The sequence below is a fragment of the Nicotiana tabacum genome, chromosome 13 (assembly GCF_000715075.1).
Source record: "Nicotiana tabacum cultivar K326 chromosome 13, ASM71507v2, whole genome shotgun sequence".
Classification (NCBI taxonomy): Eukaryota; Viridiplantae; Streptophyta; class Magnoliopsida; order Solanales; family Solanaceae; genus Nicotiana; species Nicotiana tabacum.
The window spans coordinates 133672206-133737889 of NC_134092.1; the positions used below are offsets into that span (position 1 = coordinate 133672206).

Sequence of the window (65684 nt, forward strand, 5' to 3'; positions counted from 1 at the left end):
TTTTGCCATTTTAGGAAGAAAAGATTGGACTGATAAAGTAATGGGCTTGGGCCGCTCTTTTTTTAAGTTAATGGGCCTAAGTGGATCATATGAACGTGAAGTAATGATTTTCAGTTTTTCATATTCGGTGCCAAACCCACTATTTCTTCTCATACAATCATATGTCATAATTAGTAATTATGGTAACTATAGTATAATTTTTCAAACTCTAGTTTGACACAGATTTCCTCTACAATTGATGTATTCACCTAACTCATTTTCTAAATCAAGAGCAAAAAGTTTTTGGGCGAAACTAATTTTATTCGCTAGCCGAAAATTATATCAAATATGTATATACTATACCCATATACAAAAAAAATAATACTTTATCCGCTATTATTTTTTAAAACGGTTAAAAATATACGTTTCTCAAAATTTTTAATATTTATATTTGCCAACTCATTGTAATTATCAAGCTCTTAAAATGGAAGAACTCTCTGTATTTACTTGTTATTGTTTTCGTGTCGGCTTTCTGATTGTAGTACCTAGTGTATTTAATTTTGTATTTTTGCTTCGGTTTTCTAATTGATATGCTTGTTGTTGTTGCCCTTCCTTTTACCTATATTAAGCCGAGGGTTTTCCGGAAATAGCATTCGTGCTTGAAAAACGACCTCATCGCTCCTTTTAATGGACATTCTTAGTCGTTTTCCGAGGGTTAACACCCAATAGATGAGATCGTGAACTCTTTCAGACCCTTAGTTTCACTTGGTTGGGGCAAAGTTTCAGCCTGTCTTCCACCGAATATAAAAATGACACCGAATATAAAAACCCTTAGAGCTGCCTAACCTGCTGACATCCCGACAATCTTGAAGGTAGGGGTAAGCTCTGCGTACACACTATCCTTCCCAGACCTTACTTGTGGGATTACACTAGGTTTATTGTTGTTGTTGTCTCTGTAATAAATCCAAAATCCAGACTATAATCCAACAATTTTCTTTCAATTTAACAGTTCAACTACTGGTCCCATATTTCATAACTACAATTGTAAAATGAGTTAAGAAATACAGTAGAAGAATTAATATGTGAATGAGAAGGTATTCCAACTCAACTATAAATATTGTAATATGAAGCAAGCTCATCACACAAACAAGCAAGCAGCAAATAAGCAGCAATTTTTGAACTCAAGAGCTTGATTGTATGAAATGAAAATCGAATATCATGTGGACCTTTAAGAATTGCTTTGAAGACGAGTCTTGATCCACGATTCCAAGTTCTTCAACTCCTCGTTGTTTATCGAATGAGCAAGACCAGGGTAAGCCTAACGAATATGGCAGACAATGGCTTATTGGTGATGCATTCATGAAAGATAAACGAAACGATCTGAGAGACATGAGTAATTACCTTGAATTCGCAAGTCATACCAGCTCGCTCCAGGAAAGGTGGTCCTGCTTGTCCGGCTTCAAACAGTACTGTCCTATCAGCGATACCATGAGACCACAAAATAGGAGTCTGTTCAAAGTGTTTTGGTGTTAGATGCTATAACAACATGGAAACTAATCAAGAAACACATATCAAATGGTAAGAAGGCAGTTATGATGTGTGGATTAGGTGCATGTCGGGAGTTTGGACCCTCTGGTAATTAAGTGGAGAATTGTTGAGGGGCAAACCAAATTATCCACCGAGTTTCGAATTGTGCACCAGCAGGCCCTCGAGAATTTCTCGATTAATTTAATAAAAAAAAAAGGGTTCTCGAGATAACATATCTTCCAATCATCAACAACAACAACACAGTAAAATCTCACTAGTGTGGTCTGGGGAGGATAGTGTGTACGCAGACCTTACCCTTACCCCGAGGGAGTAGAGAGGCTGTTTCCGGAAGACCAATCATCAACATCAACATCATTATTCAAATTACAAATGGCCAAATACTCTTTGACGAACATCTCCATACAGGGCGGAGGCACTATTTTATATATCTAGGTAGAAATGAGGAACAAGTGCTAAATTCGTTCAATGGTGCTGTATCATATTGTCATATATACATCCTAAGTATTGGAACAGTTAGCAGATCGGGGATCATATAATAAAGTCTTATGTAACCGATGCCCTTAGCACAAACTTAAGACTCCCTCCACATAAGAAAGCAACCAACTTTACGACAAGAATAACATTTTCTACTTCAAAACAAAATTTTAGAAAATTATAAGTAGAAGTTAGTATCAGACAATTACCTTTTTAGCTTCAGGAGTTTGTTTCTCTAATATAGAAGAATTAAAGGGGACCCATCCGCTAAATACGGCACCTCCTCCTAGAGTTTTTGGGTACAGAAGAACACTTGCTAATGTTAACGCACCTACAAAATCAAGTATAAGTTGAAAGTTCAGTGTATTTAATAGCAGTACAAAAACTTGCCAGGAAGAGAGAGAGAGATAGAGAGAGACCTCCTTGACTAAATCCACATATGAAAACATTATTAGGATTAGTGCCAGCATCGATCTCTTTATCAATCATTGCATGAACATTCTTAACCGCTTTGAGCAGACCACTCTCATCGTTTGGCGAACTCTGGTACATGGTATTAAACATTAACTTATATGGAAACAATATCAATAAACGTAAGTACAACCATGTCTTTGTTTCTGAAGCCAATGCTCAGACAACATTAACATAAGAATTTTGATGGAGACTATTACTGGCATATATCATACTCACTCCGTTTCAATTTATGTGAACGTATTTCCTTTTTAGTCCGTGCCAAAAAGAATGACCCCTTTCCTTATTTGGAAACAATTTACCTTTACAGAATGATTTATAGCCACACAAAATATATGTGCCTCATTTTACACCATAAGATCAAAAGTCTTCTCTCTTTTCTTAAACTTCGTGCCCAGTCAAATGGGTTCACATAAATTGAAACGGAGGGAGTAGTATTTGATGACATAATGGGGTCCCAGATAAGACCAGTGTTATCAAAGGCGCGCTTAAGCCTGAAGCGAGGCTCAAAACATATTGACCGCTTCGCCTCGCTTAACGGGCGCTTCAGTGTTGTCATCAAGGCTCTAAGGAATACGTTTCCTTGCTAACGAGCGTAATCCGGAAGATGCGACACTAAATAGTTGGTATTTCACTTTATCGTAAATTTTCTTCAATTTCTTTGTTCATATATTTGGTATTCATGCTTATAGATATTAGTCTTGGACTACACATACATATTTGTAATTTTTCTCCATTTGCGCCTTTCTTCATTAAAACCCACGCTTTATTTGCGCTTTGCGCTTAAAGCCCCAACATACCTCAGAGCGTTTTTGCGCTTTTCGCCTTTGATAACACTGGATAAGACATGTTATTGTTGATTTCCTTATTTTCTATAAGTCAAGTGGAAAAAGTTCGCCTTAGATAAAATTCTATCCTATATTTCTCAGTATCATCCTTGCAGATAATGCATAATGGCATGAGTATAAGGAGAATTTGAGAAAAGAAAAAGTGAAAGGAGATACGAGGAATGAAAGGGGTGGAAGAGAAAAACTTACAGCAGTCACTGGTATTTCATGAATGTCAAACCACGATGGCATAACAGCACCATCTACAGTAAAGTAAGACACGAAATAGTTTAAACTGTAGATATAATAAGTATCACCAATATTAGAGTGAAAAAGCTGGCAATGTTACCATAATATTTATTTGAAATGAATGTTACCATAATAATATTTACAAATAACACAATCACTATTCCGTTGGAATTTGTTATATCGCGAGATGATAATAAATGGACAAGGTCAAATATCTAGCAAAAGCAATTTCCAGTGAAGGACTAACAATCATACTGTCACTTTAGTAGGAAAACAATTGGAAGACTACAACATCTTACAGACACGTTAGTGTATCAACCCTGCTCAAACATTATTGTCCTTAATGGAGAATCTACATATTCTCTCATGGAAATGAAAGCTCCGGTAGAAAACCAAGCAAGACTGGCATCATAGTATTTCAGCAAACAAGATGGCGTTAAAAATCTAGTGTTCTTCTTACAAACTTCCTTTGTACCATTTTCAGATACAATAATATGATACATCATAAAGTTTATGGAGAATGCTCTTTGACGTTGTTGGCCAATTGCACCTAAATCACCGCCAAGCTAATCTTATCATTAAGAAGCTGTTTTTCACATCCTGAAATGTAATTATGCACTAATCAGGCTGAAACTAGCCTGAGTTGCTTCATTATCTTCCAATATGTCCAGAATGAGATGCAAGATTATCTACGCTAGTAGTTAGACACATCCTTCAGGGAGAAAATTGCTTATATTTATCAATTTGCCTTTGTTGTTGACTAACTGTCATTATACAGAAGGCTATTCCAAGCAGTATTTCGCAAGTCTTGAGTGTTCATCTTAGTCATCTAAGAGCTAAAGCTGCTCATCTTTGCCTATAATGGCAAGCATTAACTATCAAAAAGAAAAGTCAAAACAACCAAAAATAAAGGAACTTGATAAAGCTTCTATTTAAGATGGTTCATTAACAAAGAGGAACTACACTACAACGGTTAAATCCCTACCCAGAGGGCTAACTTTCCCTCTACGCTACCAATTCTCCTCCTTTCTACTGAATTGAATGAAAAACCATAGGAAAAGGAAAGAACTAACGTATGTTTCCTAGAAATTCATTGGGTTGGTTTCTCAGAACTTCTCCATTAACACATTGTTAGAGGAACAACAAAACTACATGTTTTGCTATGTTACACTTTACTATTCAATTTTTTTTCTTTCTTTTTAATTTTTGAATCACAACTACTGACATAATACTGAAGCAGAAACTGCATCCCTAAATTGAAATTACTCTAGTCTAGACAATTTCTCTCATCTCCTCGAACTGCAAATTATCTTATAAGGACCAGACATATATCCATTCACACCTTGAAAATGAGCTGAATTTTGATTAACCAGCCGATGAAAGTGGACCTAGTCTACATTGCAAGTAATCCCATCCGCTAGACCCAAAAGGCAATCACAATAAGAACAACAACTATGCCTCAATCTGTTTGGACCTGAACGATTCCATTTTTTTTTTTACCAAAACAAAGACTCGTGTTATAAAGACTATCATATCAATAGTGACCATACATGATACAGGTGATTTGCCAACTACAAACCCCATCAAGCGGTAGGTCAAAACCTAAATATCTATCCAATTCGCTTATACCATTTGACCATAGAACGACAATTCCACCAGAACCAATAGAAACAGTTACAACACAACACTACCAAATCAAAGACATAGTGCAATACAGATCATAATTAATAAACTGTGACAAGAGTGCTCTCACTGTGTGTCGGGGGGGGGGGGGAACGTAGTGAACAGTGATCTAAATGACAATATCTTTATCTACTACACTGATCACGGTGGTCCTGGCCTTATTGGTTCGTCTAATGCAATGTTGATTATTATACTTTAGTTTCACCTTAATTACCATTATATATTTCTTAAGAATACTGATTATAATATAAATATCTATATATTTTCATTCTCTTGTTATATTCCTAGGTATGCCTGATGGAGATTTTATCTATGCCAACGATCTGAACAACGTCATTTGACCCAAAAATTAAATCTTTATTCGATTTCAGTATATAATTTGACCCAAAAGTGCCATTTCCATTGTCAAGATATAGAAGAATAGAAACAAATACAACACATAACAATACCATACCACAGGGTATGCCAAAAATGGAATCTTTATGCAATCCCAATACACCATTTGACCCAAAAATGCCAATTCCACAGTGAACACATAGAACCAATAGAAACAAATACAATACACAACCAATAACAAACCCCACTAAGGAGTAAGCTAAAAATGGAATCTTTATGCAATCCAAATACAACATTTGACCCAAAATTGCAAATTTCACAGTGATCACACAGAACAGAACCAATAGAAACAAATGCAATACACTACCAATAACACCATACAAACCCCATCAAAGAGTAGGCCAAAAATGGAATGTTTAGGCAATCCGAATGCACCATTTAACCCAAAAATACCATTTCCATGGTGATCACAGCAAAACCAAAAGAAAGAAAAACAATACAAAACCAGTAATACCATACAAAACCCACTACAGGGTAAGCCAAAAATGGAATCTTTATGCAATTCATACCATTTGACTCAAAAATGCCAATTTCACAGTGATCATACAGAATACAAACAAAAACAATCACAAACCCCACCACGGAGTAGACTAAAAACTGAATCTTTATGCAATTCTAATATACCATTTGACCCAAAAATGCCAATTTCACAGTGACCATACAAAATACAAACAAAAACAATACACAACCAATAACAAACCCCACCAAGGAGTAGGCTAAAAACTGAATCTTTATGCAATCAAAATACACCATTTGACCCAAAAATGCCAATTTCACAGTGATCACATCATAACCAAAAGAAACAAAAACAATACAAAACCAGTAATACCATACAAACCCCACTACAGGGTGAGCCAAAAATGGAATCTTTATGCAATTGTAATACTACCATTTGACCCAAAAATGCCAATTTCACAGTGATCATACAGAATACAAACACAAACAATCACAAACCCCACCACGGAGTAGGCTAAAATGGAATCTTTATGCAATTCTAATATACCATTTGACCCAAAAATGCCAATTTCGCAGTGATCATACAGAATACAAACAAAAACAATACACAACCAATAACAAACCCCACCAAGGAGTAGGCTAAAAATTGAATCTTTATGCAATCAAAATACAGCATTTGACCCAAAAACACCAATTCCACAGTGATCACACCATAACCAAATCCAAAAGAAACAACAACAACCCACTATTACAAGTACAAGCAAAATTATAACTTACGGTTGCAGGTAACTGGGTTAGAAGGAGCAGAAGGGAAAGACCATTTTGTGTTCTTGAATTGAGGAGAAGTGAACAATGTCTTTATTGGTTCATTAGCTGGGCCAGAATCACCCAACCCATGTAGCCAAACAATAAAACTTCTAGAAGCCATGGGATTGGATTTAGTGGAAGATGGGTTTGTTGTTGTTGGCTGAGAGAGTAGCACAACGAAAATGGTGAAACCAAAGGTGATTACAAGGACTAGCAAGGGTTTTAGTAATGGAAAAATGAATTTCATCTTTGGTCTTCCATATTATTTGGTTAGTCTTGTGCTTTTTTAGTCCTCGAGTTTGGTGGAGAATTTAATTTTTCTCCTTGCTTTAATAGCAGTAACCATTCTTTTATTCTAGAAAATTAAACAAAGTGTATTAATACTTTCGTCCCGATTTATGTGGCATCAATTCTACTTTTTGAGAGTTAATATTTTTAATGTTAAATATGATTTCAAATATAAAATTTATGATTTTTTAAAATAAAATTTATATAATTAAGAAGTATATAAAAAATATTATAAGACATAATAATTAATAATTTAAAAGACATATGAAAAATCACGTTCAAAGAATAAGTCATTTGACTTTGAATATTAAAAGTGCCCATAAATTAGGACACATAGAGTAATTTTAAAGAAAAGAATTTTTTTTCCCCATGAAAGAATAGAATTAGAGTAGAGAAAGATTTATTAAGTCATACTCAATATTTATCCTAAAACATCTAAATTAACAAGTCCAAATTTTAATATTTATTGTCCATGATTCAGTGACATACATTGACCACAGAATAGTGAATCATATAAAATAAAAATAAAAAAAGGCAGTCTGGTACACTAAATTCCGTTTATACTGTAAGCACTATTTATCTGCATTTCTATAAGATGTTACTTTTACGGTTCGAACTCGTGACCTTCTAGTCATATGACGGCAGTAACTTTCTAGTTACGCCAAGACTCCCTTCAAAATAATGAATCATATAAACACATGAAAAAAAAATATCACTCAATACATATGAATATTCATTCATTTATGAGCCATGAGATACATGAGCATCTAAGCTAGCGTTTGGCCATAAATTCCCAAATTTATTTTGAAAATCTGATCTGGGTGAAGTTTGGTTTGAAGATGAAAATATGTTTGGACATAAGTTTTCAAAATATATTTCACTTTTTTTAAAAAAAAAAAATATGAAACATGACTTATACACACAAGTTCTAAAAACTATCACAAATACCCAACAATACCTTTATCAACAACATTTATTATATTATCGCAAATCATAGTCCTGAACATAAATAAATTTGGAACAAAATTATCATTTTTATGATGAACTACATAATACACTATCAGATGACCGATAAGACAAAGTAGCAATGTTACAAAATAATAAATGGTGGGCTCTTTTATAAAATACAAAAGTTTGAGATAATTTTTAAAAAATGTAATAGTGATATTTTGGGCCAAAATAAGCTCTTGAGCTGGGATTTAGGTTTTGGGTTTTGGTTTCTGGGAATTTGTCAAAATATTGATAAAATCAATGGCCAAACATGTATTTGTCAAAAAAACTTTAAATATATTTTGACAAAATCTATGATCAAACGGGTCCTAAAATTATTTAATTTGCAATATTTCCTTCAGAAACTCTCCAATCAAAATATTTTTCTGCATTTGCCATTGAATATAAAGTGGCCACCAAAAGTTATAGCCAAACAGGCAAGCACGTTATAGCAATACATTTCCAAATATTCCAACCAAAAACCCTATAATTAATTATGACTATCCTATAGTATAGATCCACCAAACAACACTACAATACTTTGGCCGATACATTAATTCACTACCCCATTAGAAGAAAAAAAAATATTTAAGTTATATACACTAATAATATTAGTTTATACAATTTAAATTGTTATAATAAATTATTATTTTATCCTTTAAGGTATGACATCAAATTTAATAAGAAAACTTACATGTTATAAGTAGTCTATATTGCTCGGATTCTTCGATAATATTATTAGATACGTGTTAGATCTCAAAAAATAGGACAATACATTTTTTGAAATATTCGATACGTATGTGACAACATTTTGAAAAGTTCATCCAATATTGTCAAAGTAACACAATGATATATAAATTTCTTACACATAATATAACAAAAAACAAAAAGAAGGTGGGACTATCTCAAACCATTTAATATTAATAGTGTCCTTAATGTTAATGTCAAACTATATTCTAGGAATTTATTAAATTAATGAATTGACAATTCTTTTGGTGTGAAATTCAAAAATAGCCAGATTTATAAGTGGTCATTCAAAAATAGCCACAATTTTAAAAGTAATCGAAATTTAGTTACTTTTCATGTAAAGATAAATATGAACAAAAATACTGTTCAAAATACGGAAAAATACTCCAGTCTAATATACTAGAGTTTCAATATAATATACCGATCCAGCATAATATACTGGAGTTTGGAGCACCTGTGCTCCAGTCTCCAATATATTATACTGGAGCCAGCAAAGTATACTGGTCCAGGATAATATGTTGGAAGTTCATACACAGGTGCACTGAACTCCAGTATATTATGCTGGACCGATCTCGGTTGCAGCAAAATAGTGATTATTTTTCATTGACTTGATAAATGTTGGCTATTTTTTAACGATCAGTCCGAAAACTGGTTAGATGATGCTATTTTAACATTCTTTTGATAACCAAAAAAAGTCAATAAAACACTACAGTAATAATAATCCGACAGATATTATTATACAGAGAATAGTCAGAAGCAGCATCTCTCCCTTTTATGGCGACTTCAAAATTCCAGGCTCTATGGAATCACCCTGCTGGTCCAAAGACCAGTGAGTTTTTCTTTCCTTTTCTAGGTTTTTTTTTTTTTTTTTTTTTTGCATTTCTTGAATTTTATAACTTTGCTTAGATTTAGATCTTTCTTTTTTACCGATTTGATATGCAAATTTATCATCGCATCTTGAAACTGATTGAGTTAATGATTCTTCTGGAAAATCCCATATTGCATCTGGGTGTGTCTTACTTTGATTTTTTATTTTAAATTTTTTTTGGCTGTCTGCCTATTTATTTATTTGAAGAGGGGAACAAAAATGACAAGAAAAGATTTTTTTTTTTAAAAGATTTTTAGGTTTTATATTGTACTGTCGTTAGATTATACTTAACAGAAGTAGAAATTGCGATACTAAAAAGTGGGAAAAGAAAAGGAAAAATAGACAGCTGAAAACGGAAATAATGAAAATTAGGTCATTTCAGTTTTATATTATATGTTTAGTATTGGAATGAAATGAGCCCGAGTACAGCGAAATTTTTGTGAAAGATTCATAATTTACCTCAACTAGTTTAAGATTGAGGTATAGTTGTTTGATTGATGGATAACGTAATGCATTTGTTGCTGCAAATTAGAATGAAGGAATTAATACATAATGTGAAGTATGTTTCATTCACAGTAGGTGCAGGGAGATATACTCCACTGTTATGTAACCTTTCGATTAAAAAAAAAAGGTCTTGGCTAGTCTGTTTGGCTTGGTCAACAACAACAAACCCAATGTAATCCCACTAGTGGGGTCTGGGGAGGGTAGAATATACGCAGACTTTATCCTGAAGAAGGTAGCCTCAGGCTGTTTCCAGAAGACCCTCGGCTTAAGAAAGATAGAGAGGAAGGAGTCTGGTTGGCTTGGTCATTGCAAAAATTCTCGGGCAGTTAGATAGCAATTATGCTTACAAGTAGAAACGAGACAGTAAAGAAAACCGATGTTATGCTTATTTAACAAGAGAGAAAGAGAGAGGGAAAAGAACCTTGGTTATCTTTTGATAAGAACCTGAGAAATTGATGCTTTTGAAAGGCTGTTTCTCCTGAAGAAAGGAAAGCATTCGGAGGAAAAAATGAAGAAGATTGCTCCTAGAGCTATTCTCACACTCTACTTCTGTAGATAACATAGACAATGTCTAACCGTACTCTTTTCTTTACTCGTATATCTTCTCGAGTCTCGCAAGCTTGGACTAGTACAGCTGTGGCTCTCTTTTTTTTTTTTTTTTTGGTTAAATCAATAGTCATTTGTAGCTTATGTTAGAAAAGAAAGTAAGCTGGGATTTTCATCAAGAATCAGAAAGAAAATAAGCTGATATCTGTGATGTCTGTATGATCAGAGAATGCACTTGAAAAAAGTAGGAAAACATTTTCTTTAAAAACTATGGACTGCGGACATGTAAAATTAAATGTCTATGCATTCTTAAGAAGTGCAGCTGCCCAAGCGCCCTAGCCACTCTTGAAACGTTTCGTTTGTCGTTAATCGACTTATGCATAGGTTGACGAATTCTTTCTTCAAAATTTTCTGACTCTACAATGTATGGATGTTTTCCTATGATGGATGGACGTTGGAAATCATTTAAATGCTTGGCTCAAGTTGTTCAAATTTTGTTCCTTGAGCTTTCTCTACTGCCATGCAAATTGCAAAGTGTGTACAGACTTACTTTTTTCCTTGTTTATATATAGCAGCTGAAGTTGGTATGCTTGTGTTTTTCAATTTTCTTTGTTTGCCGATTCATTCACTCGTTGTGCTCTTCTAGTTCATTTCTGGGCACCAACCTTCAAGTGGGGCATCAGTATAGCAAATATCGCTGACTTTGCTAAGCCTCCTGAAAAGATTTCATTACCCCAGCAAATAGGTTTGTCTCATGTCTTTTATTATTTTCTCCTTCTCCCAATCATTTGTATTTTTTACTGTGATTAGCTCCGGATATTCCCTCTTTCTCTTTGTCTCTTGATCTATCATGAATCCAGATGTCAATATGCATAATTGGTCTTTCTCGTCAAACTTAAACTTTTCATTATATGCTATATTCCATTAGTTAGATAGGTTAGGCTTTTGTGTTTCTGTTTGGTTTTATTTATAAGAAAAGCTGTTTTGGTTATTGCAGCTGTTACAGCTACTGGACTTATCTGGTCTCGCTATAGTTTGGTAATTACTCCGGTAAGTTCAATATTACTCTGGATGTTAGAGTATGATGGACAGACAAATAAATCCTTTCTATTTCTTCAGCTGAATTTTCTATAACGGTTTTAGTACATAATTGTAGACTAAAGTATATCCTTTTCACATTCATTGCAAGTTCTTACATTGTTAAAATCCATTATCACCAGACCTAACACTTTACTCTAGGGCTTTACCTTACAAAGGAGAATAAATAAATAGTCAAACTCATGATAGGCGAGAAATTACACGCACATGGTTTAGCGGTTTGCTGTGCTCTGTGATCTTATTCTTCTCCAAGACCCGATGCTTCATCTGCTTCTTTAGTTTAGTAGGACTTCTTTCACGCAATCAATTGTAGGGTATCATCACTAATTACGTCATAGAAATGTAAGTTACACTATTTAACTGGTTGCTATAGCATAGTTCCATGGCATTGTCCTTTGCCAGATTTATCTTTTCAATAGCATTCCCTGTTAACAACAACAACAACAACAACAACAACAACAACAACAAACCCAGTGAAATCTCACGAGTGGGGTATGGGGAGGGTAATGTGTATGCAGACCTTACCTCAACCTTATGAAGGTGGAGAGGCTATTTCCAACATACGCTTGGCTCAAAAACAGTTAAAGGAAGCAACAACCCTAATAGCATTCCATGTTAGTATTATTTGGATTTAGGACATATAGCCGTTTGAAGAGCGGCATTAAAGTTTTAAGAATGTTAAAGCCACTTTGATGCAATTTTTCCTTTAACTTGGACATCTTTTTCTTTCATTAGCTTCTTGATTTTCTGATGTCGTCCTCTCTTTATCTTGTGATCGATAATTCTAAATTGCAGAAAAACTGGAACCTCTTCAGTGTAAATGTGGCAATGGCTGGAACAGGCATATATCAACTTTCGCGAAAAGTTCGGTGAGTCATTCTGTCTCTTGTAAAGCTTAGTGTTTGAATTATTTTCAAATGGTTTAAACCAGGGGCGGATCTACAGTCTAAAAAATGGTTCACGTGAACCCGTGGTCCTCGGGTTAAAGTATAGATATGATGTACATAATTTGGGATGTACATAATTTGGCAAAAATAGATATATACATTTGATGGAACCCATGGTCAAAAGAGATGAAGTGGTGCACTGGTTTTGGTCTCTTATTTCCAATAGCCTTAAGGTCAGGGGATCGAATTCCCTACTAACATTTTTTTTAAAGTAATTGTGAACCCATTCTCCAAAAATCCTAGATGGGGCCCTGAAGAAAGGGAATCCGATGATATTATATCGAAAATTTCTATAGCTTTGGTTTTTCGTTTGATTAGCTTCTTTTTGTAGATAATTTGTAGATAACATCATCATTTTTCGGTGAAGCTATAACTAACTTTTCGCTTGTCTCGGTTCAGGCATGATTATTTTAACGAGGAGGAGCAACCTGTGGTAGCTAAAGAAGGATGATGAAATTGTTATTAGTCAGGATTATTGAATTCCTGAGCTTTGAATACAATTTGATGTTTAGTCCTTTTTCTCTATACTTGCTTCTGATATACTTACCACTGTTCATGTGGTGATTTGATAAGTGATTGGGTGCATAATCACAGTTGATAATCTGAAATTTCTTTGTAGATTATGGGAAGAAAGAATGGCATCATGTTTTTAGACTTCTGTTTTTAGTAAGTAGAAGGGGGAGCCTTGACGTAACCGGTAAAGTTGTTGTCATGTGATCAGGAGTTCATAGGTTCAATCCGTGGAAATAGCCTTTTGCAGAAATGCAGGGTAAGGCTGTGTACAATAGACCCTTGTGGTCCGGCCCTTCCTCGAACCCCGCTCATATCTGGAGCTTAGTGCACCAGGGTGCCCTTTTGTTTTTAGTAAGTAGAGAAAGCAAGAGATAGAAAAGTTAGTTTATGAAATGAAAAAATAACTAACTTTTTGCTTGTCTCGGACAATGTCAATCAATCAACTCTTCAGTGTCAAACTACTTGAGCTTGAGTATATAAATCTTTTACATATTCATTCTGGACGAGCAATGCTGCATATATTGGAGGTAGAAAGCCCACGGGCCGTGAACTACTTTTTCTAGAGAAGAAGCGATGACGGTATCTGAGAAATAAGCATCGGACTATTCATTTGAATACTAAATAATTTATCTTAGGACAAACTAAGAGTTCTTTAAAACTTATGTCTTTAAACCTCTCACTTAGGCATACATTGAAGCACTATTCTATGCCAAAAATAAAGTGGGAGGAGAACCATGAAGTCTTAGGGTCAAAACTTAGTGGAGGCATACGCTAGGTGATTTCTTTTTATCTGCATAAGTCGAAGTGCGCGTAATCCTTTGGAAACCAAAGGAGCTATTGAACGAAAGGGATGCAGTCTCTCCCTTATCTTTTGGAGAGGAGAGGACAGAGAAGAAAACGTCCTTTCACGCAAGTTTTTGTTGCTTCCTGTGTCCTTACTCCTTACTAGTCAACAAGGAGTCTTCGACTAAGAAGGCATTTTGGTAAGTCGATATCCATCCAAAAGGGAAGCAAGCTACCTTTCTTTGATTCTCTTTCTGGGCAGGGAAGAGAATGAAAATGGACCACAAATGGTATAGTGGGTGATTCGAGAATCGTATGTGACGAGGCGAAATCTTGTTCAATAAAAAAATACTATGTTATACCAATTAAAAGGACTCTTGGCAAAACATGAACCTTTACAATAGTGTAACAACAATAAATCTTAATCGCAATTAATTGACATCTCCAGTTGGTCTTTTGATTATATTATGTTCATTCTTAACTAATTTGCGTTGAATGGTGATCTTCATTCCTTAATCATGATGTGTCGAACCCTTTGGTTAATATTCTATGGTCAAAATCTCATGATTTTCTTCTATTCAAAAAATGTAAAGCTCAAGTTCTTTGATAAGATTTTGTAAAGCTCAAGTTATATTTACAAGAAGTGTTTACTCCACAACTTTTAGTTTGATTTAGTTTATCAATTTTTCTTGAACACCTCTCATTATAAGAGTTGATTCCATCTTCTGAAGCAGAGTCGTCTGGGCAGTAGCGAAGCCAGAAATATTTCCAAGGGTGTTCAGACTTGAAAGAACTAAAAAAAAATTCCGACAAAGAGTGTTCAATATATATTTTACACATCTAAAATTAATGTTTTACTTATATACACAGTGTAATTTTTCGAAATATGGTGTATACTACTTTCTCCGGTCCACTTTAATTGATTTTTTTGGTTATTTTCACACATATTAAGAAATCCGTCTTTTAGCATTAATTAATAATAAAATTGATCTTATTAACCTTAATTTGTTCATTGGAAATATAACAAATATTCCTAGGCTCTTTACTTTAAAGACAACTTTGAAAAAAAGAAATTAATTCCTTCTTGATATCTGAAAAAATCGAATATTATGGACCACAAAAAAAGGGCCAAAAAATCAATTAAAATAGACCCGAGGGAGTATATTTCACCAAATTCGAAAAGTAGCTCTTAATGGATATATAGGATAGGAAATGAAGCAGCGCTGATCCTCAATTCTTTTCTGCCTTCCCAAGAGCAAGGATAATCTCACACTTGGGGAAATGGCAATTGAAATAACAAAAATATATGATTGAGAAGAAACTGCAAAGTGTTGGTCATTTATAAGTACATCCTATTTTACTTTTTCATTTTATTTGAGAAATCCTCGAGATCCAGCTTGCGATCTACGGGTTCACGTGAACCTAGTAGCTTTTGTCCAAATAATATAAATGTGTTCCAAAAAATCAATAAATATTTATAAATGTTTAAATATGAACCAAGTTACTATTGAAAATTTACTCGAGATCGTTGCAGGAACCCATAAACATTAAATCTTGGATCCGCCTGAGCAAGCACACAGTTCGAAACACGGTGGATAATGAGCACATCTCTCAACCTTTTCCACTTAAAAGAGGGAATGTTTGCTTTATCCATCCAACTTATTTCTTATAACAAAAGATTAAAGCAACAGCTTTGCAAGTGGAATATAAGAAATCAAACAATTTCTTCAATGTGATGCACGTTAAATTTCATTCAAAGAAGTTCAATGTCATAGAGTTTTACTACATTGCCGGAGAAAAAAATTGTGAACTCAGTCAACAGGGAAAAAACTTTCTACTTAGTATATTCTAGTACAATGGTTTTACATTACAATTACCTCAAGGCCATTGTCAACAGTGAGGACCAAATTCAGTTAAGACGTCCAACGGATACGAGCAGCATTTACAGAAAAGATATCATGACCCAGTGCTACTGGAGTTCAATCTGTCAAATTAAACCTCTTTTGTTTGATCCCTTTTCGAGTCAGAGTCATTTTCGTCGTGACCTGTCAAGCCTAAAGACAAGTCCAAAGTGCTTTCATTTAAATCTTGTCTTTCTGGAGGTTTATCCTGTGTATCCTGATGCATTAAAGCACAATTAAAAAACACTAATGGGCATTATACTCACAAAGTTAAAGAACATGACACCAGGAAGAACAGAACAAACCAAAGAAATACAAAGAAAAGATGAAACTGTTTGGTTGATAAAAGAATTTTTATTGTTCTCTTTGAAGATGAAAGAGGCGAAAGGGGAAACCTTGTTTGTTTGCTTAAAAAAGAAGACAACTTCTAAAGAAAATTTTAAACAACTTTTCTAAAACAATCTGAAATCATATAAAAACTTGAGAACGCAAAAAGGCTACAACATGCTGGAAGAATGGAGATAGGAAATTGTTTCACGAATCGAACAGACCCTGTGTTACACAAACACACAAATGTGAAGCTGTATGAAGTCCACTGCTCGATTCAAAGTTGGGAAAACAAATAGCGATGAAAGACTAAATCATTATTTCATGCCTTCCCCAAATCACATTTAAAAGTTTCATACTAGTCATTTTGTATAACGAGTTGAGAACACAACAAACTAATAAACATGTTACAACAGTCAGTTATGTGCCTTATCTTTTTTCCTTTAGCATTTTTCCCTATCACAGTTCTTCATGTTGGGAGAGGGGAAGGTTTTAAAGTACCTGATTTTCTTCCATCGGCAAATCGTTGATGTCAGGTTTTTCATCAGAACCATCAGCTTGAGATGTTGGCTCCCCGGTATTGGCATCAGCCTCCATAGGTTTAGCTTCATCCTCATCTTGTTCTGACGTCTCATACTTTTGATCTTCAAGCACAGCAATCTATCTCAACCATTTTGACAATGAAATTTATTATCACTTCTTTTTTTGCTAGGGATTAATGAAGAAGATGCAGTCAGACATAAATATTATTATCACTTAGCGAAAACCAAAGCTATTGCCTTACTGACGTACCAGAAGCAACCCCCGATGAGGGAAAAAATTAAAAAATAAATATTTAGGCATTCCGCAGATTACTCAAGTACAACAACAAGACCACTATGCCAATGGTATTAGGTGTGGTAAGTGACAAGCGTAGTATCTATTCTTATCAATGATGAGTGACGATTACTAACATGGGGAAGGATAAATATTCTAATTCCCAATGGAAAGAAAGATCAAGTAAGCTCTTCGACCAGAAAATTGACAAGCCCTATGCTCTTAATTAGCAGCTCTGACTTAATTTGGCATTGCCTCCTTACATCCACCAGGCATAAGATGAGGTTTATAATCACTGGAGGAATATACTGTTGAAACCAAATTAACGTTTTCATCTCAATTGCATAATTGGCCACAAAAATCTCAGCATATCTTTAGAGGTACTAAAATACGGGACCAGTAGATAACACCTAGATGGTGCATAATATAATAGCTTCTCCTAGCTGCTAAAGGAAATTCTACAAGTTAATCATCTCTCCGGGTTTCAAACAACCAACAAAAAGCACATAAGAGTCAATACTAACAAAGCAGGAACAGTAATTAAAGGTATCAAGCTCTGTACACACACTCGGTCTCTCTCTCTCTCTCTCTCTCTCTCTCTCTCTCTCTCTCTCTCTCTCTCTCTCTCTCTCTCTCTCTGCTAATAGACTCACTATAACCAGAACATATTTCTGAAAGCTTATGCTAGCTTCCCTCTCCTCTCTCATGCATATAGCTAGTCTCCACACTGACATGAAAAACCACCAAGCAACATGAGAACAACATATGGGGGTCTAAGAATACTTCTACTGCTTCTGCCATATTTGATGAACAAGAGGTAAATGGGCAACTGAGAGACGGACAAAGAGAAAGATTTAGTCTTGCATCCTTGATTTAAAATTAGATGAGAGACAGGAAAGAAATTGCTTCCAGTGGAGATGAAAAGATGGCTTAAAAGTTCCGTCAAGTGTCAACAAGAACTTACTTCTTTATCTGGTAGGTAGGTATGACTATTCAAAAATCTTTTAGCGATCAACGAGACATATATCCAATGCCAGAACCAATTTCTAGATCAAAAACTTGCAGCCTAAGAAGTACAATGGTTCTGTAGTTCTTACACCTCAGCAGAGTTGGAAATTTTTACATTTTCTTTTATCACTGAAAGATCCACATCTTGACAACCTAAATAACTTGTAATTTCCTAAATCTCACAATTTAAAACCAACGATATTAGCTTTTGTGTTTAATCAAAAGCAATACTATATAACAGCCCCACAACTATGCCATTTGATGTCAGATCTACACAAAACATAAGGCAGATCCGTAAACCTTACTCTCCAACATTGAACCAATTTCTCCACTTCTTTCCAAAATTCCAACCAGCAATACAGTATCTATACATTTTTTTCAAATCCATATTTCAATAAGGTTTTAAAATATATACACTAGCAATGTTACTCCATTATATTTTAATTGGTTGTAGCAGGCCACTTACCTTGCTTTCAAGTAACTAGATAGCGTAAAAACACTCTCAATGTATAAAACTTAAACCTGTTCTAACAAATCCAATACCCAAATAGCTGTCCCACACCAAATCAATTCCCCGTAATCTGATTTCCCAAATTCCACAGCATGAAAAAAACAAAAACAAAAATAAGAAATAGTAAAGCAAACTCCACAGACTGTTGAAATAGCTCAACATTGTGCGCAAGCGTATGGTTCCAATGCACGAGATCTTATAGTACTTACTAGTGAGTTCCTATCAATTAGTATTACACATAAGAAATGAATTATAGACACTAATACAATTAGATCGGGGAAATACTCAAATGATCTAAGCAATCAAATTCAGTAATTAAAAGAAACTAATAAAACCTTGAAAGATCATAAATTTATAGGACCTAAGATGATTTTTTTTTCATCTGTCTATTCCTTGGAGGATATTTACCGGATACTTGTGCTGGTGGGAGCTAGTAGAAATAGTTGAGATGCGGGCAAGCTGGTCCGGCACTACGTCATAAAAAAAATACTATATAGGGAAATACATACGGTTGATCTCTAAAAAGCACTCAAACTAGGTAACTAAAAAAATAAAAACTTAAAAGATTATTAATTTATTACCGGAATAAACTTAAATTTTCGCTTGCGTGGTTCCTCGATCGGAACGACTTCGTCTTTGTTAGGATCGCCATCCTTTTCATCGCTACTGTTATTTTGGCTGGCAGTAATAGGTCTCCACTTCAGAAGCAAGAGATGAGAGCCGCTACTTCCGTTAACTCCGCCGTTAGCAGCTGCCGTCGTCGTTTGATGATTGTTTTTGTTTGAGCTAACATGGATCCACTTCTTCTTCCATCTACGAACCGGACCGGTAAATACAGTTGTTGGACCGTATCTAGTTGATGACCGGCCGAATCTAGCTCCTACTCCTTCCATTTACGGTGGCGGATCAGTCGTGACTCACGGCGATGTATTCTTTTCCGATACGGAATTTTGTTTATTTGTTTTATTTTATTTTTTTGATCTTCGGGTATTTATAGTTTCGCTTTCTGAGAGACGTTTCATGGTTTTAGTAGACTATGGGAATTATCAAGTGTGAGAAGGTATACGATAAGGAATTTAGAAGCGATCTGAACCGTTAAACTGATAATTAGTCATTTGGTAAATATTTTTCTTTTATATTTGTATTTTACCCTTTCTTCTTATATTTGCATTTTTTTTGTTGCTTTTACATATTTTTTTTCTTTTTTTCTTTTTATTGATGAAATCACCTATGTTTATATTCTAGTGATCACCTATGTGTAGGAGTGTCAATGGATATTCGAAAACCGATTAAACCGACCGAATCGTACCGCACCGAACCGATTTTTAGGTTTCTTTTTAAGAAACCGTAGGTTTTTATATAAATTTATAACCACACCGATAATTAGGGTAGGTTTTTTATTTTATAAAAATAAACCGAAAAAATATCGAACCGTACCGAATAAATTTTACATGAAGAAAATATATTTATTTAGTAAGTTTAAAAATAATAATGCATTGAATTTTTTTTTAGTCTTGGAATTATGAAAACTATTACAAGCCAACAAGTAATTAAACTCAAAATACTAATTCCTAAAACCTATTATGCTACTTCTACTTAAACTAATTTATTTCAAGTATCTTTATTAGCAAGACACAAAGTATTCTAGCGATTATGAGTAGCAAACTACAATGTATTGAATATGTTTCCTTTCATACAATTTAAATTTATCTTTTTGAATATTTAATCTTCTATAGACTTTATTCTTGAGTCCCAACTTGGTATATCTTTCAACTCGTGTGATTAATATTTTTTTTGCCTTTGTTTGATTTTTTTTACGGTGTTGTAGAATAGTTGATGAATTTATACTCTAGCCATCTTTTTTTTAATTCATCACCTCTTAAACAGTAAAATGTCTAGAGAGTTTTGCTAAGTCAGATAAAAGAACGTATGTTATTGCATTTCTACTTCTATTGGTGAATTTTACATGATATTAAAAAAATACCGAAAATTAACCGAATCGTACCGATACCGAAGAGAAACCGACATGATTGGGCGGTTTCGAAAGTCTAATTTTGGTTATACATAATAGAATAACCGAAAAATTGGTATGATACAAATTTTATAAAATAATTGGCCGAACCAAACCATTGACACCCCTACCTATGTGTATTTCATATTATATTAAAAGGCTGATTATAAATATCACTTATTTATCCTTAATTCTTTATGTGTAAAATGGGATTGAGGCATCGAGACTCAATGAAATAGAAAACATTGGTTATGGATCGATTCGCGTTTGATAACTTAAAGAACTAGAGATTTCAAAAACAAATAATAACAATAAAAAGAACGATAATGAGGTATATGATTACGCTATTTAATAATGTATTTTTTTAAATCGTAATAATAAAAAATTAACCAGACACATATTTAGTACTACTATCTATACCATAAACTCTAAAAAACTATCAATTTTAAAGAACAAATACTTGTTTTTGACAATTTATGTTGACAAAATTTGATGTAAATCGCCAAATGTATTATAACTAAATTTGACAAAAAAGAAATGTTTAAGATGTTTTGGAAGCAAAATATGATTGAAAGTAAATTAAAATAAACAATACTTTAAAGTTTGGATATACTCAACAATTAGGACCATTTCTCAAAAAAAAAAAAAAAAAATCTCATATAATTGAAGTGGAAATAGAATGCATCATAACCACCTACATTTGCACAATGTCATTATTCAAGTATTAATAAAAAAATGATATTGCTTTTACAAAATTTTGAAGTCAAACTTATTAAATAATTATTCCAAATTATCTTTTGATGCATTTTCTCGTCGAACTGTCATTTTCAGGATTACTTTGCTTTTTTGCTTGCATTACCAATTATTTTAATTACAAGTTAGCTTAATATCTTAATTATTTAAATCAAGGGAAATAGTTAATATATCTACTTTTGGCCGAAAAATTCAAAAATAGCCAGATTTACAAGTGCTCATTCAAAAATAACCACAATTTCAAAAGTAATCGAAATTTAGCCACTTTTTATGTAAAGATAAATCTGAACGAAAACACTGTTCAAAATCCGGAAAAATACTCCAGCATAATATACTGGAGTTCCAGTATAATATACCGGTTCAACATAATATACTGGAGTTTGGAGCACCGGTGCTCCAGTCTCCAGTATATTATACTAGAGCCAGCAAAGTATACCGATCCAGCATAATATGCTGGAAGTTCATACATAGGTGCATGAACTCCAGTATATTATGCTGGACCGATCTCTGAAAAATAATGACTATTTTTCATTGACTTGGCAAACGCTGGTTATTTTTGAATGACCGGTCCGAAAATTGGCTAGACCGTGCTATTTTAACCCCAAAAAGTTATAGTCCCAGTGAGAGGAAAAATTGAAAAAAAATGCTAAGTGAGCAAATTACCCCATCAAAAATCAAAAAAGAAAAAAAAAAAAAGCACCACATTATAAATTTCTTTGTTTTTTTCCTTTTTTTTTGCACCATTTTAGTACCACTTTTTACTATATTTTGCAAATAATAATTGGACAAAAATTCACTCTTTCTCGGCCGCACCACCCCTTTCCCGCCTTCCTCCTCCTCCCGCCGCCACTTCTGCCGTTCACCTCCGCTTCCCCCCGCCTTCTGCTACCTCACGAATGGAAGCTCAAAAATTGTCTTTTGGACTTTCCTCCACTTTATCCACTTCACCAATTCAAAACAGAAAAAATCCAATCTTTAAGATACCATCTTTTTCTTATACTTCACCAAATAATCTTACCCTTAAAGGGTTTTTCTTAAAACCCCATTTTTCTTTTTCTCCTAAAGTTTTGCCTTTGCCCACCAAGAAAATTTTCCAGTGTACAAATTGTTTGCAAGGAATAGAAAAAGAATTTGTTACAATTCCTAATAATTGTGTGAGCAAAGAACTTAAAAAGAAGAAGCTGGCAGTTTTTGTATCAGGTGGAGGTTCAAATTTCAGGTCAATTTATGAAGCAACTATTGAGGGTACAGTTCATGGAGAAGTAGCTGTTCTTGTTACCAATAAACTTGGTAAGGTTTTTGGAAAATTATTATTTTTCAGTTTATTTCAAGATTTAATTTTTAGTTGGTTTTTAGTCCCTGCTTATTTGAGATTTTGGTAAAGCTTTAAGCTTTAATAGATTATTTAGGTCTATATAGGTGATACATATTAGCTGAGGTTATGTTTTAGACAGTTAACACTTCTGATATTTTTTACCTATATTTGCATAATATTAGCATGAGATGAGTTTAACTAGAGTAACATTTCAGTGAGGATTCATATAGCCAACCCCAACTTATTTCGGACTAACGTGTAATTTTTATTGTTCTTGTTGTTGTTGTAATTCAAGATTATCTGTAGTTGGCTTTGGTCCCTGCCTATTCGAGATTTTTTAAAGCTCCAAGCCTTAACAAATTGTGTAGGTCTATATAGGCGATACATATTAGTTGAGATTATGTTTTAGACGTTAGTGCTGTTACTGTAGGTCATATGCTTTATAGTAGCGATTTAGCCTTTCAGAGATTTATACTTCCGAATATATAGAGAACTTCTAATATTTTTTTACTTATATTTGCATAATTAGCATGAGATGAGTTTAAATGGAGTAACATGGTCAGAAAGGATCCATATAGCTGGACTCCAACTTGTTTGGGACTAAGGCGGCGTAGTAGTAGTTGTTGTTATTGTTGCAATTCAAGATTATTTGTAGTTGATTTTTGCGTCCTGCCTATTTGAGATTTTAGTAAAGCTCTGCCCTTTAGTGAAAACTTGTAAATTCAGTGTATTTGTAGCAACCGTCTTGATTAATTTGCCAAAGAATGAAATTTTATTTTAAGTTTTTACGTCAGCCTTTATCTGTATTCCTTCTTTTGTTTCTTTCTTCCTGATATTTTATTATTCTGTGACTTCATGAATGTGTTCTGCTGTGTTGAAAGTTGAAATCAGTGGCAACCAAACTTTTTTTTTTTTGGCGCTCATGTTGAGAAGTTTCTTGATACAATATCAGCTTGATAAATTTTTGGTGGAATCACTTGAAAAGTTCAGAAATTTCTGTTTCAACTAAAGTAGTTTCTCTTATGCTATTATTTTTGCTTGTAGCACAGATAACTTTGTGAATATATGGATTGGTGGAATTATACTCATGATTTTCAAGTGTTTTTCTATCCTTTGAAGGATTACTCAGTGAAGCTTTTGAAATGTCTAAAAGTCACATTTAGCCCAGTTTATACCCGAAGATATGCCTATTCAATTGTCTTCTCCTAGTTGTCACTCTTTTTTTTATATATATTTTTTGTACTGAAATGCAGATTGTGGAGGTGCAAAGTATGCAAGGGAGCAAGGCATCCCTGTTATTTTGTTTCCTAAAGCAAAGGATACATCTGAGGGTTTGTCGGAGGAGGATCTCGTGGGTGCTCTAAGGTTTTGTTCTTGTCTATCCACAACTCCTCTATTGACCTGACCACATGAGCGGTTGTGTATTTTGTGCAAAAAAGATTTTGTCTTCCCTGAAATTATGTCGTGCCGCAATCAGTTCCTCTTTTTCTGGTGTTTTTCTTTTCTTTTCTTTTTGACTAATTAGCAGGAGAAAGGTGGTATCTGAATAGAAGGAAATATACTTGTACTGCTACTGATTGCTGAGGATATTTGCTTTTGAGATATAATGAAGATTCTATATACAAAAGATAGATGAGGTTTAAGATATGGTAGTTCTTTGTGATCGATATGGCGATGCTTTTGGTTTTCTTAAGCTGGACATCTGCCAAATATTTCTGTTTTTCTCTCAGCTGCATTTATTTTTGTCACCTTCTTTCACTGTTGTTCTTCTGCTCACCTGCAAACTATTGTAAAATTTTCACCTATTTGGACACTACTTCTGGTTATTTGAAACTTTAGAGTTGTTCTGTTAAGCGCTTCTCTTTTTGCTCACCTTTCTTTATTTTTGGTCATCCTTTTCGTTTTGCCCTTGCTTTCTTCTACTTGGAGCAAGAAGACGATCACGGAAAAAACGGGAAATGAAATGTGAACAAAAACAAGTAAATCATGATAACGTCTATATTGCTTGCTATTATGCTGTGTTCTCTGTGTATGGATACTTTTCGCACTTGTTAGTCATCTGAATGACGCTAGATAAATCATCTAAAAGGGGATTGGTTGGTTATCTAGTGTATGAGTATGACATGAATTATCTAGTGACTTTGCTCTCAGAAGTTATGTGCTTTAGCTTTTTGTACTGGTAATACCCTGTCCGTGCCCCGTTAAGTTGATGTCTTTGTTTTCTCCCTTGCTTTACTGAAGTTATTACATCATATTCTTCCCAGATATCTTATAGTAACATTTGTTTACAGAACCTACAATATCGACTTCATTCTTTTAGCCGGGTACTTAAAGCTTATCCCTACTGAGTTGGTCCAAGCATTTCCAAGATCAATATTTAATATTCATCCGTCACTTCTTCCAGCTTTTGGAGGCAAAGGCTACTATGGCATGAAGGTGCATAAAGCAGTCATTGCTTCTGGAGCTAGGTATGTAAAATAAAAATGAATTTTTTTGGTTAATCAAGTATCATGTATCTTCTTTGCCTTTAATTTTTCAGTTGTTAACTTCAAACTAAAAAAAATACTTTGCCATGATAAGTAAAAAAGTAAAGAAAAACTGTCATGTGTACTGAAAATGGTCTGTTTCAGGCGCCATTTGCTATACTTTGTCTTTAAAGTATCATGTGTTTGAGATTCTTTACTAGGCCTGGAAGGCCTAATAATCCAACGTTTTTAAAAGTAAAAGGCACAAAATAGCTATGAGGTCTGTAGGGTTTGAAGTGAAAAACAAGGAGTGAAAGTGCAGAATTTATGACAAATTTTAAAATATCATATGTGTACGAATTTAGTACTACAGTAACCTCTTAAAATATTTCAAAAACAAAATAAAAATAAAAATTGTACTATACTAATCAAATTCCTTTCAAATTACTAATTTCCCTATCCAATAGCACAATACCGTTGTTAATCCAACTCCTCAAAGTTGAGACTCAAAGAATCTGCCATTTCTCATTGGTATCACTTTGTGCATCAATGTTTGAAGCGCACACTTTTCTGAAGCACATATCGTCAGCCATGAAGCGATGCGCCTTCACTTCACATCACTTCATTGCTTTAAGCAAAGAAGCAATGGCTTTTAAGAACACTAATAGTCCTTCAGAACCTGTTTCATTTTTGCCTTATAAAAAAGTTATTTATTTTGATATTTTCCTTTATCTTCTTTTCTTTTAGTGGTGGTGGGTGGTGGTGGCAGGCGAGTGGGAGAGAGATTATTAATCTGTGCAATGTTTTAGGACACATGCAATGATGAGGAATATAGCTTACAGTAAATCTGACCCATATGGAACTTTTTCTATTCTAAAGACAAAGAGGTTGGATTGAGGGAAATTTTTAGTTTAATAAGCTTGAGCATTCAGTAACAGCCAATGATTTATTATTTCTTTTTGCCAAAATATCTGGGTTTATAAGCCAGTATGTTAATTTCCTTGTCATTGCTTCCAACGATTCTACATCTCGTTATGGGTTCCCTGAAAGAATGCTTAAACTCCTAGTACTTTGTTCTGTTTCTGTTGCATTTTTTGGGGTAATGGTCACCTGTAAACTTATTTAACTCTTTAGCTTGGTTTGAATTTTGGCTGGAAACTGACGGCCAACAAGAAGTTTCCCTGCTTCTATGCCCCGTAGAAAGTTGTATTAAGTCATTTTCCTGTTAGTTACTAGAGTCATTTAATGGGGTTCTCTAAATTGAGACTTCTAATCAATCGATCTGCAACAGCTATTTTTCTGATCTGAACAGTGCATCAGCTGTACCATATTTGAAAGCGTGTCTGTATATAGTTGGACTTATTATGTCCATGATGATGCCGAGTTGTTAGCAAAGGCAGGTCCAGAAATGGATTAGCAAAGGCAGTTTACTTTAGACATCCACACACAGGGGCGGAGCTAGCCCTTCGTGTACGGCTTCGGCTGAACCCAGTAGCTTTGGTCCAAACTCTGTATTTGTCTTATGAAATCCATTGAATATGTACAACTTATTTATTTAGAATTCAGTAACTTAAAAGAACTAGAATCCCGAACCCATATACTTCAAGCTCTGCCTCTGCCACATAGATATATTTTAACAATTTTCAGCTATACGTTTATAGTGGAAGTCGAAAGCAGCCACATCAATGCTTATAATGTGGATCCCCCTTAGTTGCTTACTCCAACTTCAGCGTACTATGCTATCCAAGTCAATCATATAAGAGACTAAAAAAAGTAGATGTCAGAAGCTGGTTTTTCGTATTTTTCCCCTTCAATCAATTAAATATATGCCCGGAAAGTGAACTCCTGAAATCCAATAAAGTCAATCCAAGTTCGAACACACTTTAGTTTTCGTCCATAATTCAAATAAGTGCATATGATATGACTAGCTCTTTCTTGTAATCCCTGCATAAAGGGAATGCGCTAATGAGATATATTTGTATTCACTCTTCAGAAACACATGTTTGTAAGAACTGCTGATGGAAGATATCCGCTCCTTCACAAGTCTATAGAGGGCATGAATTTTCCTGTCCAAATATCGCAAAACATGCAATTTTAGCTCTTCTTTTGCAGGAGGCAAAACCAAAGCACATTAGCTTGTAGCTGAACAAGAAATAGTACCACCATTCAGCTTGTAAATTGTAAATTGAGTGCTTAGTTGAAGAGCTAATACTCTCTGTCACTTGTGTTTTCTCTATAAGTTAAATACCAACAATCACTTAACCCATTGCTTTTGGATTTGAATTTTCTATTTCTGTTTCTATTAAATTTAAATGCATGTGAAATGTGATCTGGGAACATATCTAAGATCTTATCGGACAATGTAGCATCTTTTTGTTGAAATATTGAGGATTCACATTCTCCAAGCAAATAATTTCTATTGCTAGTTTTTACCATGCAGATTTAGACCCCTAGTTTGAGTTGAGAGCCCTTACTCCATTATCTTGGAATTTCCGGTGAATTGTGATGATCTGTTAAAGACAATTCCTATCATGATTGACCAGAATTGGTCATTAATTGTTTACTTTATTGTTTCATGTTGATATTGTTGCTTGTGACCTAGTTGCTACATATTTCAGTTTATGTCCTCCACCCTTTACAGCATTAAGCACCTAACTTTGATTTCGGTACCTGCTTTGAGACGGGTTTAGTTTTCTCTGTCTTTAATGCTTTGGATCCTCATTTTAGCTCCTACACATGTGTCTACGGGTTTCAAGTTCTGAGCATAAGCAACTCATTTTTTTTTCTATCTGCTCTTTTCCAAACTGTAGGTATTCTGGTCCAACAATCCATTATGTTGATGAGCATTATGACACCGGGCGTATTCTTGCTCAACGGGTGGTGCCTGTGCTTGCTAACGACACAGCAGATACACTTGCAGCAAGGGTTCTTCAGGAGGTCATGAATTTCTTTTACGCATTTCTTGTTATGATTAATATAATTGTTGTCACAATCAAGTTGAACATTTCATGTTGCACTTAAAAATAACCTATCAGTCATAGTTCTCAATCTTTTATTTTCTTTCCCCTTCTTTCTGGATCCTACCTTATGTTCCACGCCGAGTTCCTATATTAATAGGAGACTGCTCCGTTCCTTATGGATTTCTTCATGTGCGCCTTTTCAGTGTTTTAATGCAAGTATATCCATTATTTTGTCAATCCATTTATCCATTAAACAAACGATTAGCAATTTTTTTTTTTTTTAAATCAACATGTATGGTCTTAGATCATGAATAATAACCATTATCTTCCCTTTTTTTCAATATTGCTACTACTTGCACTTTGTGGCTTGCTTTTCTGCTTACTTATTTGGCATGCATTAATAATCACTTTTGTTCCATAGCTTGTCCATTTCCTTCTTTTCCGTGCAACATTTTGTACTAACACACAGAGGCAGATCCAGTATTTAACTCTTATGGGTTCAATATTTAAGGTTCTTAGTACTGAACTCATTATATCCTTAAAGTTATGGATTCATATTTATAATTTATTGCGATTATAGTAATTTTTACACATAAATTTATACTCCGCATCGAAAGTTATGGGTTCAAATTGAACCAGTGATATAGAGCTACATACGCCCCTGCTAACACACTTCCTTAGCAGGAGCATAAACTATACGTGGAAGTAGCGGCAGCATTATGTGAAGAGAGAATAGTGTGGCGCCAAGATGGCGTCCCTCTTATCCAGAGCAAAGAAGATCCCAATCACTACAAGTAGCAAAATGGCAAATCAACAAAGCCTAAAAGTCAGTAATTCTGCATGTGGAGTTGCAGAAATTTTGCCTTGATGCTAACATAATTTTGGTATGGATGCCTAATGGAAGGTCTACCAATTTCCTTAATTGCTCAACTGACCAGTTTACCTTAGAAATTTTACTTGTTTATGATACAGATGAATATTTTACTCCTATAACTTTTGTATCAGTATTTTTGTTAATCTTTTTTATGTTTTCACTTATTTAAGAAATAGCTTGCTGTTGCTCCACATTGCTGGATATTATATATTTGAGTTGTAACCTTGAACCGAGAGGTTGTGAGTTCGAGTCTCTCCAAGAGCAAGGTGGGAAGTTCTTGGAGAGAAGGATGTTGGGGGTCTATTTGGAAACAGTCTCTCTACCCTAGGGTAGGGGTAAGGTCTGCGTACACACTACCCTCCCCAGACCCCACTAAGTGGGATTATACTGGGTTGTTGTTGTTGTTGTTGTTGTAGTTGTAACCTTGAACTTTATGAAGATATCATATTGTGAAGCGTACAAGTGGAATTCTATATTTCTCATATTATTGAAGCTATTCTCGGGGATGTATCATAAAAACTTATCCGCACTTGATATTTACATTAATTCGAGATATCTGTCTCACATGCATGCATTTATTACTTAGCCGTGATTAAGTGATATGTAATTTATGTAATTGTTAAAGTTAAGTTGCTTGGTTTAGTGTGACAATTGCTCCTGACACTGCCATTTAGGTAGTTTATTACTCCCAAATTTTAATTTTCTAGTTAATGGCGCCATTTGAGTAGTCAAGAAACTAAAAAGAGAATTGTTCAAATATGAAAAAGGAAAGCTGTTCGTTCCTTGAGGTTTTCTGCCTAGTACTTGGACGCTCTTCGCTTGCTCAATAAGCTAGTGAATATAAAACAATAACGATCCAGTAAAATTCCACAAAGTGGGGTCTAGAGAAGGTAGTGTGCACGTAGAACTTATCCCTACCCGATAGGGTAGAGAGGCTGTTTCCGATAGACCTTCGGCTCAGGAAGATGAAAATAAAACAAGAAGAGATAATTCATCAATATCGTCAACATAAACCATAGAAATAGTGACAGCATCCTCAAAACCATAAAATAGATGACATGCAATAACAATAACCAGCAAATAAGGAACGGAACTATGAAAAACAATAAGGGTAGTGTGGACTCTACATTAACCACAAGTCGTCTACGATTAACCTTATCAAACTCGCTTCACCCCCGGTATGAAAAAGGAGAAGCTCGATTATCCCCTAGCCTACAACCCTAATGCTCGACCTCCAGGCCTTCCTATCAAGGGTCATGTCCTCAGAAATCTACAATCGTGCCATGTCCTACCTGATCATCTCTCTCCAATACTTCTTAGGCCGTTCTCTACCTCTTCTAGTACCCTCCAAAGCCAACCGTTCACATCTCCTCACCGGAGCATCCGGGCTTCTCCTCCGCACGTATCCAAACCATCTGAGTCTCGCTTCCCGTATCTTGTCATCTACAGGGGCCGAGATGTGGTGATTGTTTTAGTCCTAAGTAAATTGGAGGGATTGTTTGGTACGCATACTTTCATGTATTTTGAACTTAAAAGGTGAAAAATTAAGGATACTTTCATGATTTGAACTTAAAAAAAAGGTGAAATACTATGCCACTATCTTGGATTTCATCCAGCATAACTAACTATTTTTCAATGACTTCTAAATTTGTGGCTATCTTTAGTTACAAGTCCAGAAATAACTATTTTTGAATTTTACCCGCTTTTGAAGGATTGAAATGAATTGCACAAAATACAAAATTGCCCAGTTGTCTGAAACTAATTGTATTTGCTAATCAAAAAATCTAAAAATGTGTTTTTTTATATATAATACTCATATTTACAACAAATACACATTTTTGTCGTCTATTAGTATTGGGCGCGGCTAAAATTTCTCAAATGATTGTCAACTTATTAGCAAATCGTAGAAGAAAAATTAATCTAAATAGCAGTTCACCTAATCTCTTAAACTAAAAATAGCTGACGAATATCTAATATATGTATAATTCATATAAAATATATGAATAACCGTGTATAATTAACGTATAATCTATGTATACCACTTAAAAAAATAAATATTGAATTTGACGGGCTATTTGTGTAATAATCCCATCGTAGAATGAGTAATCATCTAGCCCAGCCCACATAAGAAGTTGGGCTTTTAGTCCATATCGCCCCAAACAAAAGGCCCATATCTCACTCTCTCTCACACAAACCCTCACTGCTCCATATATAAATCCACCTTATTAGGTTTAGGGTTTTATTGAATCAGTATACTGCAAAGCAAAGGACAGCTTCAACTTTCAGCAATGGCCGCAAAGAAGAGTCCCCGTAATCCAGAGCTGATTCGTGGAGTGGGAAAACTTTCCCGTTCCAAGATGTACCACAAAAAGGGTCTATGGGCAATCAAGAAGAAAAACGGCGGCTCTTTTCCCGTACACAAAAAAGCCGCCGCCGTCGCACCACCGGCCGTCAAACCACCCAAATTTTACCCAGCCGATGACGTGGCAAAACCCCTTGTCAACAAACACAAACCAAAACCCACGAAACTTAGAGCAAGTATCACACCCGGTACTGTTTTAATTATCCTTGCCGGTAGGTTTAAGGGTAAGAGAGTTGTGTTTTTGAAACAGCTTAAATCTGGGCTTTTACTTGTTAGTGGACCATTTAAGCTTAATGGTGTTCCTTTGAGGCGTGTGAATCAAGCTTATGTTATTGGTACTTCAACTAAAGTGGATATTTCTGGTGTGAATGTTGAGAAGATTGACGATAAGTATTTTGCTAAGCAAGCTGAGAAGAAACAGAAGAAGGGTGAAGGAGAGTTCTTTGAAGACAAGAAAGAGGTTTGTTTGCATTTTTAAGCTTAAAGTTTTAATCTTTTTTGCTCATTTTCTGCTTAATGTGTGATCTGTTTGTTCATTATGTGATTAAGGAATGGATCATTATGTTCAGTATATGCCTATGAAATGGATCTTTATGCTCATTTTATAATTATAGTTTGAATCTATTTGCTCATTGTACTTCAATTTATGGATTTTTTCATTTAAATTTTTGATGATTGAATCTATTTGCTTATATTATACTTATAGAGTGGACTTTATGCTCATGTTATGCTTAAGGATTGGGTCTCATTGTTCATTTTATGCCTAAAGATTGGATCTTTTTGTTCATTGCATTATTTAATAGAGTCATGTTTTTGGTTTTAGTATTTGTCCTTTCTGTACTTAAAGATTGAATCTATTTGTTCCTCTTATGCTTAAGGAATGAATCTTTATGTTTATATGCCTAAAGATGGGATCTTTTTTGTTCATTGTTTGATTAAAGATTGATCACTGTTTTTGATGAGTTTTTTTTCCATCTGTTTTGTGTGTGTCGGTGTATTGTAGGAGAAGAAGAATGTGCTTCCCCAGGGAAAGAAAGATGACCAGAAAGCTGTGGATGAAGCATTGATCAAGGCCGTTGAATGTGTTCCTGAATTGAAGGCTTATTTGTCTGCTAGGTTCTCCCTCAAGTCGTGCATGAAACCCCATGAGCTTGTCTTTTAGGCTGTGCGATGTTTAAAATACTCTTTATGAAATTGATTTTGTTAGATTTATTTTGGTTTATGTTCTGTTTTGGACCTGCTTTTAGTCGTTGTATTGAAGATTTTGTTGGCTATAAACATCTTAAGTTGGCATATCCAATGTGAGATTTGCTCTTCTCTTATCCTAATATTGTGTTATAGAAGTCAATTCTTGAGCTCAATTGATTAGGGTGAACTGACTAGTCTTGAATTGATATTAGTGCCTGATGTTATCCTTGTTATTGTGTTATATAAAGATTAATGCCCGAGCTTAGTGGGTTAATTTTGAAAAGCTACATGTACCAAGAGAAGGGTGAAATTCAGTACCTTTGATCTTGACTGCCAAGGTGGCTGTAGCAATATGAAAGATTTTATTTGAGGAGTTTACTGGCCGGTTGTTGTTCTTTGTCAGCATATCTGCTTACCGAACTTCTTACATTTTTTACATAATTGTCGTGAATCATTTTCCTAAGCCAGAGTTCTATCAGAAACAACTTCTCTTCTCTGCCTTCTTGAAGGTAGGGTAAGTCTCAGTACACACTTCCTTTCCCACACCCCACTTGTGGTATTACGTTGGGTTTGTTGTTATTGTTGTTGTGAATGATTTCTTCTATGTCTGTTGTATTGTATGTGCATATTACTCTGCTAGATGAGAAGGGGAGAAGAAGGAAATGCATAGAATTTAGCATTTCTAGAGACCCTTCTCTAAAATCAATCATCTATATGCACTTTCCAGGCTCACTGCTTTGGTTCCTGGCAGTTTGCGTCTATAGGTGCTTACATTGCAAATACATTACAGCTTTTCGCCTTTCAGTGCTGAATATGCATTCGATGGTATTACTGGTGTATTCATAAGATTACAAAGATTAGTCCTATCTTGAATCTTAGATAATCTTCAAGTCTTATCTTGAAACTCTGATAGGTTATCTATAGTTGAATGAGTTAAGTATACTATAGCCCTTGCATCAAAATAGTGTCCGTACTATCTGGACTTTACATTACAACAAACCCACTGCACAAATGTGGTTTGGGAAGGGTTGAATGTAACGTTACCCCTACCTTCAAGAAGCGTTTTTTTCAAAAGTAATTTTCAAAAGAGTACTTTTGGTGAGAATCGATTTGTGTTTGACTAATTAATTTGAAAAGTACTTTAGAGCAGTAATTAGTGTTTGGCCAAGCTGAAATTGCTTTTAAGTGTTTTTTTCTCAAAGTGCTTCTCAAAAAAGTGCTTTTGGCGAGGAGTTGTCTCTCAAAAACTGCTTCGGCTTCTCGAAAGCACCTTTTATCCTTCTAAAAAGTTTGGCCAAACCCCTTAATTTTTGGCGAAAAAACACTTTTGGCAAAAAGAAAAGCTTGGCAAAAAAAAAGCTTGGCAGGCTATAAAGTTTGCTATGTTATGATAAAAATCAAAATATGGTGGATGTCTACTCTTCCTCCATGATCTTTCTCTCAAATGGTTAATGACATATTCAATGACATATTTTCTTCATTTTTCATGCCTATATAAAGGCCTTGTAATAGATAGAAAAATACACACAATTGAAGAAGAAAATCTCTTGTTTTTCTCTATCTCTATTTCTTGTTCATGTTTTACTAAATTGCTTTTATTTTTTGTTCATGTTTTACTAAATTGCTTTTATTCCATAACACGTTATCAGCACGAGTCTTTAACCAATTATATATATATATATATATCTACAAATATTTTCCTACATCCAGAAAGATTACAATTAGAAGTCATACATATCATCACATGGTTAAATGTAAAGAGAAACTATATATGGTAAGTAATGAAATGTAAGAAGGTATGATTATCTTATACTTGTCATTTCTTTAAAATATCATATGCACACAACTTCGTACTACACCTGTATTGCATAAGCACATATTAATATTACATCTTTTATATCACATGAATGGAATAAAATTTTTGAAGTTCTATATGTTAAATCCATAGTAACAGTTAATTGTTGATATGATGCATGTCATGGTAACCAAGGATATTTTATATAAATTATCTTATGCATATTTATGTGTTAACTATTTTCAATCTGTACTGCCGTTTTTAACATTTTCTTTCACTTGGATGAATATTTTTTTTCTTTTGGATTTTTACACTTGCATATAGTACCCAAAAAAAGGAATAAAAAATAAAATAAAATTGGTCATACTGATTAAAAGCATAAATTATCTTGAAGAAAACAAAAAGTACTTCACATCTTTATCTAGGTTGATTAATTACTTCAAAAGCTATTGAGAAAGTATACTTCATAATTTATGGTCGTATCATTTGAAAGTAAACAATGATTAGTATGACTACTGGAAGAGGTATTTTTGAGTATCCATGACCTACTTGATGCTTGCTACCGACTTACCATTTTTAAATATTTTATATGAATGATGCACAAGCTACAACTGGTAAGTTGTTACCTATAATGTCACTTTTTAGGTAATATAAATGCTGAATTTATGTATTAGTACTATATATGTGTTGTTACCTATATGGTGTACGTTTGATAAATTTATTCACTAATTGCTTGGTTGAATTGAGTGAACGAAAGTCATGGCGTTAAATCAAATCCAATAGGTAGGGTATACCCCAAAAACAACAATATTTTTTAGAGAGACTCAATAAATATTATGACAATGATTTTATGATCCTTTTAAACTCTAATAGAATTTAGAAGAAATATTCTGACTACAAACGATTGTATTTCATATAGATGCTACAAATAACTAATAAAGCTTTACGCTGATTTGAGATTTGTACACTTATTTAAGAAAGCAAATTTGATTTGCTAAGTTGCAAATTGGTTGTGTATAACTTTCTTGGCATGTGATTGAAATTAAGGCTTGAGAATGAATTTCAATATTGTTTAGCCTATTATGCCATTGATTGGGGATAAAACATCGGGATCAAGTCCTGATGCTCCATAATGATAAGAGTTGGGTTTGAGTCCCAATTTATTATGACCTAACATGCCTTTATATTGGTAAGACATTGGGTTTGAGTCTCAATGTACCATATTGATGATATAATGATGACTAAAGAAAAATAATATATTTTTCATGAAAAGGCATGAAAAATGTCCCACTTGATTTGCTCCATTCTTGAAGTGAATGTGATAGCAGTGCATAATAAGTTTCAATGAAGACAAGTGGTTGAACAATGAACGTGGGCGTTCCAAATATCAAAATAATAATAATAATCACTATGATTATAAAAGGAGAACAATAAGCGTTCTCAAAATAGTCCTTCAAAATGTGAAGGCAATGTTTTCCATTAAATTGATATGAAAATAATAAAGCACTGATTATGATCCATTCCTTGAAGAGAATGTGACTTGTGATAAGCATTGAGAATGCAAACCCATTCCTAAAGTTGAATGTGGCAATATGTGATAAAAGCAATGAATAAAGACATGCAATTCATGATTATATGAATACCACACAACTCACCTCTAAGGGAGATTTGAGTAAAATAAAGAGAATAAATATTATTGTGTGGTTACATGAATATGTCATCGGTCGCGTACATGTGATATGCCAAATATTATTTTGTCATGCCTTATAAAAGTTATTAAAGGCAAAATTAAAGCAAGAAATAATTTTGCTTATGATGATTTTGACCATGACAATTTATTATGATATAACTTTCTCCGTGAAGGAGACATTTACCATATGAATGATATGATAAAAGATCTTGTAGTACAAAAGTTGTTAAGAACTCTGGAAAAACTAATTTGTTACTACCCGGATGAATAAGCTTATTCATGACATTGATATTGTAAAGTCTCAAAAGAAACTTTTTGAGTTTCAAATATATAAGTCAAAGTGATTGGCATATTGAGACTATAAATGAAAGGAATATTGAATATCTTCATATTTCTATAATCATACCGGGTAAATATGAAAGGTTACCCGATCTTCTTTCTATTTGTACTACACAAATATAAGCATGATTCTGGAATCATATGCCACAAGTAAACTAGAGATTTACTAAAATAAATATTAATTGGCATGACCGGTTGACCATATCGGTTCAATTATGATGCGAAAAATTAATTAAGAATTACATTGACACATATTGAAGAATAGAATATTCTTCAAGAATTCTTTTGTGCTGCTTATTCTCATGATATACCAGTTAAATGTTAGGATTGAATCCTTTGATTTCTGGAAGGAATAAAAGGTGATATATATATGGGCCCAGTCACCTGCCATGTGAACCGTTTACTATTATATGATTTTAATAGATGCATCTATTTTATGGTCACATGTGCATTTGTTATCAACTTGCAGTTTGGTTTTTGCAAGATTGTTTGCTCAAATTATTAGAGCACGAACACAATTCCAGAATATAAATTATGATGATTTATCATAATAATACTGGTTTAAATCCAAGTTGGTTTAGCAGAAATTGTATGCCTCCAATTATAGCTAAATCATTGGTTATGAGAACAAAACTCCCAAAAACGAAATTTGGTATGAGATTTATTATTTAATATACAGCAGCACGTGTACGCATCTAGCCAAGTTATAAAAAATTTTCCCTATCACAATCGGTTCAGGGTCAGGAACCAAATAATTTCTATATAGAAATATGGATGTGCTATATGATTTAATTATGCCACCAAAATGCACAAAGATGAGTTCCCAAAGATGGTTGGAAAATGTGTTGGTGATCCCAACATTAGGGGGAGAAAATGGGCAGCTGAGAAAGTGATACGTGAAATGAATTATTATGAATACATATAGATCCTCGTACAAGAAAATATAAATTTGAAGTTCAAGTGATAATTCATTTACAAATTATTGTCAGACGCATTTGATGACCCAAAGCTAAATATTATATTTCAGCTACTAATGCTCCAAATAGAATAAAGTCCATGAGGGATAGAGTCTATGGCACGCATGAAGTGTAACAGACCAATCGGTTCCAAAGATAAAACTCCTTGAAGAATGAGAGGGGCAAATATTCAAAATGGTCATAATAAGGAGGCAAGTGCTCTAGAAGAGCACCACGACATAACACTTCGTAAGACCTCATGTGAGAGGCTCAGGTACCTGAAAATAATGAAATAAAGAGATCTCAATAAGTTATGTCTTTATTGGGTAATAATGGAACCGACATAAAATGATTGTCGACGATATTGTTAATATAATGTAGCGCTCAATATGATTAATATTGACGAGGATCTTGAGATCAAATCTGTCATGAAATTTGGACGGATAAAAGATTGGCCAAATAAAAAATACGCAATGAAATTGAATTCACTTGAAAAATGTGAAGTTGGACGGTCCAACACCTGAAAGTATAAAGTCAATTGAGTAAATATGTTCTTGTGCGAAAGGTTCAAGTCGATAGACATAAAGACGACTTGTGGCACAAGAAAATTAGTAAATATCCTCATATTGATTATATGGAGACATGTTCTCTTATAGTGGATATAGTCACTTCAGGTTTTAGTCTGGCAATATATGAAAAACTTGATATGCGTATTGTGGATATCATTGAAAGATTTAAATTGTCTTGGAGCATATTAAGGTTTCCAAGAAATTTATTAAATAAGCTTCAAAAATCATTATACGGGTTGAAACAATCAGGACCCATATGGTATAATCGCCCGAGAGAATACTTGTTGAAAGAAGGGTATAAGAATAATTCAATTTGTCCTTGTGTCCTTATAAAAGGATATGGATTTGAATTTGTTATAATCGCCATGTATGTTGATGATTCAAATATCATTAAAACTCTCGGAGAGCTTCCTAAAGCAGTAGACTGTTTAAAGAAAGAATTTGAAATGAAAGATCTTGGAAAGACAAAATTTTGTCTTGGTCTACAAATTGAATATATGAAAGATGGAATTTTTGTCCTTCAATCAGCATACACTGAAAAGATTTTAAAGAGCTTCTATGTGGATAAAGCACATCCACTAAGTACCCCGATGGTTGTGAGATTACTCGATATAAATAAAGATCCACTCCGACCTTATGAAAATAATGAAGAGCTTCTTGGTCCTAAAGTACCATATCTTAATGCAATTGGTGCGCTAATATATCTTGCTAACACTACAAGGCATGATATAACTTTTTCAGTTAATGTCTTAGCAAGATATAGCTCCGCTCAAGGAGAAATTGGAATGAAATCAAGCACATATTGCGTTATCTAAGGGGGATTACCGGTGTGGGCTTATTTTATGGCAATGATTGCAATACCGATCTTGTTGGTTATGTCGATGTGGGGTATTTATCTGATACACAGAAGGCTTGATCTCAAACATGTTATGTGTTTACATGTGTGGCACTGTTATATCTTGGCGATCGACTAAGCAATCAATCGTGGCTACTTCTTCTAATCATGCTGAGATAATTGCTATTCATGAAGCACGTCAAGAATGTGTATGGTTGAGGTCTACTATACATCTTATTCGAGATAAATGTGGTTTGAAGTGTGATAAACTACCCACAGTTTTGTATGAAGAAAATACAACATGCATAGCCCAATTAAAGGGAGGATTCATAAAGGAGTTAGGACAAAGCACATTTCACCTAAATTATTGTTCACACATGATCTTCAAAAGAATGGTGATATTAATGTGCAACGGATCCGTTCAAGTGATAATATGGCTGATTTGTTCACCAAATATCTATCAGCGTCAACCTTCAAGAAATTAGTGTATAAGATTGGGATACGAAGGCTCAACGATGTGAACTAATGATCTCATCAGGGGGAGTTAATACGCGTTGTACTCTTTTTCCCTTACAAGGTTTTATCCCATTGAGTTTTCCCTGCAAGGTTTTTAACGAGGCAACCAAAAGGTATATTTCTAAATATGTGTACTCTTTTTCCTTCATTAGGATTTTTTTCCCATAGGGTTTTTTCCTAATAAGGTTTTAACGAGACACATTATTTATGGACATCCAAGGGGGAGTGTTATGATAAAAGTCAAAATATGGTGGATGTCTACTCTTCCTCCATGATCTTTCTCTCAAATGGTTAATGACATATTCAATGACATATTTTCTATGTTCAATGACATATTCCATGACATATTTTCTTCACTTTTCATGCCTATATAAAGGCCTTGTAATAGATAGGAAAATACACACAATTGAAGAAGAAAATCTCTTCCTTCTCTCTATCTCTATTTCTTGTTCATGTTTTACTAAATTACTTTTATTTCTTGTTCATGTTTTACTAAATTGCTTTTATTCCATAATATGCTATATATAGTTTGATTTGGAGAAGGCATAAGTATCCCTCTGAACTCTTGTAAAATGGGAATGTGCAATTTGACTTTTTCGAAAACATGAATTTGCTTTTATTTCTATTAGTTTTAAATTTTGTCAATGTAAAGAATATCTATCATATATATATATATATATATATATATATATATATATATATATATATATATATATATATATATATATATATATATATATATTTTAAAATAGTGATATTTTAAAATTATATTTGAAATAATAAAAGTTTGTTTTAAATATGCATTCAACAATAAACAAATAAAATTATGTAATATTTGGCTGGTGTAGGAAAAATTACTCGAATTAATGAAACAAGGTTTTAGTAAATTAAGACAACTACTTCAAAGGAGGGTTGTTTTTTTAATCATAGGTGTATTTTTCAACTCAAGTAGAATATTTATTAGTTTCTGTATAATTATAAATAAAAAGTCAAAATCATAATTAGATAGACAATACAACTAATTGATATGTTGTATATTTCATATATTTGCATTAATTTTATGTGCATATCTTTTAATCCAAAAATGATTTCATTTATTCTAATAAAATAAAATAAAAAGACAAAAAAAAATGGAAGTAAGAATATTTTTAACCACTTTCAACATAAAAAATATAGGAAGAGAGGTAGCTCGTTTAGCCAAGATGCAAAAGATCAGCTTATTTTGAAAATTTTTTTTTTTTCAAAAGTGCTTTTCTCAAAAGTACTTTTAGTGAGAAGCAATTTGTGTTTGGCTAATTAATTTGAAAAACACTTCTGGACAGCAATTAGTGTTTGGTCAAGCTTTAAAAAATTGCTTCTAAGTGTATTTTTCAGAAAAGTGTTTCTTAAAAAAATGCTTTTGGAGAGAAGTTATTTTTTTCTGTTTCTCCAAAATTACTTCTGCTTTTCCTCAAATGCACTTTTTTTTTCCTTCTAAAAACTTGACCAAACACCTCAATTTTTGGCCAAAAGTATTTTTGGCAAAAAAAGAAGAAATATTTTTGGCCAAAAAGAAGCTTGACCAAACGGGCTACAAGAAACAAACCCTTTTGAACTATTCAAAGTTACTGCTTTTCTACCCAATGATTAAATATAATGACCAAAAGTCTTGATTTTTTAACTGAATTTTATTTTTAATTTTTATATAATTTATTATAATTGAATTATATTTAATTTGAATCATTCAAATAAGGTAATGATTTATGACATAAAAGCTTCCTTATTTTGTGATCCTAAATATCAAAAAAAAAAAGTTAAATATTAATTTATCTAATGTGAAATCTATTTTTAATGGATAAAATAAACTTTTTAAAATATTCTTCATATGCGATTGAGTTATAAAATAAAATTTAACAAAAGAAAAAAGAAATTACTGTTGATCAGACTTTGGATCATTCCGGTGGTTTTAAATTCCTAACTTTTAGGAAAATAATTTAATGACTATTTTGTCTAGTGTCAAATTTGCTTTTAAAGGGTAAAAAAGGCGGCGATATTTCGCTAAGAACCTTCGTGCTTTTAATATAATATAGATAGATAAAAGCATTGATTTGATGCCCAATGATAGGAAATATAATGAAGAATTAACCCAAATATAATCCATGAAAAAAGAGCTCAAGTTCTCTCCTCAATCAAATGTAACACACCTAGCAGCAACAACAACAACAACTACCCAGTAAAATTCCATATAGTAGGGTCTGAAGAGGGTAATGTGTACGCAGATCTTACCCCTGCTCCGATAGGGGCAGAGAGGCTGTTTCTGATAGACCCTCGGCTCAGAAAGACGAAAATAAAGTAAAAGAGGAGAGAATTCATTAGAAACTCCAATAGAAACCGTAATAGTAACATAAACATAAAAACTGAAAGACGAATGACATACAATAACAGTAACCATAATCTAAGGCCCGAGGCTAAGACAAACATCAAGAATAGTGTGGGTGCAACATAAACTGCAAACCATCTACGACCAACCCTAATCCAACCCCGCCTCACCCCCGAAATGAAGTAATGAGAGCTTTACTACCCCGATCCTACAACCCTAATACTTGACCTCCAGGCCTTCCTATCAAGGGTCATGTCCTCGGAAATGTGCAACCGTGCCATGTCCTGCCTAATCACATCTCTCCAATATTTCTTAGGTCTCCCTCTACCTTTTCTTGTACCTACCACGGCCAACCGCTCATACCTCCTCACCGGTGCATTGACGCTTCTCCTCGGACAGGAAATACTTAAAAAATTTTGAACTTGATGCTTAAAGCCTCAAATACAAGATCAGTTTTCTCTATTCGTAGTATCAAAGTGACCACAAAATAATATCAATCTAAATATTATTTGTTCAATCAGTCAGATTAATCTCTCCTTTTATCTACCTAACTCAATCATTAACATATTCTAAACTTGAAAAATGCAAAATATGAGTCGTTTACATTTTACAATATCAATTATTGGTCAAAGATGTTTAGATGAAAATCAATTTAGGGGGTTATTTGTCGTTCGACCCGATCATATTCAACACGACCCGCCCGTTTGTCACCCCTACCTGAATGGCTTAGGCTTCTAGGAATTGTATTGAATCAAACACTCATTCATCACTTCCCTTATTATTTAATTTGTGCCGAATAGTTCATCGCGTGTATGACCAGTGACGTATGTATGATTTTTTATAAGCGGTGTCACGATTTTAAATAATAATCAAATAATAATTTATTATAATAGCATGTTAAAAAAAATTCGAATTATTTTTATAAAACACAACTCAAGTATATTGATATCAATTTAAATTTTTTGAAATGTATTTAACATAACCTCATTGGAAACATTGCTAAATACTTTGTATATGTAGAACATCAAGTGATCACACAAAAATTCAATATTCGCTCGATTTTGCAAATTGTTCTTAAATCAATTTCAATATTGAGAAAGAAGAAACAAAGAAAAAAATTTATTGCATAAAATATGCAAATGTGATTGTTGATCCATTGATAATTTTAATGCTTAAGAGGTCCATGGTTCAAACCTAAACGCATTTTCTATTACAAAAATGAGGCACAAAGAATTTAAAACAATGAACCACAACATATTTTTTATTACAATTTACTCTCAAAATCGGATAACAATTGAATTTATACACGGTGTTAAGGATACGTGATATAACTTGATACACGTTGAGAAAATAGATTAATACTGAAATTAATGACAGTGAAATAAATGCAAACCAAACAAATTGAACAATCTTAGCCTTGAAGGTTGATCACCCTCGAGTCAAGAAATGTCTCGATCGATGGTAGAACATGGTTAACAAGATAACAAAACTAGAAATGATCAGTATATTGCTTCTTTGATGCGTGTTGCAATGTGTTTTACAAATGATCAGATCTCCCTTTATATAGTAGGGGAACCCCACTCTTGATACAGTTCTATAAAAGGTAAAAAATCTAATGATTTGTTAATTAATCGGCTTCTCCTTGATACGTGTCGAGATTTCTGCCGTGATCTTCAACTGATCGCGGATATTTCGGCCTTCCATTATTTGGCTCGACAAAGTTCCCTCGATCTCGTTCGGTCTCGCAGTCATGAGCTCAACGATTTAACTTCGCGCCTGGGTTCGATATAATCCGGGGTCGAGCTCCGACCCATCACGTTTTGGTCTCGACTGATCATACAATATACGAATCCGATTTCGACCGTATACAATTACAAAAATGAGGCACAAAGAATTTAAAACAAAAGTTGAAGCCACGGTATTTGAACGTGTGAGATCTTTATGAAAATTAAAGCGCCTGTCCAGTCGAGCTACACATCATTTTTTCTGTTGGATTTTAGTTACACATACTTATAAAATTTTTCGTCCAAACGATAGTCACGTGACACCGCTTGGGCTAAAGTAGATTTGCCCCAGTATATGACCAAACGTATATTTGACTCTAGTTGTGTTATTTTGAAAGTTTCCCAGTTCCCAGAGGATGAAGATAAGAACCAGAACTATCTGATTGCCCATATTAATAGTGGTGAATCCGAAATTTTCGCTAAGAACAGTCAAAATATAAAGAAATAATACTCGAAAAGCTAGAAAATTTAATATCTAATATATATGCATAAAAATATTAATTTACTTGCACAGTGTAAACATCTGGCGAAGAAATATCAATTGACTCCTTTAGACAAGGATAGCTCCGCCCTATAAATTATTAGTATAAGTACTTCTTACGTTCATTGTACAAGAATCAACTGTACATCAATTTATGCAACTCTAGATTAAGGAGATGATTAAATAGAATTCTGCTTATAGTGGCAAAAAACAAACGGTTTTAATTATCTCGGTATTAATTATTTCACATTTTTATAGGGATAAAAAACATTACAGTCCCGGAATAACTAGTCCCAGGATTAATTATAATGTAGTTTTCTACCAACCAAACATGAGATAAACTCTTCTTAAATTTAGTCCCGATATTAATTATTTCTTATCCCTCGTACCCAACGTGCCCTCAGATTTTAACTAAGCTTACTTTACTTATTTTTAAATAGTCTACTACGTACGACGCATATGAGAAATTGGTGAAATATCAGTCAAATAGTCAAGATTTGTAGATAGTTGGATTTACTACTAGCATAAATCTTTCACCAAACAACAAAGTCACCATATATATATATATATAATATATACCTTATTTCTAAAAAGAATAAAACTTTCGGCACTTTAGACTGAAAATTCTAAAACCAGAATATCCAGAGAATGTAATTATACAGTTAAGCAAGATGCTTCCTCTATATATATATATATATATATATATATATATATATATATATATATATATATATATATATATATATATATATATATATATATATATATATATATATATATATATATATATATATATATATATATATATATATATATATATATATATATATATATATATATATATATATATATATATATATATATATATATATATATATATATATATATATATATATATATATATATATATATATATATATATATATATATATATATATATATATATATATATATATATATATATATATATATATATATATATATATATATATATATATATATATATATATATATGTATGTGTGTGTGAATTTCACATGCTTTATAGTTTAGGATCGTAGTAAATGATATGCTCATATGAAAAAGATTTAAAAGATTAATTTGTTTTTTGCCGACTCAATAATACAGTCATACCTCCTTATAATATCTCTATATAACAACCATTCACTATAAATGCCAAGTTCTTCTTGGAATCGATTTTTATGTTACGTTATAAAATATTTTCTCTATAACAGCAATTCACTATTGTAACAAAAAAGTATCGGAACAAACGAAATTGTTACGGATAAGTTTGACGGTATATATGTTCATCTTGAAAGGTAAATATGTGTCACAAATAGATAAATGCATAGTATTGAATATTCTCCATTACTTGATCATAAGTACATAACTTATATACAAATTGCTTTGCAACATACTAATTACTTACTAGAGAGGGATTAAAGAATGAGATCAAGAATTAAAACCCTCATTTGCAACTTGGAATATAGTAATTTTTTTCTCCACTAAACAACATTGCAACTTTCCTAACTAATTACAAAATAGAAAAAATAGCAAACTAAAACCAACTTAAATTACTACACAAGAATGGCTTTCTAATTAAAAAAAATGAAACAAAACTTATATTCTTCATAAATATCATCCATTCAAAGCTGCAGCCAAATTTCCAATTTTAATGCCCTTATTAGAACCAATAATATTCTCTCTGCAATAGAAAGAAATTGTTGGCATTGGCACAAATCCAACAGCTCTCTTCTTTGAATAATTAGAAGAATAATTAAAACTATTCTTCTGATAATTATCATTTGATTTAAACTCATTAATTGTTCTCTTATAAGATCCAAACCATTTAGCTTGCATATAAGCAAGTCTTCTCCATGGTGGAACATAAATATCCATTTTTTTCATAGATTTTTTCATAGCTCTGCACATTATTTTCACTATTTGCTTCAATTCTTCTATTTTTCCCACAAATATTTGAGGATAAATTTCGAGTAATGACGTGTAACATGCCGTTGGTCGAGCTATTTCGAATTCTTCTGCTAATGAAATCTCGATTATGTAGCGATTATTGGCCATATTAATGTCGATGTACTCGTAACTTCCTGATGTACGATTTCCAGATTTTTCCCACTTTGATTTGCAGAGACCTGTAAGATTGAATTACAAGAAAACAATTACTATAAGATAAAAGATTTAATTTATATACACCGACTATATAATTTTTACGGTATTTATTTTACTATGTTATAATAGATAATCTCTATTTTTCATGTCACCATGTCCACTTATTACAACAACAACAACAACAATCCAGTAAAATCTCACAGGTGATGGATCGGGGAGGGGGGGGTATTAGTGTGTACGCAGACCTTACCCCTACTCCGATGGAATAGATGTTGTTTCCGATAAATCTTCGGCTCAAGAAAATGAACGAGACAAAGAGAGACAATATATCAGTACCATCAACAGAAACCATAGCAAATCGACTTATTATAAATATAAATAATTATACATGCAATTATCTTTTCTATTGTATTTTAACTTGTTTTAGTATGTATTTGCCTTATTTTCAGGTCATTAATATTATGCAAAATAATTATTCCCCAATTTCAATTTAAATGAAACATTTCACTTATCGAGAGTCAATTTAACTAAATTTTAAAACTAAATTAAATAATGTTCAACTTAGTATTTTAAAATTAAAATTTAAATATTCCAAAATTATACGAAAAGTATTATAAGTCGCAATTTTTCTGGTGTCAATATGATAACAAAAAATATTTAAAAATATTAGTCAAATTTAACACAGTTTAATTGAAACAGAGGAAGTACAGTATTTTTTTTAAATAAAAAAAGTGTTTACCAGCATCAAAACCTCGATCACGTAATCGAGTCATCAACCGCCGTTTAAACTCCGGCGAACTCCGGTCATTCTCTTCAAGCAATACATTTTCCACAGCAACACTAATACTTTTATTCAAATCATCACTTGAATTTTCTTCAATACCTAACAAATTCATCAAATTTTCCTTAATCTCCAACTCATCAAAACAATTCTCACCATTTCCATTAATCTCTTCTAATTTCTCATTCTCATCACTAATAATTATCTCTTCTTCGCCTCTTTCTAAAAACGAATTCACGAGTCCCGATAAATCCGTCAAGCTCGCCGCTGCCGCTGCCGCCGGAGAGTATTCGCTGCCGCTGCTTTCGCAGAGCCTTGCTTTTGCCACCTCATCAAACGCCGCCGCTACTCTCTTAAACTTCACCGGCACGAATCTCGCCATTTTCTTCTAATCAAATATTTTTTTTCTTAAATGATTGAATTTAAAGACGAAATCAAATATTTATGATGATTCTGTTATGTCGCTATAATGGAGAAAAAATGTTCACAGAGAAGAAACCACTAACCATTAATGGAGTTTTTTGAAAGTAAAGATGAAGACATTATGATGATTATGAATCGTGTAGATATATATAAGTAATTTGGTAACGATAAGTATAATTTTTGGGTTCTGTGTAGTATTCGAATAGATTCGTATTTTTACGGTAATTTGGGTTAAAGTTTATGATTCAATGTATGTAGACATAAAATAAGAGTAAGTTCTTTTGCTTCGCTAAATGATCATTTAAGGAGTATCATTTTTTACTCGTGTCAGAAACTATTTACATTTAGTATCGATAAAAGTGTATAAATTTTGTATAATTTTTATAGAAGAATTAATCCAAATAGCCGCCCACCTAATCGCTTAAACTAAAAATAGCCGGTTAAGGCATATACATGCATAATTTATGTGTTATATGTGTATAATTGTGTATAATCAATGTATAATCTATGTAAGTGGCTAGAAATATTAAACAGTGAATATGACCGGCTATTTGTGTAAAGATCCAATTTTTATATATAACATACTTAATGTATATATATACAAAAAATATATATTTTTAATCTATTATTTTGAGAGCGGCTATACAGTGTCATTTCCCAAAAGAAATTAACATTTAAATAAAAGTTTAAACTTGGTGTTTATGATAAAAATTTACGCACCTTTTCAAAATACTATTTCTCAGCTAACAAAATCACAGTACAATTTTTTATTTCATTAATTAATTAATATTTGTGAATAGAACAGCTAATATTGCCTTTTAACTTATTTGTACCTTATCGTACACTTATATATAACAATTTCAAAAGTATTTTAATAATTACATAAGAATGTGGTTATTAAAAACCTGGCTTAGAATTCTTAGATATCGATTAAACTTTGAATATATTTACAAAGTTTTGATGTAAATATTATATTTCTGAACCACCTGATCTTAATTAGTCGAAGCATGAATCTAATACTTGTTTGTTGATACATAAGATTAAAAAAAAAAAAATTACCTACACCAACTTGTTGATATTTGTACCTTAATCAATTGTGCAAATAGTAGGAGTAACTTACTTTTATAAATCGAAAATCAATAAAATAATTATTATATCATGGGTCGGACATGATAAAAATAAATTCCATTTTTTCCGCTTTACTTTACTATTTTGTATTTATTAATTACTATTATTTTTTACTCACAATCATCACGTGAATCAACTTTTTGCTTTTGTTACAAAGTATGTATGTCCTGTAAAATTAGTATATTTTTGACTTGTTCAAAATTCACGAGTGGTCAAAATGACACCATAGGTATACAAATATGTTTTCACTATTGATCACCTATTGTTTTAAGATTGAGATGGCTATGACTTAAAGGGACCAAGTGGAAAATGTTAATCGTTTGTGTTTTCTTAATTACAACAATCTGATGATATCATGGAAATAATTTGAAAAGAATAATTAAGTAAAAAGTAGTAGTCATTTGGTAACATAAAAATGTCTCCATTATTGCCCACTATTCTTAGAAATCGTTTCAAGCATTATACGAGTTAATTTCATTAGCACCTTGGTTTTGATGGAGTGAATATGATCCCTCCTTCCTTAATTAGTTGTCTCGAACTTTTTAGCTTTGGATATAGAAGAAATGTAGGATAAGACTGCGTACAATAGATCCTTGTGGTTCAGCCCTTCCCCGAATCCCGCACATAGCGAGAGCTTAATGCACCGGACTGCCTTTTGAATATGGAAGAAATCCTGGTAGCTAGGAAGCGCTTCCCTTTATAATAGGACTCATGCAACGCGAATGCGAACTAGTTGGAGTAGAGGTGGAGCCAATATTTAAAGCTTATGGGTTCAGAATTCTAAATCTTTTAAATTATTAGATTATAAATTAATAATTTATATATATTCAATGAATTTCGTATGACAAATACATGATTTGGATTAAAGTTCCTGACTTCAGTCGAACCCATTGTTTCTATTTTCGCTGCACCTCTGAGTCAGAGGCCCCAATACAAATATCATACCGGGTGGAAAACAAAAAAACGTTAAGTTCATTATGCACGAGTGTATTTGCCTAAAACCCCTATATTGTATTGTCACATATGCGGAAATTTGAAGCCGTAATGTTTGTACTGAGATAGCAATTGACTCCCTTTTGTCTTTCCTTTTTATTTTTCCTAATTATAGAGAGGCAAGTTCAATGAACTTGAAATTCCGTCTAGATACGTTGAATCTCAAGTCATGATAAAGCTAAGCTCCTTTCTCCACTTATAGTTTCGTGATATAGTAGAAAAACATATACTCCGAACAAATCCTCGACCTCCATACCTTCCTATCAAGGGTTATGTCCTCGGTCAGCTGAAGTTGCGCCATGTCTTGTCTAATCACATATCCCCGTCTCTTCTTTGGCCTACCTCTATCTCTCTGTCGACCCTACTATGTCAACCTCTCACACCTCCTCACCGGGGCATCTGTGCTCCTCCTCACATGACCAAACCACCTAAGCCGCGCTTCCAACATCTTGTCCTCAATAGGAGCCACACGTACCTTGTCGCGAATAACCTCATTTTTTTATTCTATCTAACCTGGTGTGCCCGCACATCCATCTTAATATTCCCATCTCTGCTACCTTCATCTTCTGGACATGAACGATCTTGACTGGCCAACACCCAGCCCCATACAACATCTTTGGTATGACCACAACTCTGTAGAACTTATCTTTAAGTTTCGGTGGCACCTTGTTGTCACACAAAATACCGGAAATGAGTCTCCATTTCATCCATCCTATCCCAATACGATGTGCGGCATCTTCATCAATCTCCCCATCCTTCTGAATAATAAACCCAAGGTACTTAAAACTTCCTCTCCTAGGGATGGACTATGAGTCCAACCTCACCTCTCCTTCCCCTCCTTGAGTGTCGCCACTGAATTTACACTTCAAGTATTCTGTCTTGGTCTTGCTCAACTTGAAACCTTTAGACTCCAATATCTGCCTCCATACCTCTAATTCCATCAGTAGCATAGTATTCCTGCCCCTTTTCCCTTTTCGATGAATTTTTCATTTAAAAATAATAATTATATAATACAAAATATTTTGGTGCTTATGTACATTATCTAGCTTTATGGTGGATATTTTTCATCCAGCAGCTGTTGTACCAGCAAGTTAGATCCCACAAAATAATAGTGTACTGCTTTTGTAGATCATAACCTAGTAGTTTTTTCTGGTTAAAGTCCAAAATGTACTCAAAAATTTGATTTTAGAAATCATTAAAGTTACATGAGGAAGGGGGGGGGGGGGGACTATTATGTGCGTTAAGAAAATATAGACCTGATGTAAATGATAATGTGGCTAAAATAATACAATACATAGTAAACATTACAATAAGCTTGCAATGAGAGATTTATTGTCACGAGATATTGATGATCATGTGGTGCCTATTTAAACAATCTAAAGCCTTGGCGTGCAAGTAAACCTTGTAGAAAAATGGATAGAAAAGGTAACCTATAGACTTAAGCGACCAGCTCGATAAAAAGCTAACACCATATTTCATGTGAATCGGTTTTACTTAAAGAATATAGTTTACTCATAGAGAGAAAATCACTTTTAATCTGCGACGAAACTATTTATATTCGGTAGTCGCGAAGGTATATAAAATTTATATACTTTTTGTATATAATATACATAAATATACATATATACAAAAAATATATATTTTTTCGATTATTATTCTGAGAGATTATACAATGTTATTTTCCATTATTCTAACACAAGAATCAAAGTTTTTCTCCTCTGCAAAGCTATCAACGCTTTATTCAAGATCTTTAGCAGTCGATCGTTCATTCTCCCTCTCCGATGGCTTTCGAAAGCTCGACATGAAAGAATAAAAAAAATAGGAAAAAATATGTACGAAATGAGTGTCATTAAGTTGATAAAAAGTTTGGGCCATCACCATGTGGTCCAATCTTTTTCTGGACAATCTTATGGTAAAAATTTTACGGGGCGCCCTATTTGATTCCCCATTTAATGTGTACCCAAATTTTATTTATTTTTAATTAGTACCCAAAGTACAGACAATTTCAGGCTTTTTTCTCCTCCTCCTCCTCCTTCTTTGTGAAAATAAAGGTGACGGTAAATTTATATGGTGTTTATAAATATATTGTCACGCCCCGAACCTAGGGACGAGACTGGCACCCGGTGCCTCACCTATCCTTGCGTACTAACTAAGGGACTCTGAACATATGATGTCATATTTTGGACATGGACCACATTGCAAGACAACTATGAATGCTGACTAAATATCAATATAAAACTGGCCCGACAAGGCCGTTATAATTACTACAGCTGACAAACCAACCAAATATACATACAAGGCCTACAAGCCCAACATGCTGCACTAACTGACAGGATATGTCTACAAGCCTCTACTGGTGGATACACTGTGATCGGAACGACTCCTCGACCTACACATAACATATATACATATCTACACAAGATGCACATAAAGCTCTAGACCCGACAACTCCGAAGGGCATAGAGCTTACCGATCAAGCTGAACTCGGGCTACACTTAATGAGGAGGTTTACCCATCTATCTGTCTGAACCTGCACGCATAAAATGCAGCATCCCCAGAAAAAGGGACGTTAGTACGAAATAATGTACTGAGTATGTAAGACAATATACTGAAAGTTGAAACTGAACTAATAATATAATAACTGAAAGTAACTTGGAGTCAAAGATAATCTGAAGATATGCTTACCTGCTGATACTGACTCAATTCTCTCAATATAGTAAGTAAAATAGTTGTCCGGCCCTATAAGGCTCGGTATATATATAACTTATCTGCCGTAGTAGGCTCGCTCATAGGCGCTCGGCCATACTAGGCGCTGTATCTCGACCGACTGGGCTCACTCATAGGCGCTCGGCCACAGTAGGCTCTGTATATAACTTACCATCTGATCAGAGGTTGCCCAATAGGGTCCTGCCCATCGATTATAACTCAATGGTAATGAAAATACTGTAATACTGTATATATAGTCTCTTTGTTCTCTTGACTGGAAGAAGACAATACTCAATTGAATATGAAGTCCTGATAAGGGAAAATACTGTAACTTACGAGACTAGGAAATATACATAAATTCAGGAATATGAATTTCTCTTTATGCCTCGTTATCAAACTCGTGTAATTACGAGATCATGCCAAAATAAAAGAAGCGCTTAGCCTTAACATACCTGAGTCGATTCGCTTGACAATTCTCCCAACACATGTCAATTGCGAAAACATGTAACGACGGATCAATGTAGGGAAAAAATCAGTATGATATTCTTGAGAAAGATTGCACCGTACTCCCTTAGAATTGTAAAATCCCGTTGCATCCTCTTTGGCTATAATTTCAGCTTTCAAATTATTCCACGCCACTTAAATGAAGATGTGTCTTCCTGGTGATTATAAGGAAGAACCACATACAGTTTATGTACAAAAAGAGGCATAATGAGCATAAGAAATCTGAAGGTAATTTGCCTCTATGAGATACATGATTTGTGCGATTCTCTCTTACCAAGAAAATATAGGTTTTAAGAGCACATCCATGACAGTACTTGGTTAAATACTTGTTGTCTAATGAACAAGAATGTTCTAGCCATATCAAAGAAAGTAAAATAGAAAATTTGAATCAACTTTTACCAAAGCAGAAAACCCAAAACTCCACTTACATTTTTGGACGTTGGTGGAGTCCTTTTGATGCATAAATGTTTTGTATACAACAAATTAGGCTGCCACCTATTTAGCCAAGACTAAGAGTCATATGGTTGGTGTAGTGGCTTGCTACCACATTTTGGTGGGTTTAAGCACTATCCAAATTTTATCCACCCATTTCTTTAATTACATGGTTAATCTTCCACCAAAAATTCATAATTAACCAAATATTCACATAATTAAGAATTATCTCAATTTACTCAAAATACTATTCACTTTTAATACACTTTATACACCTTACTATTATGGTCATGTGGTACCTTGTATGACACTGGTTCATAAATACCAGATATTTTAGCTTGGGCCGTATTTTATCCCAAAATACCAAATTTCGACGAAAGTTATTTTTTTTGATTTGCTTACCCTCCCACCTTCACGAATTTACTCATTACTTATTTGAAATAGCATAATGTTTGTAACCTCAAAATAATCTCATTCCCGAACTTGCGTCGATAAACTTATGACAAAACTTTAACGTCCGAAAATGCGGGATGTAACATCTCATTTCCGAGCTTTCATCAATTTATTTCTGGCGTACATCCATGTACAAAAATATGGGGTATAACATATATTAAGGTAGTTTATTGAGTTTTACAGTAGTGAGCTGTTGTGGTACTTTATTTTTTACTACTGCACAAGGTTTCTTCTTCTTCTTCTTCTTCTTCTTCTTCTTCTTCTTCTTCTTCTTCTTCTTCTTCTTCTTCTTCTTCTTCTTCTTCTTCTTCTTCTTCTTCTTAATTCCAAAATTAATTTGTTAAATTTATTGTTATTTTGATAAATTGATAATTGGGATTTATTTTTGAAGATAATTGGAGGTTATGTTTCAAATTTGAGCTCGTTTGGAATAGATTTAGATATTAAATCATGTATTGAAAAATGCCAAAAATGACGAATGGTCATGGAGAAGCATTGACTATGGTTCATTAGGTCGTTTCTAATGGGCCAATAAATTTTTAGGCAATTCATGGCCGGTCCCCTAAATTCATGATGGCATGGAAATTAGTATACGAAAAATCGAAAATGGTGCTGAATTCCTGTTTTATGGCCTAAAATGCCAAAAAATGAGGAACAGTCATGGAGAAGTAATGATTATTTTTCATTAGTTCATTTCTGATGGATCCACAAAATTTTAGGCGACTCGGGGCCAGTTCTCTTAATTCATGAAGTCAGCATGGACATTAGCACACAAAATATCGAAAACTATGTTGAATTCCTATTTTATGGCCCTAAAATACCAAAATATGAGGAACGGTCATGGAGAAGAAATTACTATATTTCATTTGTCCTTTATGATGGGTCCATAAAATTTTAGGCAACTCGGCCTGTTGCCCGAATTCATGAAGATGGCATGGACATTAGCACACGAAAAATCGAAAATCGTGTTGAATTCTTGTTTTATGGCCCTGTAACACCAAAAAACGAGTAGCTGTCATGGAGAAGTAATGACCATTATTCATTACGTTGTTTCTGATAGGCCCACAAGATTTTAGGACATTCGAGGCCGGTCGCCCGAATTCATGAACATTACGTAGACTTTAATCGTGCCGAAGTCTTATTTTATGGCCCTAAGATGCTAAAAAATGAGGAACAATCATGGCGAAGTAATGACTATTGTTTATTAGGTCATTTCTAATAGGCCCATAAATTGTAGACGATTCGGGGCTGGTCCATGAAGATGGAGTGGATATTAGCACTTGAAAAATCGGAAATAGTGCTGAATTCCTATTTTGTGGTCCTAAAACGCAAAAAAATAAATTTTTTATGGAAAAGCAATAAGTATTATTCATTAGGTTGTTTCTTATTGGTCCATTAAATTTTAGGCGATTCAAGGTCGGTCACATAAATTAATGAAGATGGCATTAATAATAGCATACGAAAAATCAAAAATCATGCCAAATTCTTGTTTTATGGCCCTAAAATCTCAAAAATCGAGGAACTATCATGGAGAAGCAATGACTATTATTCATTATGCGATTGGTCACCCGTATTGATGAACATGATGTGGACATTAGCACAAGAAAATTCGAAAAAATAGATATCGTGCTAAATTCTTATATTATGGCCCTAAAACGCCAAAAAATAAGAAACGATCATGAAGAAGCAATGACTATTGTTCTTTAGGTCGTTTTTGATGGGCACACAATATTTTAAGTGATTCGGGGCTGGAAGTCCGAATTCATGAAGATAACGTGGACATTAGCATACAAAAAATCAGATCGTACTAAATTCCTATTTTATGGCCCTAAAACGCCAAAAAATGAGGAACGGTCATTGAGAAGTAATGATTATTGTTCATTGGATCATTTTTATGGGCCCACAAATTTTAGGTGATTTAGGGCGGTCGCCCAAATTCATGAAGATAGCGAGAACATTAGCGCACGAAAAATTGAAAATCGTGTTGAATTCCTGGTTTTATGGCCCTAAAACGCCAAGAAATGAGGAATGGTGAGGGAAACACAATGGCTATTGTTTATTAGGTCATTTTTGTCGGCCCACAAAATTTTAGGCGATTCGGGGCCCGTCGCTCGAATTCTTGAAGATGGCGCGGACATTAGCACACGACAAAATCAAAAATCATATTGAATTCCTGTTTTAAGGACCTAAAACGCCAAAAAAGAGAAATGATCATGGAGAAGCAATATTGTTCGTTGGGTCATTTCTGATGGGCCCACAAAATTTTAGGCGATTCAGGGCCGGTCGCCTGAATTCATTATGATGGCGTGGAATTTGCACACGAAAAATCAGAAAATTGTGTTGTATTCCTCTTTTATGGCTCTAAAACGCCAAAAAAATGAGGAACGATCTTGGAGAAGTAACGACTATTTTTCATTAGATCATTTCTGATGGGCTCACAAAATTTTAGGCGATTCAGGACCGGTCTCCGTAATTCATGAAGATAGCGTGAACATTAGCACACGAAAAATCAAAAATCATGCTGAATTCCCGTTTTATAGCCCTAAAACTCAAAAATACGAGGAACGATGGCGTGGATTGTAACACACAAAAAATCAAAAATCTTGCTGAATTCTTATTTTATGGCCCTAAAATGGTAAAAAATGAGTAACTAACATGAGAAGCAATGACTATTGTTCATTGGTTGTTTCTGATGGGCTCACAAAATTTTAGGCAACTCGGAGCCGGTCGCGTGAATTCATGAAGATGGTGTGGACATTAGCATACGAAAAAAATCGAAAATCATGTTGAATTCCAGTTTTATCGCCCTAAAATGCCAAAAACGATAAACGATCATGGAGAAGCAGCGAGAATTATCCATTAGGTTATATCTGATGAGCCCTCAAAATTTTAGCCGATTCAAGGCCGGTAGCCGAATTCATGATGATGACGTGGACATTATCACAAGAAAATTAAAAAACATGGCGAATTCCAGTTTTGTAGCCCTAAAATGCCAAACCTAAGTAACAGTCATGGAAAAGCAATGTACTATTGCTCATAAGATCATTTCTGATAGGCCCACAAAATTTAGGAAATTCGGTGTCGGTTGCCTGAATTCATGAAAATGGCATTGACTTTAGCACACGAAAAATCGAAAATCGTGCTAAATTCCTGTTTTATGACCCCGAAAGGCCAAAATAAAGGACTCGTGGAGAAGATATTACTATGGTTCATTAGGCCATTTCTGATGGGCCCATAAAATTTTAGGCGGTTCGGGGCTAGCTGCCCGAAAATTCATGAAGATGACATGGAAATTAATACACGAAAAATAAAAAATGTGTTGAATTTATTTTTAATGACCTTAAAATGCCAAAAAATAAGGAACATATATGGAGAAGCAATGACTTTTGGTCATAAGGTTGTTTCTGATGGGCCTACAAAATTTAGGCAATTCAGTGTCGGTCGCCAGAATTCATGATGATGGCATTGACATTAGCACATGAAAAATTAAAAATGATGCTAAATTCCTGTTTTATGGCCCCAAAAAACAAAAAAAACGAGGATTCATGGAGAAGCAATGACTATTGTGCATTAGATCATTTTTGATTGACCCATAAAATTTGAGAATCGAACGAAATTCTAATTTTATGACCCTAAAGCGCCAAAAAATAAGGAAAGATCATGGCGAGGCAGTGACTATTGTTCCTTAGTTCGTTTTTTATGGACAGAAAATTTTTTAGACGATTTGGGTCTGGTGGCCTAGGTCTATGCAGATAGCATGGGCACACTAAAATCTAGGAATCGCGTGAATTTCTAATTTTATGGCCCTAAAACACAAAAAACGAGAAATAGTCATGCGCGAGGCGGTGACTATTGTCCCTTAGGTCATTTTTGATAGGCCGACAAAATTTTAGGTGATCCAGGTCTAGTGACCCGGGCACATGCAGATGGCGTGGGCTTCACAAAAATCTAGGAATCAGGCAAAATTACTGTTTTATGGCCCTAAAACTCTAAAAAATGAGAAACAGTCATTGTGAGGCAGTAACTATTACTCCTTAAGCCGTGTTTAATGGGCAAATTTTTTTTTAGGCGATCCGGGTCTTGTGGCCCGTGCCCATGCGACGTCATTGACTATTGCACACGAAAATCTAGAAATCGGGTAGAATTCTAATTTTATGACCCTAAAATACAAAAAAACGAGTAACGGCCATGGCGGGACGGTGATTACTTTTCCTTAGGACATTTTTATCGGCCGGAAAACTTTAGGTGATCGGGGTCGGGCCCATGCAAAAGGTGTGAGGTATAGCATACGAAAATTTGGGAATCGGGCAGAATTCCAGTTTTATGGCCCTAAAAGACCAAAAAATGAGTAACGGTCATGGCGAGGTGGTGATTATTGTTCCTTAAGATATTTTTATGGACCCACAAAATTTTAGATGATCAGGGTCCGATGGCCCGGGCCCATGCAGAAGGCATGAGCTATATCACACGAAAATCTGGGAATCGGCCGCAATTGCAAAAAAATGAGTAATGATCATGGCGAGGCGATGACTATTGTTTCTTAGGATGTCTTTGATTAGCCGGAAATTTTTTAGGTGATCCGGGTATGGTTGCCCGGGCCCATTTAGAAGACATGGGCTATAACACACAAAATCTGAGAATCGGGTAGAATTCCAACTTTATGGCCCTAAAACATTGAAAAACAAATAACGGTTATGGAGAGGCGGTGTCTATTATTTCATAGGATATTTTTTATGGGATGGTAAATTTTAGGTGATCTGGATTCGGTGGCCCGTCCCATGTAGAAGGTATGGGCTATAGCACATGAAAATCTAAGAAATAGGCGGAATTCTAGTTTTATGGCCCTAAAACATCAAAAAAGAGTAACGGTTATGGCGAGGTGGTGACTAGTGTTCCTTAGGATTTTTTTATGGCCCAGAATTTTTTTGGGTGATCCGGGTTTGGTGGCCCGAGCCCATGCAGAAGGTGTGGGCTTTAGCACACGAAAATCTGGGAATCAGGTAGAATTCTAGTTTTATGGCCCTAAAATGCCAAAAAATGAGTAACAGACATGGCAAGGCGGTGACTATTGTTCCTTAAGACTTTTTGATTGTCAGACAAAATTTTAGGTGATCCGGGTCCGATGACCCGCGTCCATGAAGAAGGTATGGGCTTTAGCACACGAAAATCAGGGAATCGGGTGAAATTCCAATTTGGTGGCCCTAAAATACAAAATAAAAAGAGTAACAATTATGGCGATGCGGTGACTATTATGCCTAGGACGTCTTTGATGGCTGACAAAATTTTAGGCGATTCGGATATGGTGGTCCGGGCCCATGCAGAAAACATGGGCTATAACACATGAAAATCTGGGAATCAGACGAAATTACAGTTTTATGGCCCTAAAACGCCAAAAATGAATAACGGTCATGGCGAGGCGATAACTATTGTTCCTTATGATATTTTTGATAGGACAGTGAAATTTTAGGCAATTCGGGTCCAGTGGCACGGGCCCATGCAAAAGGCATGGGCTATATAGGAATCGAGCGAAATTCTAGTTTTATGGCCCTAAAACGCCAAAAACAAGAAACAGTCATGGCGAGGCGGTGACTATTGTTCCTTAGGACATTTTTGATGGGCCGATGCAATTTTAGGCGATTCGGGTCCGGTGGCCTTGGCCCATGCAGAAGGCGTGAGAATAGGGCAGAATTCCAGTTTTATGGCCCTACTCCTCTTTAGGTCGTTTTATGGACTATAGTAGAAGAAATCTAGGAATCATCTTGAATTCCTATTTTATGACCCTAAAACGAGGAACAATCATCATGAAGCAATGACTATTATTCGTTAGGTCATTTTCTTATGGGCTCAAAAATTTTTAGGAGAGTCAGGGCCGGTCGCTTGAATTCACGTAGATGACGTGGACTATAGCACACTAAAATTTGGGATGTAGACATGTGATTTTTGATCGTCCCCAAGATTTTACATATTTTTAGCGTAAAATATTTAGTTTAGGTTTACTATCGTTATTTTAAATAGTTTTGATTCTTTTACTTTATTTTATCACAAAAAATAAAATAAATATTTTCATCTTTAGGTTAAAGTCAATTAGTATATTTATATTTATAGTATTATAATATTTGAAAATACAAAAAAATTAGTTCCACTCGTAGTATTTAGTTTTATATTAGTCAATTTTAATTTAGAATGATTTTTATATTTTTATAGATACATTATATTATTTGGTCTTTTTAGCCTAAGTTCAAACCCAAAAGACATGGTCCAACCCAATTACCCTTAGCCCATTCCTCCCAGCCCATTAGCCCTTTTAAGTGCAAGATTTAATCCTAGCTATCTATTTCCTTCTAATCCATTGGTCATCATCCCTTCCCACCTCCATATAAAATACCCAATTATAGAAACCTTCCCCTAAAAAAAAATTTGCAATTCCTAGATCTAGCTATCACACAAAATCGATAGCCTCAACTCCAATTCCAAAATTGGAGAGCCATCACCTCAAAACCTTTAACAACAGACAATGCCAAATTCCTTTAACTTGAAAGCTGATCTTCTTCTTAAAGCAAAAATTACCATAGCCATTTTTACTTTCGAAAGCTAACAGAGATCAGCAAAAGAAAGACAAAAAAAAAGAGATTCATTTGATAAGAAAAACCAGCCTTTTCCCCTTTGGAATACAAGATTTCTCTCAATCTTTGAGAGCAACAACAACCATCTCCGGCCATCTCGCCGGAATCTGAATCCTCACGCCTTTTTACTGCCCAGAAACAACCATCGAACCAGCAGCAAAATCAGCTGCAAACAGTTCCGAAATTACCAAATCGAGGTCGTTGGTAAGTGTTCCGGTCGAGAGCTGATTAATCTCCAATTTGGTTGTAATTTAACTCAAATTCAATACACATGTCTATTCTATTCCCATCTACTCCTTCAAAATTGATAGTGATTGCAGCTCATGTCTGGTTTTGATTTATGAATGCTTCATGCTTTGAATGTGGTTATATGTATTCGAGTGGTGCATGTTTCAAAGTTTGGCGTGAGGTTATGCTCTCTAAGACCTTTTGAAAGTGTGAGGCGTTGGGTTAAATAGAAAGAATTAACTGTTTAGATAGCCCTTTGTTTTGCTTGAAAATGAATATCCCTTGAAATGATGGCTTCGTTATTGGATTTTGTGACGAGAGTATTTGTTAACTATTCCTTGGTAATTTCGTTTTGTAACAAGAATTAAAAAATTAGTTTCCTAATTTTTGTTTAGCGTCAATTGAATGGGAGTGGCCTATTAGTAGCTATAGGAATTTTACTTGCCGACTAAAAATGGGATTCAGAATTGTTTTCCTATTTTGTGTTGGGTTTAGCTTTGGTGCAAGGCCCAAAACCAATATCTTGAGTTACAGAACTTAAGAATGAGTCCTCTAAGCTTATAATCCGAAACTTAGGAAAATACTTATGAACATCATAGCTTGCTTTAGGCGCGATTAATAAATTATCGTGGCTATGGGTACGGTTCCCGTGACATAGTTGCGATGCCTAATTCCAAATTCGGGTGTGCACTTCATGTGACCCAACTCCAAATCTTAGCAACGTTAAATAAAATGTGTCTCGGACTGCGGGTGCATTTCATGTGGCGTGGTCCAAAGATGTATTTTAGATGACGTTGAAGTCTTCCCTAAAATACTTGAAAGCGGTTAATAAGTTAAAAATTGTAGCATAGGTTTAAAACATGTATTAAAATCAGATAATAGGCCAATTATAATAGTTTAAGCGACCGTGCTAGAACCACGGAATCCGGGGGTGCCTAACACCTTCCTTCGGGTTAACAGAATTCCTTATTCAGAATTTCTGTTCGCGGACTGTAAAACAGAGTTAATCTTTTCCTCGATTCGGGATTTGAACCGGTGACTTGGGACACCATAAAATTATTCCAAGTGGCGACTCTGAATCTCTAATAAATAAATCTCGTTTCGATTGTCACTTAAATTGGAAAAACTCTCTTATACCCTTTTCGGGGTGTAGGAAAAAAGGAGGTATGACAGCTCTGGCGACTCTATTGGGGAAAAGAACCCAGAATCTCTAGTTCAGGGTTCAGAATTCGAGCTTAGATGAATTGTTATAGTTGGCTTCATTTATTATCTGATTTTGTTACATGTTTGGGCCTAATGTGCTAAATGTTGCTTTACCGCTTTGATATTCTGTGAATTGTATATAAACTGCTACGAAACCCTTCCTTTCTCTAAGTCTTCTAAATCACGGAGAAGGGTGCACTTCGTGTGACTTCTCTTCTGTTAGAGTCATATCCCATTTTAGAACGAGACTCGGACAAGTTGCAAAGCTGGTGAAGCTTCTGGATTCCTGGTATGCTGCCCCCCGGCTCGAGTTGTCCGCTCGGGTAAGCCAGGTCTAGAACTATAAACCCGGGATTTAAACCTAGTATAACAAGGCCTCATGTCGGATCCCTAGTAGGAACGTTTGTTCGCATCGCATGCATTTGATTTTGGAGACTCAACACAAGGGTTGGGTCCGTCTAGGACAAGTGTACCCGAATTAAAATACCATCCTGATGCATCCTACGTGCTACTTGCGTATCTATCTGTTTCGGCTTGCATGTTGACTGGCTTCTAGAATAGGGAAAGAAAATGAAAAAAAGGAAAGAAAAAAGGGAAAATCAAAAAAAGAGAAGAAATCAAGAGTGAGAAGTAGGTATTTGAATTATCCTGAAACTCTGTCGAAATTTTGAAAAAAGAGGAAAAGTCCTTTCAAAATAAGTCAATTTCTGTTCCGTCAAAACAGGGCGAACTACATGGGTCTGATTCTCACCGGATGTGAGATACGTAGGAAAACCTCATCGGTTCCGGCCCACAATTTTCAAAAATCCAAAAATATGTTCCTTTACTTCCTTCTTTAGAAAAGTCTTTCTTCGTGCCCACAATTTTCAAAAAATCCAAAAATATTTTCATTTTTCTTTAGAAGTTCACCTTTCGAAAATTGAAAAGAAAAATTCAAGATTCAAAAATAATTTCTTTTCTCCTTGGAAGTCTTTCCTTCATAAATCCCAAAATAAAAGTCCAAAAAAATCCAAAAATATTTCCTTTTTTCTTTAAAAGTTTTTCTTTCGAAATTTCCAGAAAAAGAAGTTAAAATTTAGAAAAAAATTTCTCTTCTTTAGACGTCTTTCTTTTCAAAAATTCTTTTTTTTTTTAAAAAAAAACAAACAAATCTAAATCCAAAAATATTTTCTTTCTTCTTTATAAGTTTTTCTTTCGGAAATTAAAAAAATATCAAAAAAAATAAAAAAAAGAGTTAGTTTATTTACTTTATTCCCAATCTTCCCGAACTACGCAAGATCTGATTCATGTTCCCACATTATACGTAGGCAACCCACATCAGGTTCAATCACCATTAAAAAAAATGAAGAAATGAAAAATATTGATAATAATAAGGACCGACTGAGTCCATTCTAACATGTTTTGTTTTGAATTGTGAAGAAAGTTGAGGTGGTCGGTTTGTGGTAAGCTGGAAACACAAAATCCAAGGAAAAATGATAACTAACATCGAAGCTGTTACAAGTGCTCAAGAGAATCAGGGTCAGAGGGTTCAACAAGAGTCTACTGTTTTTGAGAAAAATAGAATACTAAAACAGCAAATGACCGAAATGTGTCAAGCATGGGCCAGTGGTCAAGGACAACCTCGTCATGAGTCACAATTTGCTACACAGCAAGAGCAGTACCACTCTCCTGAGTACCACTCGTACTCGTTTGATCTTCCTGCAAACATTGAGAAGCCTGCCCGAAAGATGGTACAGTAAGAAATGACCCAAAGAGTGAAAAGCTTAGAACAACGGTTGAAAAGTATGCAAGAGTTGGCAGGTCAAAAGAGTGTTGCCTTTAAAGATCTATGTATGTTCCCCGATGTCCACTTGCCACCTGGTTTCAAGACTCCAAATTTGAAAAATATGATGGGCATGGAGATCCCATAGCACACCTGAAAAGGTATTGCAATTAACTGAGAGGTGCGGGAAGAAATGAAGAATTGTTGATGGCTTATTTCGGGAAAAGCCTCACGGGAGTAGCCTCCGAATAGTTTGTGGATCAAGACACGTGTCACTGGTATGTCTGGGATGACATGGCACAGGCCTTTGTCAAACAGTTCCAATACAATATTGACATTGCCCCAGACCGCAATTCCCTTTCAAACTTGAAGAAGAAACCAATTGAAAGTTTCAGTGAATATGCCATTAAATGGAGAGAGCAAGTGGCCAGAGTTAAGCCACCCATGGATGAGCACGAGTTAATCACTGTCTTCCTTCAGGATCAAGAGCTAGATTATTTTCAAAACATGATGTCCGTAGTGGGTAAATCCTTCTCGGAAGCAATCAAAATGGGGGAAATGATTGAGAATGGTCTTAAGACAAGCAAAATTATAAGTCAAGCAATTCTCAAAGCCGTAACTCAGGCTGTCTCGATTGAATCCGATAATTTTAGTGGCACGAATGAGAAGCACGAAGAAATCATGATGACATCAGGGTCGAGAAGAGGTACCAGGAGAACATCTCAAAGGCATGAGCAACCTCCTCAAGTTTTCCATGACTCCCCTGAGCAGTATTATCCACCTCAGAACCCTCAATACTCTGTCGCTCAACCTCAGTATGTTGTCCAGCCACCAAAACACCCCAGAAGGCGAGCACGAGCATCACGAAATCTCCAACAGCCTCCACAAAATTTTCAAATGCCCTATAACCCACATCCAAGCTAGAGGTATAAAGGGGAACAAAGGCTGAAAGATAATTTTACACCAATAGAAGAGTCCTATGCAAGCTTATTTGAGAAGTTAAAGCATTATGACATGATTGCACCTATTCCTCCAAATCATGTGGACCCACGTGCGAGAAACTTTGTCCCTTCTAAAAGGTGTGAGTACCATTCCAATGCCCAAGGGCACAACGTTGAAAACTATCGGGATTTGAAAAGAGAAATAGAAAGGATGATCCAGGAAAACCTGATTGTGATCCAAGACAGTGACATCCAGAATATCGTGTAGAATCCTTTACCTGCACATCATGATGCACACTTTGTGGGGATGATGCCTGGTGACATGGAGTATAAGAATCCTCTCGGAAACTTGCTAACTGAAGTTAATGATGTTGAAATTGGAGAAGGCTTTGCTGATTCTGATGAGCAAATTTGTGGCTAAATGCCAAGCCTAGCAATTGAAAAGTCATTCCCTCCTCACTAGCAAGAAATCTTTGTAGCTTATTTTGATGTTTTTTCTATTATCTAGGTTATTTTAGGGTTGTGATCCAGATTTTATTTGTTTTATTGAGTCAAAGTCTTCTATCCCTCCATTCTGTTTGTGTAAGTCTTGTTTGTCTGTTCTATTGCTTTTTTTTCATTATTCGGGTTATTTTAGGGTTGTAACTCGTATTTTAGGTTGCTTGTTTAGTTGTAAAACCCTTTCATCCTTTACTCAATAAAATACCGTTTGTCCTTTTGTGTCATTCTGTTCCTAGTTCTTTTCTCGCTAGTTCTAATGACATGACATGCATGCGGAAATTTTGGCCAGATCTTAGGAACTGATTTAATCTGGAATTCGATAACTAAAAAAAATAGTTTTGAGTATGAATAAAGAGTTGGAATACTTTGGAACTAAGGTCGAGTAAAATACACCTTCAAATCATTGTGAAAATCGGGCTTGAGGATGTTTAATCAATTGAAGTTTGTTGGAAAGTTTGTCACAAAGGGATGAAAAAATGTCTTGTAACCACGCACACCAAGAAGACAAATATGTTCGTCAATGCAGTGATTGCGAAAAGATACCATGTTTGACGTTCTTGAGGTTGGGAGGCCCTTTTTCTGCTACCCAAACACTTTATATCCTTTGCTACCCCTTTTGAGCCTGTGTTATTTTTTTTGACTACCCTCTTTTGAAATCAAGTTTAGAGTAAAAAAAAATCCATGTCCCAAGAGTACAAACTGGAGCAATTCTTAGAAAGTTAAGGAAAAAAAAGAATTGTCAAAGGTCCATGCCCTCAAAAATAAAAGTTGGGGCAAACAAGAAAAAAGGAAAAAGAAAAAAAAGAAAAGGAATAAAAAGAGAAAAGAAAAAGAGAAACAGAAAGAAAGATGAAAAATAGTTTAGGTCAGATGTTTGAACTACGTTAGACCT

The 65684-nt window shown here is 34.3% G+C and overlaps 6 protein-coding genes and 1 non-coding gene across 9 annotated transcripts; 4 read left to right on the forward strand and 3 right to left on the reverse strand.

Moving 5' to 3' along the window:
* Positions 1-958: 958 nt before the first annotated feature.
* Positions 959-7203, reverse strand: LOC107803259 (putative carboxylesterase SOBER1-like). The gene is made up of 6 exons (XM_016626940.2): positions 6861-7203; positions 3510-3562; positions 2421-2544; positions 2211-2332; positions 1381-1488; positions 959-1297 (listed from the first exon to the last, which is right to left on the reverse strand). Exons 1-6 carry the CDS (start codon positions 7135-7137, stop codon positions 1208-1210), a joined length of 774 nt encoding a protein of 257 aa, XP_016482426.1. The 5' UTR covers positions 7138-7203; the 3' UTR covers positions 959-1207.
* A 2382-nt stretch (positions 7204-9585) lies between these two features.
* LOC107803258 (mitochondrial pyruvate carrier 4-like) lies at positions 9586-13493 on the forward strand. The gene is made up of 5 exons (XM_016626939.2): positions 9586-9744; positions 11480-11578; positions 11831-11883; positions 12727-12800; positions 13278-13493. Exons 1-5 carry the CDS (start codon positions 9690-9692, stop codon positions 13327-13329), a joined length of 333 nt encoding a protein of 110 aa, XP_016482425.1. The 5' UTR covers positions 9586-9689; the 3' UTR covers positions 13330-13493.
* Positions 13494-15989: 2496 nt separating this feature from the next.
* On the reverse strand, positions 15990-19734 carry LOC107803254 (uncharacterized). Of its 2 annotated transcripts, XM_075228570.1 has the most exons (4): positions 19319-19734; positions 19146-19207; positions 16904-17062; positions 15990-16292 (listed from the first exon to the last, which is right to left on the reverse strand). In XM_075228570.1, exons 1-4 carry the CDS (start codon positions 19628-19630, stop codon positions 16256-16258), a joined length of 570 nt encoding a protein of 189 aa, XP_075084671.1. In that variant the 5' UTR covers positions 19631-19734; the 3' UTR covers positions 15990-16255. The 2 variants fall into 2 exon arrangements, with proteins under 2 accessions (XP_075084671.1, XP_016482421.1); XM_016626935.2 differs by lacking the exon at positions 19146-19207 and having other exon boundaries at positions 19319-19729.
* Positions 19735-22254: 2520 nt separating this feature from the next.
* LOC107803256 (phosphoribosylglycinamide formyltransferase, chloroplastic) lies at positions 22255-29288 on the forward strand. The gene is made up of 5 exons (XM_016626938.2): positions 22255-22791; positions 24070-24181; positions 25108-25284; positions 28092-28218; positions 28926-29288. The coding sequence occupies exons 1-5, from the start codon at positions 22398-22400 to the stop codon at positions 29037-29039; spliced, it is 924 nt and encodes a 307-aa protein (XP_016482424.1). The 5' UTR covers positions 22255-22397; the 3' UTR covers positions 29040-29288.
* Positions 29289-31345: 2057 nt separating this feature from the next.
* Positions 31346-32799, forward strand: LOC142167951 (large ribosomal subunit protein eL6-like). Its single transcript, XM_075228571.1, has 2 exons — positions 31346-31937; positions 32481-32799. Exons 1-2 carry the CDS (start codon positions 31404-31406, stop codon positions 32637-32639), a joined length of 693 nt encoding a protein of 230 aa, XP_075084672.1. The 5' UTR covers positions 31346-31403; the 3' UTR covers positions 32640-32799.
* A 205-nt stretch (positions 32800-33004) lies between these two features.
* On the forward strand, positions 33005-33097 carry LOC142168578 (small nucleolar RNA snoR109). The gene has a single exon (XR_012698428.1). It is a non-coding gene; the product is annotated as a small nucleolar RNA snoR109 (small nucleolar RNA).
* A 12219-nt stretch (positions 33098-45316) lies between these two features.
* On the reverse strand, positions 45317-47441 carry LOC107819115 (uncharacterized). Of its 2 annotated transcripts, none has more exons than XR_001655629.2 (2): positions 46365-46847; positions 45317-46137 (listed from the first exon to the last, which is right to left on the reverse strand). XR_001655629.2 is itself a non-coding variant. In XM_016645198.2 (2 exons), the coding sequence occupies exons 1-2, from the start codon at positions 47275-47277 to the stop codon at positions 45626-45628; spliced, it is 936 nt and encodes a 311-aa protein (XP_016500684.1). In that variant the 5' UTR covers positions 47278-47441; the 3' UTR covers positions 45317-45625. The 2 variants fall into 2 exon arrangements, 1 of the variants encoding a protein (XP_016500684.1); XM_016645198.2 differs by lacking the exon at positions 46365-46847 and adding an exon at positions 46854-47441.
* Between the last annotated feature and the right edge of the window lie 18243 nt (positions 47442-65684).

Excerpts from the sequence above, each read along its gene's own strand:
- LOC107803259 (XM_016626940.2), bottom strand. The coding sequence starts at position 7,137 with ATGAAATTCATTTTTCCATTACTAAAACCCTTGCTAGTCCTTGTAATC. Across the intron at positions 2,545-3,509 it reads ATGAAATACCAGTGACTGCT|AGTTCGCCAAACGATGAGAG; the intron begins GTAAGTTTTTCT and ends ACCATGTACCAG. Across the intron at positions 1,489-2,210 it reads AAACTCCTGAAGCTAAAAAG|ACTCCTATTTTGTGGTCTCA; the intron begins GTAATTGTCTGA and ends CACTTTGAACAG.
- LOC107803258 (XM_016626939.2), top strand. The coding sequence starts at position 9,690 with ATGGCGACTTCAAAATTCCAGGCTCTATGGAATCACCCTGCTGGTCCA. Across the intron at positions 11,579-11,830 it reads TTCATTACCCCAGCAAATAG|CTGTTACAGCTACTGGACTT; the intron begins GTTTGTCTCATG and ends TGGTTATTGCAG. Across the intron at positions 12,801-13,277 it reads CAACTTTCGCGAAAAGTTCG|GCATGATTATTTTAACGAGG; the intron begins GTGAGTCATTCT and ends GTCTCGGTTCAG.
- LOC107803254 (XM_016626935.2), bottom strand. The coding sequence starts at position 19,630 with ATGGAAGGAGTAGGAGCTAGATTCGGCCGGTCATCAACTAGATACGGT. Across the intron at positions 17,063-19,318 it reads GAAAATTTAAGTTTATTCCG|ATTGCTGTGCTTGAAGATCA; the intron begins GTAATAAATTAA and ends TGGTTGAGATAG. Across the intron at positions 16,293-16,903 it reads TGCCGATGGAAGAAAATCAG|GATACACAGGATAAACCTCC; the intron begins GTACTTTAAAAC and ends TTAATGCATCAG.
- LOC107803256 (XM_016626938.2), top strand. The coding sequence starts at position 22,398 with ATGGAAGCTCAAAAATTGTCTTTTGGACTTTCCTCCACTTTATCCACT. Across the intron at positions 24,182-25,107 it reads GATCTCGTGGGTGCTCTAAG|AACCTACAATATCGACTTCA; the intron begins GTTTTGTTCTTG and ends ATTTGTTTACAG. Across the intron at positions 28,219-28,925 it reads CAGCAAGGGTTCTTCAGGAG|GAGCATAAACTATACGTGGA; the intron begins GTCATGAATTTC and ends CTTCCTTAGCAG.
- LOC142167951 (XM_075228571.1), top strand. The coding sequence starts at position 31,404 with ATGGCCGCAAAGAAGAGTCCCCGTAATCCAGAGCTGATTCGTGGAGTG. Across the intron at positions 31,938-32,480 it reads TCTTTGAAGACAAGAAAGAG|GAGAAGAAGAATGTGCTTCC; the intron begins GTTTGTTTGCAT and ends GGTGTATTGTAG.
- LOC107819115 (XM_016645198.2), bottom strand. The coding sequence starts at position 47,277 with ATGGCGAGATTCGTGCCGGTGAAGTTTAAGAGAGTAGCGGCGGCGTTT. Across the intron at positions 46,138-46,853 it reads TGATCGAGGTTTTGATGCTG|GTCTCTGCAAATCAAAGTGG; the intron begins GTAAACACTTTT and ends TCAATCTTACAG.